Genomic DNA, 72,089 nt, shown 5'->3' with positions numbered 1-72,089 from the left:
TAGTGGGGGCGTGCAGTAATCAGGTTCTGAGGAGGAAATGGTACAGGAGAGAGGCCATTTCTCCCACCTCTTCCTCTCTCGTCTGTTCCGAATGACAAGACGTTAGATTTGCAGTGGCCATAGCGAGACCCCACTAATATCGCCCCCCCACGGGGAGGTAGGTGCGGGGTACAGCTCTCAGAGAGTCCGTCCCTTCATTGCCCATGTAGGTTGGAGAGCGTGGCCTAGGTTGGACGTGTCGTGCTCGTTAGCGTTAGCGCTCACGCATACAAACCACGTCTGCCTCTCTGTCACAGGGCCCGACCGTAAGATAGTCTAGCCTTCCTAGACTTCCGAATATGTTCCAATATGTCAAATCCACTTTGTGGTTGGATCTGCAGAGGGATTCCTTGGTCCTACTTATGGGTTTGAGAAGGGGGGGGGGGGGGGGTGACGTTTGCCATATGTGGTGGGTTCAGAGGGAATGTGAGGAAGGACACAGGCTGTGAATAACTTCTGCTGCTATTGAGGGACTAAGGAAAGAACACATCAGCCAGAGGTAGACTGGAGGTTGAGGCTGCATCTTCGAAGGTGTTTCTTGTAGGGTCTTGCGCATCCACTGAGAAGATTAATACACAGGTCTTGAATAATACAGCAAGGGTCTTGAGTCTGAGATTTCCGCAAAAAACTCTTTGATAGACCTGAGATATTTACATACTGTATATGTCATTGAAAATAAATAGAAATAGAATAGAATAGAATAGCCTAAATAGAAAATATAGCTTTTCATAACCCCCCCCAAGACCAGTTTAACTTTAGCAATACATTTTAGGAACCATTTTGAGACATTTCTTTTTTTAATTAGAAAAAGCAAGCTTCAACATATCCGCAGTTGTTTAGATCAATGATACAACATTTACAAAAACAAAAAGAAACCTGAGTTTTTAATTAATTGTTTTAAATATGAATCTCTCAATTTTAAGAACCAATAATATAGGCTATTAATATTGAACAAAGTCTTAATGCTATCCCGGCACGACTTTCTGTTGCTAAATACTTTTAACCTTTCTAATCTGAATCAATTATTGCATGATAAAAATATTATATTATTTGAAACAATATCCCACCTACGCCTCAAAGCAACACAGAAAAACTGGCAACGATTGTATTTTATTTTCAGACGTTATTTTCTCCAAGTGGGATGCACTGCAAAGCACAGTCCAAAGTGAGAAAGAACAGGATGACAAACATGGACATTCACACTGTTTTTTTTAAAGACAAGGGGCACTTTTTACATGAATAAATCATAGCTCTCAAGCTGTTACCATTCATTTCCATCTTTTACAGTTATCAATACGACGATGAGGCTAGCAGAAAGGGTCGTGGTCTTAGAACCCTTTTTACTTGTCATGTAATTAAATTAGCCAATAAAAATATGGCACTAATGAGGGGGAAGTGAATTATTGATGGGATACTGGATCCTGGGGGGAGGTGGGGGGTTGAGGGGGCGGTTGATTAATAATGGATCCAGACCAGCAGTGTGTGTGTGTGTGTGTGTGTGTGTGTATGTGTGTGTGTGTGAGTGTGTGTATGTGTGTGAGTGTGTATGTGTGTGTGTGTGTGAGTGTGTATGTGTGTGTGTGTGTGTGTATGTGTATGTGTGTGAGTGTGTATGTGTGTGTATGTGTGTATGTGTGTGTGTGTGTGAGTGTGTGTGTGTGTGTGTGTATGTGTATGTGTATGTGTGTGTGTGTAAGTGTGTGTGTATGTGTGTGCATGTGTGTGTGTGTATGTGTATGTGTATGTGTATGTGAGTGTGTGTGTGTGTGTGTGTGTGTATGTGTATGTCAGTGTGTGTGTGTGTGTCTGTGTGTGTGTGTGTGTGTATGTGTATGTGAGTGTGTGTGTGTGTGTGTATGTGTATGTGTATGTGAGTGTGTGTGTGTGTGTGTGTGTGTGTGTGTCTGTGTGTGTGTGTGTGTGTGTGTGTGTGTGTATGTGTGTGTGTATGTGTATGTGAGTGTGTGTATGTGAGTGTGTGTGTGTGTGTGTGTGTGTGTGTGTGTGTGTGTGTGTGTATGTGTATGTGAGTGTGTGTGTGTGTGTGTCTGTCTGTGTGTGTGTGTGTGTGTGTGTGTGTGTGTGTGTGTACTCAATCCCCAGCCCCACCTCACACAGCAGGCTGGAGTCAGATGTTCAGAGCAGGCTGGCAGGCTTTGCAGAGCTCTGTGTTCCTCCAGGGTATTTTATATTAAGAGTCTGCCATCTCTCAACCAATCCAGCCTCATTTTAATCTGCGTTTTAATCTGCCCCGCCCAATCAGATCTCAGAATACTCCTGCTTCCCACTTCAATCTTGTTACTTTGATATAAAAAGTTTATAAGTGAAGTCATGTCTGTTTTTACAATTTAATTGTTTATTATGTAAACAGTTTAATTAATGTATTTTTATGATGTAATTATTATGATTATGATTCTTAATATGATTGTTGTTATTGATAATAATCATTGTCATCTTCCTTAGCATCATCTTCATAACGTAATTAGTATTCATTTATATAATTACATCAACACATGCATAACTAATATCAATATATGTGCTGTGCCGAATAAACAAAATAAATAATAATAAACAGATGAATACATGCGGCTAAGTTAGCATTGATTCAACCCCATTGCCATTTTGAAAGGATCGGTAGACTACAGCCAATACAGCGGCTGACAAAAATAGAACCTATAAATCACAAAGCTCTATTCATATCATACAGCAGTTATACACCGTATGGAATCACATGAAGAAATAGAGTCAGAAAACTAAAACTGGAGTTTTACAAGCCTTTAAAAACGGTCAGGTTTCGGTAAACACTAAAAAGTATGTGGACAGTTTATTTTGGAGCGCACGTTAAATCAGTTAGTCGGTTTGAAATTGAAAGTTGTGCCAGAGACTCTTTTTTGGGAGGGGGAAGGTGGTCGGGGGGGGGATTTAAATGACTTCACAGTAATAACCGGGTATTTCAGCAGTCTTGTTCTAATTACTGGCGGTTTTTCCAGGAGTGTTCCACAGACACGGTCATAAACACGTTCGGGTGTCTACGGGCCGGAGAGCCACACAGAGGACAGCTGAGATGTGCCGTTCCTGACTGCTGCTCTAGAAAGGAAAAATAAACTCCTGGAAAAAAATTGGACGTGAAGCGTTATTTATCATGAAACAGCTCAAAACAGATACAAATTCAGCTCACACTTTCAGAAATAAAGGTATGACAAGTGCCTAAAAATGCACAAATGCTTGTCGCTGGGGTGGTACCTTATAGGTACATACACTTACACCCCGAGCTAGTAATGTATAATTTGTACCTTGAACCTTGTACCTTGAAAATGTGAAATTTGATCCTTGAAAAACAGAAATGTGCCTCCACTGTCACTTTATTTGTCAGAGTACACAAGCATGTTTTAAACTCTTATCTTCATGACGTCGGTACAGCGTCTGTGTATTCCTGAGAGTGACACTGATCTCCACTACAGTGCTTAGCTTCGGATATGAACATCCGTCAGGCGACTGCGATGTAACGTGAAGATGCCAGGGCACTTCTATCCCATATTTAGGCATAGTTTCTTTTCTGTTCGCATACTTTGCCTCCTCGGAGCTGCGTCAGGGAGGAGTTTTCACACACCTAAGAATGACGAGACAATAGCCGAGAGGTTAAGGAGCGAAGATACGGAGCCCGGAGCCAGTTGGCAGTCGGGAGAGGAAATGAGCGCATAGCCTGACATTCTCTCACCTTTCTCTGGTCTCCTGCCTCCTCGGGCGACGAGGCGCTAGCTCCAGAAAAAGGTCACGTCCCCACCAACCGCAACCCACCCACCCACCCCTTTCTTCTGCTGAAACTAATGAGCGCCTCCCTCCCGAACCTCCAGGGCACACAACTCCACCAGCCGAACAGGTGTCTCCCTTTTTCTAAAAAAGAAAAGGCCCACCCCTCCTTTTTTCCCCATTTATTTTCTTTAGTCATCTTTTCCCAGGTAGCTCCAGCGTTGTGAGTGCAGTTACGGAATGGCGGGAGTTTCCGTGCTCCTCGTTAACACGGCGGTAATTAATTTTTTTACGTCCCAGCGGGTACAGGAGAGAACTGGAGGTAGAGGGCTTAACGCCGAGAGAGGGAAATGGGGGTGTGCGAGGGAGCCCCCTGTTTTATTTGGGAAAGCTCAGATCGATGATAATGCAGCCGAGCTGGAGTGGTTAAAAAGCGAGACCAGGGTCTGGGTGTCATTCAAACCCTCGGTCTGTCCTCCTCTGGGCCTTCAGTCCATAAAGGCACGTGTAGTCCGTGCTGCTTATTGACCCCTAATCACTTACGCATTGTAACATTGATCTCCGAAGCTCTGCAGAAGTCAATACGACATTAAACACTTTTATTAACTAAGAAGACATGTTAATATGGCAGCAAGATGGCATATAGTGCACTCTTCAGGGGCGGTCTGACATTTGAGGGCATTCATCTTCGAGTTCTCTTATTTCAGTGTGTCGCAACGTATTGTCCTCCATTTTGTATTTGTTTCGGTTTTTTTTGTTTTGGGGGAGGCAGCCGTCTAGTTTCTTTTGGTCTTCGTTTCTCATTTATAATCTTTTGGAGAGATTTCAGAAGCTGCCCTTTGCTATAAAGTTAGAGAAGCTTTTGAAAGTTGGTGAAACGTGTGATTATTGTTGGTTTTAAACTCGTACAGCTGTGTCACAATTCAGAACATGGTGGTTCAGTGTGATACAGGGAGCGCAGTTGAGCAGACAAAACATGGTGGTTCAGTGTGACACGGAGCGCAGTTGAGCAGACAGAACATGGTGGTTCAGTGTGAAACAGGGAGCGCAGTTGAGCAGACAGAACATGGTGGTTCAGTGTGAAACAGGGAGCGCAATTGAGCAGACAGAACATGGTGGTTTAGTGTGATACAGGGAGCGCAATTGAGCAGACAGAACATGGTGGTTCAGTGTGATACAGGGAGCGCAATTGAGCAGACAGAACATGGTGGTTCAGTGTGACACGGAGCGCAGTTGAGCAGACAGAACATGGTGGTTCAGTGTGAAACAGGGAGCGCAGTTGAGCAGACAGAACATGGTGGTTCAGTGTGAAACAGGGAGCGCAGTTGAGCAGACAGAACATGGTGGTTCAGTGTGAAACAGGGAGCGCAGTTGAGCAGACAGAACATGGTGGTTCAGTGTGAAACAGGGAGCGCAGTTGAGCAGACAGAACATGGTGGTTCAGTGTGACACAGGGGGCACAGCAGGTATTGCTGGTGGTCAGAGGGACACTATGAGGCCCTGAACCCCAGTTTTTAGAGAGTAAGTGGGCGAGGACAGGCAGAGTTTGGGGTCCTCCAGCCTGTCTTTGTCTCCTCTGGGCTTACTTAACTACGGGCGCGGCCTGTCCTTCTGCCTCTGTTTAATTCATTTCAATAATAAAAACAAAACTGTTATTTTCATATTTCTGGGACAGACATAACAACTGTAACTGTAATGTGCGAGTGATGAATTTAATAAAGTATGAATTTCATAAAGTGGAGCAAAAAAGAAATAAAGAAAGGGTGTTTAATTATCTGAAACATATATAGATGTGGATTTAAGGGAACAATGTCTCGACCACAGTCCAGTCGAGAAATTAAAGAAAGTGGGCGGGGGGAGGGGGCTGTGTAAGAAAGTAACGATTTTGCACTTTTCTCTCAAAGCCTCTGTGGTTTCTCCATGTTCGGAGCGGGAACATTATTTATTTCCGCCCCAGGGCTCTGGAGTTGCCCCGAGGGCAGGGGCAGGTTGGAGGGGAGGCAGCAGCTGGCCGTTATCCTCAGGCGGTGGAGCGGGCCGGGCCGGGGGCCGAGCGGGGGTCGGACATGTTTATTACCGTGTTTGAGAGCGGCCGCCGGCCGCCCCGTCGATACTGCGCTCGTTTACGGCCGGGCCGGAGCGGGCCCCTCCCTCGGAGCGGCGGGGGGGGGGGGGGGGGGGATAGGGGAACGGCCTCTCTCTCATTACCTGTAACCGGGGCGCGAATCTGTTTCGAATCGACCGTCCGTGCAGCTACCGAACTGCAGGAAGCTACGAAGAAGAAGCACCAGACATCGTTGTCTTTCATAAAGACAAGATTTTCTTTTTTTTCTTTCTTTTTTTCGGGGGGGGGGGGGGGGTTGAAAGTGTAATGGTATCGGTTCTCAGGAGCCGTAAAGGCAGGCCGGATTCCCAGGGGCTGGCAGAGAGTCTTTAAGATGTGTCTCCGGTGAAGAGTCAACCCCTGACAAGCAGCCTTGGGCGTCTGAAACTGGAGAGCGGAGGACTACAGTACATCAGCCCATCCTCTCTCTCTCTCTCTCTTTTAGCTCTTTTTCCTCTCTCTCCCTCTTCCTCCCTCTGTTCTTTATTATGGCAGGATAATCCAGTGAACTCTGCACGGACCTCTACCACCTGCCGTGCCCATCAGTAGCACATACTCGCCAGTCTGAGTATAAACATGCCACAGAGTTATACATTTTATTCTCTAATGCATGATGACTGACCATCCAAATGCACATTTACTTTCTGTGTATTTTCATGGCAGGGAATGAGAAAGCAAGATTTTAGTAATACGCCTACCATACACGGAATGGGCATCAGTGTCAATTGATCCAAATGATTTGATTGAAACTCTTTGCTGAGGAACATAGGGGAGAGCAGGGTCTGTTGTGACACAGGGTCCATTGTTACACAATGTTTTTCGCCCGATCAGAAACAAACCTAGTCTGCTGTAAATCACATTGCACATCCCCATACATGCCCTCTTTCCTATTTCAGCAAAGGCTTTTTCTGTGAATGGCAATTTGACCCAAAAAAGACTACATTTCTGTGAAATGGCAAAAGAAAAATGTATAATTTTTTTATGGGTTGAATAATTGTTTATATAATTTCACAAAGCACTACAGAAGCATGATATATACAGTAAATAAATACAAACATATACAATCACAACAAGCACTTTATTAGGTATTTATTAGACTTATTTTTTAGACTCCTACTGCTGAAGTATTGTGTGAAAGCATTTCTGTCAGCAGAACTGCTGCTCATTGGATTTTATTTTATTTATTTATTTATTTATTTATTTATTTATTTATTTATTTATTTATTTTGCACCACTCTTTGCAAACTCTAGAGACTAGTGTGCATGAAAATCCCAGGGGATCAGCAGTTTCTGAGATACTCAAACCACACTGTCTGCCACCAACAATCATTCCACGGTCACATTAGATCACATTTTTCCTCATCTTGATGGTTGATGTGAACATTAGCTGAAGCTCCTGACCCGTATCTACATGATTGTATGCATTGCACTGCTGCCACACAATTGGCTGATTAGACAATCACATGAAAAAGTAGGTGTAATAAAGTAAAAATGTTCCTAATAAAGTGCTCGGTGAGTGTACATAAAAACATATTTCCAGATGACAGCACATGTCACAAATTTTTAATTTTAACAAAAGGATGTATTAATGTCCATTTGAAACACAAACTTTCTTAGACACACTTGGCAGCCATATTATGTATTTAAAAATAAGGAAAAGCATTCTCCTTGGAAGTGTTTATGTTTCTTGTCCAACTCTAGAATACTGACAAAAATGTCATATTTTGAAACTTTCACTGTTCAGTGTGATACCTGTGTCTCGTTACGTCCTGGACAATTACCTGGCACAAATATGAGAAGTCTTTCAGGGCGACGGCAGCTCCTGTTAGCTGCTGGATTCAAAGTCATGTTTTCAGCCATTGTGTGATGATTATAATGAGGGGTTTCATTTCTGTAGCACCCTTAATCTCATGATCTCGCCATACCTTACACAGAGGGGGGCTGACTCACCTAAAGTGTGTCGCTGACTTTGGTGGGGCATGGCAGCCATTTTGTGCCAGAACATCATCACAAATTTGCTTGGGTGTGAGAGCAAGGAGTTATTTTCAACTGACTGATTTAAACATGTGGTACAACAAAATGGTTGGGATTCAGTAAAGAATTTCAGATTTGACCAGAAAACTGAAGAACCCCCCACTGAAGTGTCAGGAGATCTTAAAAGACCACAGCAAGAAAGGACCATGGTTTAATGTCTGATGTGGAGAAATTCTGTCCTTAGACAGCAGACAATTTCAGGCAAAATATAGTTCAGTATAGGCACTTTGGCAAGTGTATTGTGGTCCAAAATGAAAACACGCACATCTAAGATTTGTAAAGCATTTACGTTTTGGTCCAAAAGTAGCCCAACTGTAACCAGCCACATTTAAGGATTTGGGTTCTGGGCCAAACATGGCCCAATTGCATATCATTATTGAATGCATATCACTGTGATGAAGATCTATCATACAGCTCTTTGAGGTGTTAAGGCCCACAGGTTCATATTATCATAACTCAGACATGGTCTCATCAAGTTGTAGCTGCATTCTGGCAGCCAGATTTGGATGGGTTTGTCACCGTCATTCCATGATGGTATGTGGGCCAACTGAAAGTGGTAAGTGTGGGACTGAAAGTGGTAAGTGTGGGACTGAAAGTGGTAAGTGTGGGACTGAAAGTGGTAAGTGTGGGACTGAAAGTGGTAAGTGTGGGCCAACGGTAGGCCATTACTCAGCTGCTATCGAGGTCTCCACACAGCACAGTGTCCCCATCCCTGCACTGGGGCACCAGCCTTTCCGTTTGGCACAGAGGGAGTACTGCCTCCACCTGGTCCACAAATCCCACTTATACACTGCAACATCCTGCTTCTCCCATATCACCCATTCACATACTGGCCAAGCCCTCCTAAAGCCCTCTTATACATATGGTATTCACATTATCGTCCTATGGCCTTCTGAAGAGTCATTTACACAAGAATCAATGAGTGATGGATTCAAAGTTAAAGGGAAAGGTTTTCTTCTATTTTAATATTTGATGCAGGTCCCCTTCTGAAGTGCATCAAAAAACAGTATGATTACTTAATATGAAAAAGCTCTTCACTTCAGCTAAGCCAGGTTAGATTGGTAGTGATGGTGTTAATACACACGGTAAAATGTGCAAACTTCCATTTGTTATAATTTTTCAAGATTTAATCTAATAAAAACATATTTTTAAACATTCCAGAAATGTGTTTACCCATCTTAGGCATATCCCACTTATTATGGCTGCATTTTACTCAACCCTGTTATCAAAACTGATACAGTTGTAACTCTTAAAAATTAAAGTTTCTCTTTTTTAAAATCATTTTTCAACATTGAACCTAAGACAACATATATTCAACCATACGACAAAAATTTGTTTTCTCATCTCAGGTGATAACAATAGTTTCTGTCCTGATGATGGTTGCATTTTGCACAACCCAGTTACCAAAATGTATGCAACTGTTTGAATTTATATATATATATATATATATGCTAAATATGCTTCATTTTCCCCAATATAATGAAGAATAATATTTTTTTTAAAATGAATAAGTGCTGCACATTGATAGATGAACAAAATATACAAAATGTGGGTAACTGGTGTCCACGCTAATGGCATGGGGATAATAAGGACATTCTAATAATTTACCTAAAATGTAAAAATAAATTATTTACTTTCAAGCTATAACTTTGGTAACAGGGTTGTACCTTGATAGTTACCTTCTCAGTCAATATCACAATATCAGTCAAAATACAGAAAAAAATAATGATTCCAGTGATCCTTCAGGATATTCAGATCAGGCTATTTCCTGCTGAACATGGCTTGTGAAATACTCAAAATATTTCTTAGGGGTAAATGTGTTCCGGTAACACAGCTGAGTGAATATTATGGGATGCAACTAACATGTAGGTACATTTTTCATAACCTATAAAGATTTATTAATTTTAAAAAAGTGTTTCAATTATATGATATTAAATAATACTATTCTTGAAGGATTTTAATGATTATATTTGACGGGAAAGTTAAGTTGTAGTGGGCTGGGGCAGGCGAAAATGCTGTTTTTTAGGTGCAGTAGGTAGGTTTAGTTCATGTTTTAATCTTTTTAGCTGAAACGTACATGCAGGATGTTTTAAAGGACACTTTACTTACAGTAAGTGTAAAACGTAGTTTTCCTTACCTTACATGCATAATTGTACATGTAATATCAGTGGGACGCAAATGGCAGCCCGATCGTGGAATCACCCTAGGGAACACTGGACTGTGCAGGATGTTCTGTGTCGGTGACGTACAGCAGTAGTAGTAAAAATATATATATGACCTGCTCTTTGTATCAGAAGGCCCTCTGGCACTTTCCAATGCGATTTTTCTCAAGCATTCCATCGTCACGCCATCAATGGAAGAGACGTACCCAAAACTCACTGTGGCTTCCCGGCGCTTCATTATCCAGCTATTCACTTTCCCTCGCCTCTGGCCAGGACTTTTCTGTCCCCTGTTACACAAATGATTACCTCACAGCAAATCCGCAGGCGTATCGCACTTCAGAAATGTCAAAAATATGTCAGTGCGCGATCTTCCCACAACCGGGGGAGACGCGTGCACATTCAGGGTGTGAAAAGTCTCACTTCTCGCTAAATTCGTACTAGATACTCCTGGTATGCCTTGTCCACCGCGTTCGCATGAACCCTGAAGCGCGATACGTGCCTATTCCGCAGCCGTGGGAACCACAAAAAGCTGTGTGTGAAAAGCTGTAACACCTCTAGGGCTGCAGGAAGTGTGAGAGGTGAAAATGTCATGAAAAAAAAAAGGTTTAAGTTCTCATCGTGTGACATCCATCATAAAGAGCGGTGACAATATGACCTGGCTTTATTAGAATTCCGTTGGCATCGTGGGAGAAAGCGCAGTCACTCTGGTAGGCCTACCTTGTGTAGCCTCGGATGTATTGTAGCACCAGGTCATATTTCATATCTCTGGTGATTATAATGGAAGATAACGTATTCATGTGAAATGTCAATTGATAAAAACAGGCTTCGATCTAAAAAAAATTTTTTTTTTAATCGGCTACCTTCCTCGGGGGTAGCCTACACTGCGGTCTCTCAAACTAATCAGATTTTAAGAATTTCACAGTTTAGTTGTCTTTTCGAATAAAGAATAAGAATATTATCCATCCATCCATTATCTGAACCCGCTTATCCTGATCATGGTCGCAGGGGGGCTGGAGCCTATCCCAGCATACATTGGGCGAAAGGCAGGAATACACCCTGGACAGGTCGCCAGTCTATCTCAGGGCACACACACCATTCATATTTAAATATGCGTTAAAAAATGTTTTATTGTTTATTTCTCCACATATAAGATGTGTAGTATCTACGAAGTCTATATCCATATAAAGCTAATATAGCAGTATTATGTGCAACTAGCCTGCTTATGTTCTTGTTAGTAAAATACGTATCCAGGTAAGAAAGGAAAGCATAATAAAGACACACGTACTACTAAGAAACATCTGAGGTGGGAAGTTGGGGTGGCCACAGTGGTTAAAGTTTCACCCTGAAAAATGTGTTTTATCTGAGGTTTATGGTCTGAAACATCTGTTGTAATTTCTGTCAAATTGAACTTTTACTACCTGATCATTAACGGCGCAGCGATGGGAAAAACAGATGCGCGAGGCCATTCCCGCCACGGCAGTTCTTTATGGCGATGGTGAAAATTGAACCAAAGGGAGCCCTCTGCTTTCCAAAATTAACGAAATCATTTCCACATTCCCCCAGACAAGGGGAACAGTATATGGAGCTCTCAGTTCGAGATGGGGGGACATTGCGTGGGAGGCACGGCGGCAGGGGGCTGCTGGGTAGCGGGTAAAGCGCCATCACCCTGGCTTTACAGAGCCAGTGACTGGCTGAATGTGGACGCTTTCTGGGGACCGAGCTATGAGCCAGAGGGGCGTTCGGCGTTTTTTGACAAATGGCGGAGACACTGATAAGGATCTATAGTGGACCTCCTTTCAGTGTAAAGGCCCACAACTTCATAATTTCCGGCAGATGTGGTCGTTTATCCAGTGTCCCAGTTCTCTGGCCTGTGTATTCACATATCATTAAGGAATATGTGTTTTTTTCGGCAAATGTTATATTATGTAGGATACACTGCACAGATGTACATGTTAACACCGTGTGCCTGATTTTAAATCATAAATCATTAAGACAGTGGTCCTCACTCCACATCCTAGATAGCTGCAGGGTGTGCTGGCTTTTGTTGTTATTCAGCACTTAAGTGATCAATTAAAGCAGTTAATCACGCAGTTAACTTACCTCACCTGATTTCTTGGGTCTGAATTAGTTGCTGATACTAAGGCGAAAACAAAAACCAGAACCTCCTATAGCTCTCCAGGACCAGGAGTGAGGACCACTGAGTTAAGATAAGCATTTAACACATTTCTGTTTTATTTTATTTTTTTATTAAAGGAGAGTGTCAATTCACCTGAAATCCATTAACTTTGGTCATGAAAAATATAATCATTAATGATAAACCTGACCAGAAGCAACAGTGAGAAATAAACACCTGTGAGTCTCTGCTACCTGTGCAGCAAAAATTAATCTCAGATACCTGTGCTGTCCAAATGAAATGAGTCTGCGATACTTGTGCAGTACAACTTAGTCTGATACCTGTGACTTTCTGATACCTGTGCAGCACAAATTAATCTCTGTTACCTTTGCAGCATAAGTGAATCCCTGACACCTGCGCAGCGCCTGTGAGAACCTCACACCTGTGCCGTAGCTGTGCGTCCCGCTGCCTGCTCAGCACCAGCGTTTCCCCGCTACCTGTGCAGGCTGCGTGATCTGAGTTGACGACGGGAGGAGCCAGACAATAGAGGCCTTCATTTCTCCGAAGGCACATTTCTGGGTTACAATGGGACCTGCCCAGCCTCCCCGAGGATGAATCACAAGCAGGCAGGTCGGGAGGATCGCGTTTCCTCACCCGCTCACAGATAAAATTACGGGACTTTTCCACGGCCATTCAGTTCACCGCGTTGCTCCGTTTTGTTTTGGGCGCCCCGGTTGCAGTATATCTGAAGTAATAAATGTAATTCATAATTAAAACGAGACTCCCGAGAGGCCGACGATTTACGACCGTTTTGAAACCGTTTCTATTGAGATCATCTTGTAAACTTTTATGATCAGACAAATAAAATGTGATTTTGCTTGGGCGATGGAGATGGAGTTAATTTGAATAGCATTCGCGGTGTGAATATACAGTGACCTCCCTTTAACCTTCCCAGACTGTAGCTCAAAAAATAGAAATGTGCAGGGGGTGGTTAAAGTTTCTTGTTCGTGTGACTGATTCCGCACAGAACAGGAACATTTTTCCTGTTCCGGAATCCACAGGCACAGGTACGGCTACAAGTCTCAGGTGACATCCTGACTCTCACAGAGACAAATCTGAACCAGAATCAGAACCACCATGCTATTTAAAATGCCTGCTGTTGCTGTTGTTGCTTGTAGTTTCTTTGCTGACTTTTTACCGATACCTATCGTCATCAATCAACACCTACAGACCATCCAACAAATGGTTCCTGAGATGAAAATGTCAAAATTACTTTTAAAAGCAATATATTTTGTGTTTTATCTGCAAGAAGTAATTACTGTACTAATTCTTAAGCACAAGCCAGTAACAGTGTCATGATTCAGGAATAAATATATTAATTTTCCTTTATATTAAATGTAAATGTTCATGATTCATAGCTTGGCACCCTTTGCTTTTTGATTCCGACAGTGTTGATAGTAATGATTTATGGAATGACATTGCTCCAGTCTGACATTAGAGAATAGACACCTCTTTGTTCCTTGTCTCTGTTGTTGCAATCTCTGTTTGGAACAAAAGTAAATACATGATAGAAATTATGATAATCATAATGACAAATTGCCAAGGGTGAATATTTACATGCAATTACATGTTTGAAAGAGTTTGAAAGTCAGATTTAATTAAATTTATTTTGGATAGCATAAACCCTCTCAAAAGAGGTGTGTTAAAATGTCACACTATGTACTCCATTTCGAGTTAGAGACAACACGTTTGCTGTTACTTTCAACACAGTCTGTGTTACAAGTCTCCCTTTTGTAACACATACATTTTATTTTGTATATATTGTGTAACACAGGAGTAGGAACTGTGTTGGATATTAACACAACCTTTTTTAGGGGAAGCTATAAAATGTTTAAATAAATACACTGAGATAGTAAAACAGACCTCATGTGTAATATTAAATCATTGTAGCTTTGTGATGTTATAACTAAAACATGTTGCTTTTACACCTTACACCTAACAATGTTGTAGGAGCTTCATCCAATGATTATGTGACATTTAAAGACGATACACTCATTGTGCCTTAAGAAATAGAAGACAAAACTTTGCGTACATTGGCACTACTAGACTTGGCCAAACCATCAAAACTGTTTATATATTGCTTAGTCTACAACTGAATTAGCAACTGTGTCTTTTCACACAAAAACAAACAAACAAACAAACAAAAAAAAACATTGAAAAGATCATGCACTGCATTTATCTGGAATGAATTGACAAAATATTGTGGCCTACTCATCATTAAATATAATATGATGTGTTGAAGAGATGTTGGCAATAGAGGGGGAAGACTGAGTGACTAAATCCTCAATGTAATATTGTACTGGCTCACTTACAGTAAACATAAAGTAAACATAAAGTCTGTTACATGTTCTTATAAACAGAGGTCAATTTCTTAATGGCTGTTATTATGTTATGTACGATGTTATGCAGCGCTATCCTGTGTCTATCCTGCCGTGATATAGCTACAGTGTATGCTGGATAACATCGCAGGCATAACAGAAATGGAAGCAAAGGTAAAGATGAAGAATTGCAGAGAAGGAATTACTGACACCCCTCAATTCAATTATATCTGTTGGGGGAAAACGCACTCGTTGAATAAATCCGCATTTAGGTTGGGAGGAACCTTAAAACAATCTTAACTGCCCTAATTGTCCATTCCATTAATCCGCCTTTCTGAAGTGCTAACGTTTGTCAACAGCTTCTCTATTGCCCTTCAGATCGTAGCCCGTGGCGAGGCTTCTCGCCTTTTGGTAAATATGTGGACTAAGAGATTTGATCATAAACTGTTTGTGGGTAGAGAGCACGGGGAATTAAGCGACCAGTGAGCCCCGGCATTGTACTACTGTTTCCTTAATCTATTGAAAAGGGAAAAACTAACAACATTCAACGTAATTAAAGGCATTGCCGAAGCTCCACATACCCCCACCCCCTTCCCTGTTCCACCACCCCCTCGAAGAGAGAAGCACGCGCTTAGGGGCACATAAGAGGGAGGGCACGAAGACATCGAAAAAGTAGGTGGATCCGGACTTGAGGAATTTATTTAGCATCACTTCCCCGCTGGTGGCTTATCATAACATGTTCTTGAGTGTGTACTCAAGTAGTACCTCTTCAGCGAGACCTGGTTTTTCTGTTGGCACCACAGATGCTCGTTAAGTTAGGCGTAAGTTAAGTGATCGGGAGAACTTGACAGTAAAGCAAACTGCCAAAGAACAGCGAATACGAAGTGAATCTCGGGATGCTCCGTTTCCCGCACCAAACGCTGCTGTAAACATTCTGAAACGGTGACGGACATCAGGACTGCAACTAGGCGAAGTGTTTTGCAGTGCGCGGCCCATATACTGTAAGTCCTTCAACTGTGGACCAGTACAGACTACGACTTCCAAACGGAATCAAATTTTCAAAATGGAACGGCCCCGGGGTTGACGAAGAGACGCGGATTTCTGTTTTATTACTCAAGGAAGGGTAAGTTGTCTAAGTTACGTTTTTTGCAGTCGAAATAGTAGAAGAATTCGGCATAATTCTGGGGATGCGGACGACTCGGTTTTTATTTTTTCAATTCAAACAGAAATATATATCAAAAATCTTTGCGAAGGTGGTTTTATGAAATGCCGTCAGATGATATGTGTTAGTGTTATCTAACATATTATTTGCCTACAATATAGATTTTCAGAATGTTTTAATTGTTTTAATACGCACGATTAGAATATTTCCTTGTTTTAGACTTTTTCGCGAACATGTAATAGTAATTTATAGTTAATCTTTCTATTGGAATATCTTATACTGTAACGCGCGATGTCTATAATTACAAGATTGCATTGTATCTCGTTAGTTGCCTAAATCAGCGCAAAGTGTCAATTAATCTCTTAATCATCTGAATGAAATGCCAAGAAAATATATTAATATCGTCTAAAAACGCTGTTAGAATAAATTTGTATGTTCAGCAACTGATAGGCTACAATTAATCATTCAAATTTAAATCTTCGTATATAGCGTCATGTCATTGTTTTTAGGGTTAGTTACGTCTTTAAAACAGCAGTCACATCAGTGAATTATATTTGTTTTTCCAGCGCAATGTTTAGTTTTGTCTACGTAATTTAATCATTTATAAAACAGATACATCTTCTTAAAATTGAAAAATAAAATACATATCAACGTTTAAATGCTTGCTATGGATTTACATAGGCACAATAAATGTATGAAATAAAAACGTAGCAGGGTCTGTCGCTGACAAGGTACTGTAAGGCCAAGAGCATAGTTTCACAAAAATTTGTTACTTCTGTGGTATAATTTATGCAACAGACGGTGGCACCTACATTAGAATTAATATTATACTGGTTAAAGCTGTTGTAAGAAACTTTAGTTTAACTGAGGGGTGGTGATATCTAAAATTTGAAGTGAACCGTGTAATTGTGCTATTGTGTCATTTGCTATTGATACAGTATATTATATACAATTCACTCAGCACTTTACCAACTAAATTTGAGGCCTATAGTAAAATACATTTAAAATATGTTACATTTATTTCCTTTGAAATACATTACTCACTGCTATTTAGTGGTGGAATTAGCTGCCTGTAAACGGAAAAGTTATTGTCTCTCATGCTTTCTATATTTTAATGCCCACTCATGTTAATCTCCAGTTTCCTGGCTTATTTAATTCCACATGTTTACTCCTTGTTTTATCTCTGACATCCCTGGTTTCTTAAAAAAAAATTTTTTTTAAACTTTATCAAAATGTATTTATGATATATTTTAAAAGAGAGAGAGAGAGAGAGAGAGAGAGAGAGAGAGAGAGAGAGAGAGAGAGAGAGAGAGAGAGAGAGAGAGAGAGAGAGAGAATACATACTCAACTCTTCGGAGTTTTTATAAGCCCTATTCTGTAAGTATTGAGTGTGTCGGAGTAAAACGTCCTCTGTAAGAGTTGATTCAACACTTTGTGGGTGCCCTGCGTGTGTCTGAGTGACGGGAGCTTGTACGCGTGAGCTCCGACAGAAGCAGGTGATGGAGGCTGAAGCCCTTTGTTCTTAGCCGTGGCAGTGAAGTCCTCATGTCTGTCTCCCTAAAGTGCTGTAGGTTACGCACTGACCTCACGGTGCGCTGCGCTATTAGAGACAGAGTAACTAATTATGATATTTCAGGGAGACACGTGAAACATGCTTCAAAGAAGGCTTTTCATGTTTCTCAAGGGCCCTTTCTGTCTTTCATCTAAAAACAAAAACAAAAAAATCCCCTTTCCAACACAGTTCATTCATCAACTTCAGACCGCAAAGAACGAACGGCACGTCGTCCCCCGCGAGTTGGCTAAAAATGTTGATTCATTGCTTCCTGAAATCAACGTACGATATGTCACTGCCATTTAAAAAAAATTCTTGTTTGTTTGTTTCCTGGAATGTGATATGTCTGGGTTAGAATGGCTTTGTGGAGATATGCAGTCATCTAAATGAGCTAGCAACTCTAATCAGGTGTGGCGCTGACTGATGTGGTAGCTTTTCTCTGGAATTATGAAACGAAGACAGTCCTGATCTACAGGTACATACATATCTTGTAAATGTTCCTGTTTACTTGGAATTCTGTTCACAGAATGACATTTTGTTGCATTTGTTCCAATACATTTTAAAATGTTCAGTGTTAAATGAACAGTAAAATATATGGTCCCTATTCGACTTTCAAGTGCTGAATTGAAGTGTGTGTACCAGTCGGACAGTAATTCTGTCACAGGGATGCCTAATATCAATTGTAAATTCAATTTAAAAATATGTCGAAGAAATGGTTATATTGCTGCATTGGGCAGAGAGAGAGAGAGAGAGCAGTGGAGTAAATGGAGAAAGGTCCTTTCAGTGTTTTAATCTACAAGGGTAATCGTTCATTCACTAATGAATGTGACACAATGAAAAATCCATACACTCCTCATGGAAGTTTGAGCTTGTTATGCGCTCATGTTTTGGCCAAATAAATTGTGAACAGAAAGCAAACAGAAAGCAAACAGAAAGAAAGGCCCTATCGATATACTTTCCTCAGCATTTGTCCCGCGACTTAATGAAAGTAGCCCTTGCAGAAGCAGGGGTGGTGGTTTGAGTCCACACACCAGGCCCCATTCCTGGGCTATTTTTCTTCTCCTTACCTCCCTCCTCCGTGCTTCCTATTACTGCGTTTAATAAGCAGTGAATAAGAATCTCGGGTGCCGGACAGGGGACCGGCATGCGGGGAGAATTCCCCTTCCTGTATTGAGGCGCCCCCTCCTAAGAAAACATAAATTCATTCCCGAGTCCTCTGTAGCTCAAGGTTTCTGGAATGATAAATATTTTTATAGGAAACACCGTTCATCCTGAGTTTATCTCAAGGAAATACATTATCCCACCATGTACCTTAACCCCTCTGTTTCGCCGGTGAGATCGTGTCCAATTCAAAGTGATTGAAAAGGGTTTAAGAGTTGTGGTTGCTCATAAAAAGAAATATTCTGGTCATATTTTGGCCAAATCAGTCATCTCCACACATAATGTAGCCACTGTGTTTCTCTCTTTGTACCAACTCAATCAACCCTAGTATGGAGTTATTCATCACAAATATATTCTGCTCATCTTTTAAGAACCCCTTTGGACTCTTCATGCTAGAGGAAGAGACCAGGATTTGGTCTCTTGCAGGTTTCACTTGTGATTAGCCACAGTTCCACCACATTGAATATTTAGCTTGACAGAGTACTGTATTTTATGAGGAAATAATATGTGGTTATGAGGCTGAGGGATTTATATTTACATAGACGCTTTTCTCTCATCTTTCAAGAAATTGAGAAAATATGTTATGGCATTGTAGTCTTAACCCAACAATAGTTTTTATGCTAATATATTGTAATCTGTCGGTCCTATCTTAATGGCTCCTCTGTATTTGAGTCTTTGTTTTTCTCTCTCTTGGTCTCTCTTTCTCTCTTTTGGCCAGTTTTTACCAGTAGAAACGTCATTTCCAGAATTGTCCGCATACCACCAAACACAATATTACACATGGGAGTTTCAGGTTTTTGAAGTGGGTTTGAATAATGTCCAAAGATCATAGGAAAAACAATAAATAAAGATTCTAATGAATTCAGAGAGAAGTAAAATTGGGATCTAATCATTGCACACTTCTCTACTGTATGTGTAGTTCTGTTTGTGTTTTGTAGTATGTCCTCCCACAAACACAGAACAATGCAAGCCATTAGACATTCTTTTTATCAGGAAACCTGCTATAGTTGTTATCAGTGTCCGAATGCTTAAAACTGAGTCTAATCAGTCCCTAAATGTTATTCACAGTTAACCACAACAGTTTTTTTTAATGCACAGACAGTTGGGTAGTTCATTGACCACCATGGCAAATTGCTAAAATTGTGTTCGTCCTGGAAAAACAAACTTGCTTGTGTTTGTAAGTCACCCAACTTACAGTTTCTGTGACATGGCTAGCCACTATTAAAGCTCGGGGAGAATCAGTGAGTTGGTGGAACGACAGGGAACTCACACTTGCTACTGTAGCGGCGCAGTGAAAATGAAGTGGAAAAATGATTTTTCCTCGTCATCCGGGGCCGTGTGAAAGGATGTTCCCTGCATTACTCTCCACGGCCTGCCTGTGGTCCAGTGTATTTACTGCTCTCCCCATTGTGCCATCCTTCTATAAACGTCATTGTGAGACAGAAAGTCAAAGTGCCGCCATTTTGTCTTGATAAAAAAATACAGAAACAAAAGCAGGCTGAGGGGGAACCAAATGTGTCGTGTAACAATTTAGTTCAGAAATTTGAAAAGGAGGAACTTGAACAGGAGGTGGTCTTCCTCCTCCAGTGGATAAATTGTGTACTCTTATTTGTTAATCAAATACTTCCTAGTCTTCAGACACAAGGTATTTGTAGTCCTTATTCTCAAAAATCCTTGTAAGTAAGCTGGGAATCATTTTAGCTATACAGTATAGAATCTTTACTGTTACTGTTTACTGTTTTCTTTCAGAAAGCTATACTGTATAGAATAGTGTAGAACAGCTACACAGTACAGTGTAGCATCTTTCACAAAGCTGTACAGTATAGTATCTTTCACAAAGCTGTACAGTATAGCATCTTTCACAGAGCTGTACACTATAGCATCTTTCAGAAGTCTTAACTCATTAACATTAAGCATACATGCAAATAGTGAATAAAATCGTGGATATTACAGTATCTCAAAACATACTGTGGCATTTGGCAGATCTATGTATTGTTCTTACAGTGCACATGATGGTCCCAATTTGCAAATAAGATTCAACATAACACTGCAATAAATGTTGCAATGATAAAAGGGACGCAAATACATTTTCAGTGTCCATTTAGTTGTGAAAATAGTTTTAGAATGTCAAAAGAATTTTCTGAAAACTAAAAAGAAAAATGTTTGAGCATATTCCTGCTACTTTACTAATCTCGGTCTGAATATTGTGTCCAAAATGCACCGAAGGGCACCCCGAGTAGACTGTAAATGGAGATTGGGGACGGCTGGGGACTATAGTACGGGTCTGAGCTTCAGCCACCGTGTTTTAGTGCGTGACGCGGACCGCACGGCATGCTGCTTTTAAGTCTGGCTGGGTTCCTCAGGTTACCGCTGCATTAAGTGCCCCCGAATGACAGGCCGGCGGACCGCGAACCGACTGCCATTTTGTCTCCAATGAGACACGTACACCTCTCCTCAGACGGTTGGCAGCTCTTGGCGCTGCAGATGCAGAGCTGGAAGTGCAGGTGGCAACGCTTTGACTGGAGGCGCCGTTTCTCATTGGAAATTTAAGAACAAAAGGGGGAAATAGCTTATGCTTAAAAATGCTTTAACTATGTTTTAAGAAGATATTTCTGAATTTAAAATTCAGGACTAGAAGTGCAGGTGGTAATGCTTTGACTGGAGGCACCGTTTCTGATTCGAAATTTAAGAACGGAAGGGGGGAAACAGCTTTTGCTTAAAAATGCTTGAAATTCATTTTTAAAGAAGATATTTCTGAATTTTAAATGAGCTGTTGCTTTTCACCTTGTAGCACATATACAAGCAGTATCTTTGTAAATCAGGCCAGTTGAAGCACATAAATGTACCTGTTATCGAATGGGCCTGTTAACTATGCTCTTCTAGAGCAAGGCAAAGCATTCGACACAAACAGGAGAAGTGCTGCCAAAAGGCCCGGCTGACTGCCTTTGGCAGTAAACTGACAGAAACCCCATTCAAAAAAATTTGTATAGACAGCCTTTGAAAAATATGATCATTGTTGTTCTGTGTTTAAGGGTGCTCTAAGTCTGATTTACAGAAGTACAGAAAGAGCATTGAAGTAATTTGGCTAATAACCGTGGAGCTATGTCATCACTTAGTGAATGGGACCTTTGTCTGCGAGTTGACAGTGTGTGGTTTAAATCAACGCTCTCTGACACCCTCGCGTACGGTGGTTTGTTGTGGGATCACGGTAGATTTGCAAAACAACTGTTGTTTTTGTGAAAGGCTTCCCGCACACAAGGGCATGAACTGCAGCAACAGAGCCGGTAAGCTGGCTGTGATCTCGTAGCAAACTGTGTGTTCTCCGCCTAACCGGAATGGCGTGTGCATGGGGTTTATCGTAATCGACCGACTTCTGAAGAACTAACCTGGAATTTACTGCTTAGTTTTTGTTTATATTGGGTTAGAATGGATTGTCTTTTGCAAAATATTATCTGCCGAATCAGCTGAACAAAAAAAAAAGATCTTTACTGTTATAGAAATATTCCACAAATGTATTATTTTTGTCCATCAGAAACATTGACCTGCAAAGGGGTAATCCTGCTGAAAGCTCGGCTAATCTATGGACGCAAGCTAGCGAGCAGCGACAGCCGAAGCAGTGATCCTTCAGTGTATCTCCTCTACTTAATTTAAAAAGCAGAGGGATAATAAAGTGAAGCAGGTAGGCGGTAAGCTGTTCAGAGTGGGAACAAAAGGGTGATTGTCCGGGTCGTTAGCGCTGTTAGCGCTGTTAGCATCAGGCTGAACAAGGTGCTGTGGACATTGAGAATGGACAGGGCCGGGTTTTAGTCTGAGGCCCCCCGGTCGCAGGGTGGCCGTTCTCCCTGGCTTCACCACGGGGACACCGCAGAAACACTCCCCTGTTCCCCTCCCTCCCCTGGGAGCACACTGGGGGGCCTGAGGCGATCCAACACCCCCCACAGAACTCTCACCGCAGAGCCGGCCCACCCCCCCAACCCAATGTCTGTCAGCTCCTCTTAACAGCAGACAACAGCTGGCTCCCTGGCTGCCACTCTCTGCTGCCACACACACACTCAATTACGCATACACACACACACACACACACACTCAATTACACATACACACACACACACTCCATTACACATATACACATACGCACTCACACACACTCAATTACGCATACACACACACACACATACTCAATTACACATACACACACACACACACTCCATTGCACATATACACATACGCACTCACACACACTCAATTACGCATACACACACACACTCAATTACGCATACACACACACACACACTCCATTACACATGTACACATACGCACTCACACACACTCAATTACGCATACACGCACATACACTCATACACTCAATTACACATACACACATACACATTCAAAAACACTCAATTACACACTCTCATATACGCACATACACACTCACACACACACACACACACAATTACACACTCTGATATACACACATACACACTCACACACACTCAATTACACACTCTCATATACACACACACTCACACATACTCAATTACACATGCTCACGTACACACTCACTCACATACACACACATACTCATTACGCACACTCATATACACACACATACTCATTACACACACACACACACACACACATACTCATTAAGGTAATAAAAGGGAATAAATTGACAGCATTTTCCTGGGCGTTAGTTTGCATATTCTGTCACTTCAGCAGTATTCGATTTATGGAGAAGCACACTGTATTCAAATCAACGCTGATGTACAGTAGTGACTGTTGGTGACAGTTGGCATCCTGCGCATTCTGGAGGCGTGGAGAGTAATGCAGTTTTGTTGCTAAATAATTTAATGAAAACTAAAAATATATATATATATATATTTGAGCTTTTACCCTCATCCTGCTGCTTTACTAGTCTATTAGCTACTTTACTGGTCTGAAGAGAGTGTGAAAAATACTTCACTATAGTACAGCTTCGAGCTTCAACCACTGTGTATCATGACATGACATGGACAGTTTGACAGGCTGGTTTTAACCTCCCGAGACCCTGTGTCCTCAAACAAGGACATTAGGTTTCAGCTTCCCCGAGTTCTATATAGTACCTATCTCAATCATAAGGGGCATTCAATTGAAATGAAATAAAATATATACTTTCGCTGCAACATGTTTTTGTCATCCAAGACAGTTGTAGTATGTTAAAGTAATGTAGAGTCCTTCTCCTGGGTCTCAGGAGGTGAAGTCTGGCAGGGTTCCTCGGTGAAACCTTGCGTCAGGCCGGGGCGCAGTGTAGGTTGGTAGTCTGTGTTTAACGAACAGTAAAGGTACAGGTCCGTGCCCCCGTTCAGTGGGAGCGCCCCGATGTTCCACCTGGGACCGGACCGCTCCTGACCTGGCTTCGCTCGACCGTCCGTCCCCACCTGCCCCCACGCAGGGGAGGTCCGCCAGCTGCCCCCCTCCCCAACCCCCCCCTGAGGGCGGGGCGGGCCGGGCCGTGGGTGGGCGGGTGGCATTAGGGGCAGATAAGGAAGCGGAGGGGAGGGGGGGGGGAGGGCCCCTGAAAGAAGGCCGGCGATGAGGCCTCCCCTGCTCCTGAGAGCGCCCTCCTTGTTCTGAGCCCGTGGAGTGGAAAAGAAGCTCCGGCGTGCGTCCCGGCTAAAGTTTCACTGTGTGAGGGGGGGAGGAAGGTGAGGGGGGGCAGCGCTGTGGGTGGTGATGGGGGTCGTGTGTGTGTCCCCTTTTTGTTTCGGAATTGCGACCTAGCAGTAGTCGTTTCGATGCCAACCGAATCAGGCCAAGTTCCCGCTGAGACGTAGCAGCTTCGACGCAGCGCTAGCATCTGCTGCATGGCTGTTTAGCGCCGCGGTTAGCGCTGCGGTTAGCCTCACCTGTTGACATTAATAACGCTGTGTGGGGACGGCAGCGGGTTGTGCGTTAGCTCTCAGCCTCTGCGTTAGGTCACCACAGGGCTGTCTGTCTGCCTCACAGCCTCTCCAGCTCCCTCCCCCAGAGCTCCCTCCCCCAGAGCTCCCTCCCCCCTCGGGCCGAGGACCCGGCCCTGTCCTCAGGGCTCGGCGGTTCGCGGGCGGGCAGAGGGGATGGGGGTGTGGAGTGCGGGCCGGGGGAAGCCCCTCATTAATGAAATCCCAGCGCCGTGAAGTAATCCGAGGGGATAAATCATCTCAGGAGCCCATTAACGGGCCCTAATCGCTGCCAACATCTGCTGCCGCTGAGGACGGGCGCGTCTTATTTACGGCGGGCGGGGTGGAGAGGTCACGGAGCCGGGGCGAAGGCTCAGACCCCGCGCGCGGTACCGTACGCACTGGGGGAAACCCGTCTACTGCACAATGCCAGCACTGTGTCCTTGCCACAGTCAGTCCCACTTTAGTCAGTCACTCCCCACAGGAAGGGGCTGTCCGGGCCAGCTCAGTCACTCTTACGCATCGGTCCCCCTCGCGATAGACAGCGAAAGATCGACCCGCTCCTTAACCAGCGACGCTCGCCCGGGAAAAGGAGTGGGAAACGTGTCCCGACCCGGCGTGACCGTCCGGCGTGTCGGGTCCTGGCGAAGGAGCGTAGCGTCTCCAGGCCTGTGGCGCAGGGAGGCCCGCGCTGAGAGGAGCGCGGCGGCCGCACGTTCCCCACGCCGCCGGCGCGGGGTGATTTACGCCGCTCCTCGCTCGGGGCGCCTGTCAGCGCTGTCGCGGCTCTTCCGGAAGGTTCCGATCGTATCTCGGCGGCGCGTCTCCGCCCGGCGCTCTCCTGGCTGGGGTCCAGCTCCGGAGCCGCTGCGGGGGCGGGCGGGCGAGAGGGGAGAAGGGGGGCGGGGGTTACAGGTTAGGGACAGAAGGCTTGAAACACAGAGGGTCTTTGTTTGGGGGTGGGGGCTGTAGGGAGACAGAGGGGACATGTGCGGCAGTGTGCTCGCCCCCCAGGCAGTGCGGCAGACACAAGCTCGCCCGCGGAACACAGCAGGTGGGCCAGCGTCCATATGGCGGCCCTCCGAGACCCCCTGTCACCTCACTTCCATCCCAGCTGCTACTCTGTCCCATGATGCACCGCTGACGCGCGTGCGTGTCGCGGTTGCCGTGACGGCATCCATCACCTGCTTCATTTCCTGTTCCCCTTCCCGTCACGTGACTCCAACCCGAGTCACATGGTCCTGTGCATGGTCACATGGTCAGTGACGACTGTGTGAGAACAGCTTATTTCATATGTGCCTGAATTTTCTCTCTTACAATCATGTATTCATTTGAGACCTTAATTTATTTTAAGATACCAATTACATGTTTTTCAGGCAGTTGTTTTTTTGGTGTTTATGAAACCTAACTCTCAAGCATTATTTTTTGATCAAATGTTTTTTATAAAATGTTCATTACACTGGGCCACTGGGCCACGGAACATAGTCAAAAGAACAAACAATCAAACCCCTGTAATCATAATAAAAACTGAAGAGCAGCAGCTGCTGAATGCCAGGCATCTACTTTTTTCCTGACTAGCTCCATGATTCGGAGCGATTGATGTTTCCATGTAAATCATTTGGAGTAGGCTACTCACCCAATGGGACCAGGACTTCCACGAGCATTATGTACGCTGGGAACGTGATACCCGCGGTATGAACAGAGAAACAGTCGAAGCGAACGACGCTCAGGTGAGGGAGGAGTCTCGGCCGGGCCCGGTCGTTGCGGGGGGTTTGTTTTATCTGGAGCGGGGCTGCGGCCCACCGCCGCGCCGCCACCCGTTTCCCATGATCCCTCGCTCTCCGGCCGCGACCCGGCAGGAAGCGCGGAGCCCGGGGCTAGAGGGCGGAGGAAGTCGGAGCCTGACGGGGATGTTCCAGCGCGGTTTTCCGTGCGCCTCCCGCCCCATCCCACCCCCGCTCTCTTTGTTCCACTGAGCCCTGTGTTCCACCGGGCCTGCTGTTGCTTCGTCTGAGGAGGCCAGGGCAATACTGCCTTCCCCAGGCTATCGAGTCAAACAAGTGCAAACTCAGAAAATAACCTATGAAACGTGCCTGCATGTACATGGTACCCCAAACCAGCAATAAACCTCATTTGTACCTTTATTGCTTGTAAAAGGCACTTATTAGTACCAGAAAGAGCATTATTTTACTTTCAGGGAACATTTTGTGAAATTGTTCCTTGGAGAACAAAAATGTACCTCCACTGTACCTTTGCTTGTGAGAGTGTTCCCAAGACAGGTCTGTGAGAAACGTGTTCGGTAAGCATCCCACGCATTTTCACATCGACTCGATAAAGCTGAACTCTCAACACAATGTCCATCTCCAACTGAACACTTTTTGAACTTTTTGCCCTAAGTGAGTCCCGAGGTCGCCGTAGATACCGGTGACGGTTGGGGTGGACAGCCGCGGGGCGCTGTGACAGGCGTCTCTCGGCGTGAGATTTGGGGCCGTAGGACCTGCCGTGGCTGTGACGCCGTGCGGATGAACCCCCCTCCCTGGGGTCTGGGCTCCCTGGCTGTGACCATCCGCTCCGCTGCTCAAAAACATCTTCAACAAATATGTTTTCGACAGAAACGGAGCTTATTTTGGCACCTCGGGGGGCCCCCGTGCACTTCCGCACACCCCCCTCTCTCTGTCCGTGCCTCGTTCAGAAAATAAAGTGATATACTCCCCTCTGGCCATCGTGACTAAGAGCCTGTCTGCACCGTGTTTGTGCCCGTTAGCATGCACTCATTAGCGTGGGCATGCTACGCGTTGTTTTAGCTGTGCGTTATTTTAGCAGTGCTACTATTTAGAGTGAAATCTAAATTGTTGAAAAGTGACTCGTGGCTCTGCTTCTCCGATGCCCGCTCGGAGCACTCGACAACCTGAGCAGGCCGCCACATCAACCCCGTCATCAAAATACGCCCTGTGTCTTTCTAAAAGCATCTTTGTTGAGTAAAGAAAGAGATCTTGTTTCGGGGTCTGCTTTTGGAGTACGTGATCCTGCCATTTACGAGTTCCGAGTTCACACCTTTGTACCTTGAGAGGTCCCCGAGATAAGATAGCTGTGGATTGAGTCTTCCATTAGAAGAGAAAAGCGGTAGCATCTGTCCGTTCTTTCCTTTCTTTTTCTCTGAATTCACGTGACACCCCCCCCCCCTCTCCGTTCCTCTCTGTTGTTGTTAGCTTTCTGTCCTCCGGCCCCCATTCCTCATGTTTTCCCTCCGTCACTGTCAGTCTCCCGTCAGTTTGGAGGCCACAGTTCAGGCTGCAGTGTTTGGCCTGGCCAGGCTGAGCTACCCTGAGGGAGGGGGGGGAGCAGAGTGACGCCCTGTGATCCTAAAACAGTGCGCACCCCTCAGGGGGTCCAGGGGGGAGTGGGGGTCAGGGGTGTGGTGGCTTGAAAAAAAACTGCGGCAGCTTCTGTTACGAATTCACGTCGAAATGGACGTGTGGCTGAACGCTTCACCCTGTTCGATAAAAAGATTCAAAACCTGCTGGTCTATTAACTGTTTCGCTAATGTTTTTAAACAGGGAGTTGCCCATCTTAAAATATATCGAGGCAAAATACATAGTACCACTAAGACTACAAAGGCTGTGTGTTATTGGGATGGCATGGCGACATGGCTCAGGCAGTAAGAGCAGTCGTCTGGCAGTCGGAGGGTTGCCGGTTCAGTGTGTGTGTGTATGAATGGGTGAATGAGAAGCATCAATTGTACAGCGGTTTGGATAAAGGCGCTATATAAATTCCAACCATTTACCACTGGGTCTGTGTGTTATTGGGACCAGGATGGCACTGGGTCTGTGTGTTATTGGGACCAGGATAGCACTGAGTCTGCGTGATTATGGCCGGGATGGTGACCCTACTTTGCTGAGTAATCCAGCGGAGCACATTCCTGGTTCACACCAGAAGCAGCTTCCTGTGCCGTAATGACGTCTGTCGACATTGACCCCGCGACTCCGACTTCCTTCCTCTCCATCTCCCCGTTCTTTTTCCCTCCCTCATTCACTCTCTCTCTCTTTCTCCACTCTCTTTCCCCCTCTTTCACTCACTCACTCTCTCCCACTTTCTGCCACCAGGTCTAAGGAGATGCTAGTTGTGGTGGTCGGACAGCGCGGACACACAGACACCCCCAGCCCTGTACGATCTGAGGAGAGAGTTTTGGCAACCAGCACGCCCTGCCTGGCCCCCAGTGGCCTCCAGGTCAGTCTCCTCTCCTCTCCTCTCTCCTCTCTCCTCCAATTTCTCCCCTCCTGAGAAATTGATATTGATATATATGATGTTTCCATAAGGATGTTTTGTACTGTGAGGTAGTTTTGGAGGCTGTGCGTTATGTACTGTGTGTGTTTTTTGGGGTGTTCAGGCATGTGCGTTGTCTTTTCGAGGTGTTATTGCTTTCGCCAAATCCAGTATAGTCTCATACAGTATACATATAGTGTTTGAAGGAGGTATCCATGAATAGTGTACTTCTCCGCATTTTTAGCGTCGGCTCGGCTTTTGCGTTGTCACACGCGTCCACGGCTACGCTTCCCCCAGTGCTGTGGGAATAGTTTTACAAGCACGGCTAATCCCCTCACTCTGCGCACTGTTGAAGAATGAAGCCGACAGACTATTTAGGGTACTCGGGTTGGTAAAAAGAAAGCAGTGGCGGGCGAGAGATTCGCTTCACTGAGAATCTCAGTGAAGCAAAGGATGCAGCGGCACGTTATCGTAATATTTTGCTGACGGGAACTGCAGTTTCTCTGGCTAAAAGCGGTTAGCATGTGTGCTTTGCGACTCTTTCACTGGCCCCTGGCACATTCTGCGACCCGTGTGCTTCGCTAACGCTGGGCTGGGAGGGTAAAGTAGGACATGGTGTTATTCTGTCGAGAAAAGCGCCAGGAAGGCATGTCGCCGGACGGGTTTTGACGAACAGTAAACGGCTGTTAAAGAGCGGCCTAATGTAAACCTCCGTCCAGTGCTGGGGCTTAAGCTGTCTTTTAAGAATCTGTGTGCCCTTACCCTCTCCTCAACCCCAATCACTGCTCGACTTTACAAACACCATAATCGCTCCACCCCCGCCCCCGCTGCCTCTGCATTGTTCCAAGCGATTCAGCCTCAGGTCGGTCGCTGTGACAGCCTCATTCATCAGCATAGTTATGCTGATTATTCCCTAATACATCATTTTCACAGGTAAGCTGAAGGCAAATTGAGTGACAGTGCCAGAAGAAAGCCCAACCTCGCTTCGCAGGTAGGTGAGTCTGGATTAATGCCTCTGAGTGTCAAATGTTTTTTTTGTTTTTCTCTATAAAAATGGGGCAGAGGAGGAACTGAAAGCGGCAAAAATCTTTATTTCCCCATTGCTTAAGCTTAGTAGCATGACAAAATGAAGAGATAATATTTATAGATTACAAAGCAGAGATTATTAATATAAAGGTTGTATTCTCAAACCTGTTTCTGTTTTTTCCAGGTGATTTCCTGGTCTTCACATTAGGCTCTGCCCTCTACCCCCTTCCCTAAATTTCTCGGTAAGACGTGGCTTCCTGATTCTGTCTCTGTAGCAATATTTTCTTCCACTACTGTCGGTTGCCAAACATTTACACCAACTCTACCTCTGCTTTAATCGGAGAGATGATGTGTGATGTGTTCTCTTATGCTCCTTTGACTCTGGAGCATAAGAGAAAACTCGTAAGAGAGTGAATGAAGTAGGGGATAATCCACCACGAGGCCGTCGGCTATCGCGAAATAATGACCAATTCAGAGACCACTTTATCATTGTAAATCTTTGTATGACTTTGTACGACTTTATATGTAGCTAGATAACTGAATATGCTAGCGTAAGTAATACGTAACACAATCAGCTATTGGCTATTAGCTACATATGTTCACGAAAGGCCACACTGGTGTAGCCACATGGATTTTGTGACAGCAGAGTTATTGCTTTTCTTAAAGTGACAATGGCTCTTCTTTCTGCAGAGTGATACAACAATAATTCTAAACAAAAGTTGTCCGTTAGCCATAGCAGCGGCCATTGTACATTACTATGTGACCACAGAATGCCTGAAGTGACCAATCAGGATCGAGTATTCAACAAAGTTGTGTAATGAAAGTGCTTAAAACACGGATTCACAATTGTTGTTCTCAGATTTGCTGGTGCCGGCATTGCCATGGCGGCGTACGGTCAAACGCAGTACAGTCCGGCTATCCAACCTGCAGGACCCTACGGACCGTACGCACACCATTCACAGGGCTACAGCATGTCCTCTTACAGTGAGTAAAACACCACAGCTCTTGTGTCCATGTTGTCTCCATGGCTATAGGCTTTGTCAACATTACAATAACCTGACAACAGTTAACTGTGTGCTTAAGCTGTGTCATTGTTGTGGAGATTGTAAACATCTTTGTTGCATTCCTTTTTCTCTCTCTTTCTCTCTCTCTCTCTCTCTTTGTCTCTCACTACAGACATTAAGACAGAGGACAGCTTGAGCCACTCGCCAGGACAGAACAGTCTGCTCGGCTACGCCTCGAATTTCGGGAGCCCCCCACCGAGCCAGGCCCTGTACAGCTACTCCACACACGGTCAGCTCGTCTCCCCCCTCCGACCGCTTCATTTTCGATTAAATTCAATTTCACACGTATCACGTTCTTCACAGAAGACGCTTTACAGAGTAACAGAAGCTAAGCCCCCAAATAGCATATGAGGTGAACAAACTGTGAGAAAAACCGAACAGTGTAAAGAAATCTCTGGAAGGAACCTGGCTATAGGGGGATGCCCATCCTCCGTGGGCCTATTCCCTCTGACACACCACCTATCTCTCTATCTCTCTGCCGCTCCCTCCTTCTCTCCCCCATCCCTCTCTCTCTCTCTAGCCCCTGGTGTTTACAGGTGGCTGTAGGGGGCTGTCCTGTCCTCTCCCTGCACCCCCACCTGCTCCCCATTAGCTGCGGTCTGGAGGCCTGGCGTCAGCCAGCCCTCACTCCCCCCCCGGGGTCAGACCCTGTCCCCCGCCCGCTAGGACAACACAGCAGCCAGCAGAGCACAGCAGTGTGTGAGAGAGAGGGTTTCAGTGTGTGTGTGTGTGTGTGCGTGAGAGAGTGCAAGTGTGTGTGTGTGTGTGTGTGTGTGTGTGAGAGAGTGAAAGTGTGTGTGTGTGATATTAAATGTGTGTGAGTGAGAGTGTGTGTGAGATATTAAATGTGCGTGTGAGAGTAGATGTGTGTGTGATATTTAATGTGTGTGTGTGATTTAGTGTGTCATAGTAAATATGTGTGTGAGTAAGAGTGTGTGTGTGTGTGATATTAAATGTGTTTGTGTGAGAGTGTGTGTGTGATATTAAATGTGTGTGTGAGTGTGAGTGTGTGATATTAAATGTGTGTGTGTGTGTGTGTGTATGTGTGAGTGTGTGTGTGTGTGAGAGTGTGTCTGTGTGTGTGTGTGTGTGTGCATGTGTGTGATATTAAATGTGTGTGTGCGTGTGTGTGTGTGTGTGATATTAAATGTGTGTGTATGTGTGTGTGTGTGTGTGTGTGAGAGTGTGTATGTGTGTGATATTAAATGTGTGTGTGTGTGTGTGTGTGTGTGTGAGTGTGTGTGTGTGTGTGTGTGAGAGTGTGTGTGTGTGTGTGTGCATGTGTGTGATATTAAATGTGTGTGTGTGTGGGTGTATGTGTGTGTGTGTGTGTGTGCGTCATACAGCAGCTCTCCACATTCCCCAGCCCTGTGGCGCCCACAGATTGCCACGCCCATTCGTCTTTACGCTTTTCAAAGCGCCGTGAAATTGGCCCTGTTCTGCCATGGCTGGGGGGTTAAGGGGCACCGTGCTGGCAGTCTGTGGCGGGTCGGGAGACTGGGGGATTGGGGGGGGAGGACGCGCACCCCCAGGGGTACACAGGAGTTACCGGCAGGGCAAAGGTGACGCCGGGGTTACGCAAGGAGGGCCGCCTGGCTCACAGTTTTCTGCAGAGAAGTTTCAGTAGCCAAGAAACACAGCAGCATACTACCTTTTGAACATCACTGTTAATGTGAAGTAATACGTGGTATACATGCTGCTTTAAAATTACAGCTTATAAATGGCAATTTATCATCTTATGAAGGACTACTGTAAGATCTCACAATAATAGTCCCACTGTAATGTGTCATCTTGCTGTATGAATGCCAATGTGAAATATTGTGGTGTGAACACCTCTGTAAAATGAAATGTTATGGAGATCATTATAGAATATAACGAAAGTTAAATAAAGTTTAAAATAAAGTTAACACCCATTAAATATCATTGCAAAAACACTTAAATAAAATGTTTTTCAGAAAATCTTAATCACCGTGGGATATACAACTACAAAATATTGACGATTTTAAACAAATTTAAAGTAAGTGGTGTGTAATGGCACTTTAGCCTCGGTTAAGTCTGGCTTTAGCCTGGTTTGGGGCTGAAATGAGGGACAGGGGGCCACGCATATTCTCCCAAGCTGCTGTGGGTCCACAGCACAGGACGGGAAAGGAGTCACAATGTTGATAAAATGGCGCGTTTGCAGGGGAGAGCTCTTATTCTGTGGTGGAGGACTGGCGTTTGGTAGTTTCTGTGACGGGTCCTTTGCTCAGAGGTAACTGGCGAGCGGTCTGAAGGACGAGGCCCTGGTGGAAGGCGTTCCCGCTGTGCCTCGGACAACAGTGACGGATTCCACCACAGCGGGGGCGCACACCTGTACCGTTTCGGCCGTAAATCAGCCCCCGGTCACTGGGGCAGGCAGGGGGGGGGGGGGGGGGGGGGGGGGGGCGGCGTAGCCCTTCCTCCAGCGATTAGCTGTGAGACTTCAGAACAAAAATGTTGTGTGTGTTTAAAATGGATGGCATAAACTGGGAAAAAAATGCTGTGAAATAACAGTACTTTACTGGCAACTCAGCTGCCTGTGAGTTATTGTAAAAGTTAGTTGTTGTTTTTTACAGTGTAGACAAGCAGGCCACTTACGGCCATGATTTTACAGATTGTTACTGTAATTACACCCCTACAGTTTGTAAAGAAATGATGTATATACTTATTCACCGTAAAAGATGTACTTTACATTTTGCAGTAATTTGCTGCCATTACATTTTTACAGTGTAGAAATTGGTTGAAATTTAGGAGATGCTTTTCTCCAGAGCAGCAAAAAGTTTTTGCTTCAGAACAGGAACAGCTTTTTTACTTCAGACCACGTTCCAGGTTTGGGGGCATTACTCAGTGCAGTTATCTGGCTAGTTATCTGGTATTTGAAATACAATGAACTTTAAACAACAGAGCCTTGCTCAAGGGCACAATGGCTGTAGCCCAATCAAAGCTGCAACCTCACTGTTACAAGCCGAGTTCTCTAACCACCGTGCTGCACTGCCTGTTTCTTTAAGCCTAACAGTGGAGCCATTGCCATTGGATACACTCTTAAACTCGGTTCTCTTTCCTTTCCAGGAAGTGGAATTTCATCAGGTATTTTCCAGGGAGCCAATGGAATCAGTAGTTCTACACCATTTAGCCCCTCCCAGCAGGTGAGTCTACATATAAGGAATAATTGTACTCCTTATCTGATGCCTTTATGTATGCCATATCAGACCTGGGTCAAATATTTAATTTGTTTGGATTCAAATACTTTTGTAGGCTTTACGGAGCTTGTCCGGTGTATTGGAACCTATGAAATACTCTCAAAAAGTGCGAACCCCGCCTTCTGGTCCTTTTGGTTGGTTCAGTTGCACCAGACAATCCAAAACAATCACGTATTTTACCCAGGTCTGTGTCCCATACATGTATAATTGAGATTAATATAATTCGTAACACAGCATACAGATTATTTATGGATTTAGAGTAAGGCCTCTCACTGCTGAGAGCTCAGCTCAGCCTCTGTGTATTCATGCGTCTCCTCCCTCTCCTCAGGATTTCTCTGCATACTCGGCCTACAGCCAAACCCAGTACTCCCCGTACTACAGCTCCCACTACAACAACCCTTACCTCACAGCCAGCAACGTCAGCCCCTCCGCCATCACCAGCGCCGTACCCTATCAGCACCCAGAACACGCCCCCGTGGTGACCAATCACAGCCCAGAGTCACACTCAGGTAAGGGCAGAACCCTGCTGTAAACCCAGCTTGACAATTGAGCTGGTCATAAAGCTGGTCTAGCTGGATATGAGCTGGCCAACCAGCATGGCCAAGCTGGTCATAAAGCTTGTTTCAAAACATAGCTTGAGCTGGGGTTTTTTTGAGCAGGGAAGCTTTTCATTTAACAAATTTCATGAGCCTTGTTTTTAATGGTTGGTTACACGCACGCTCATCAGATTGTTTGTGTGTGTGTGTGTGTGTGTGTGTTTTAGGAGAGTATCACCTTCCCCCCAGCCCCCCCACCCCGGGTAAAGAGCAGGAGGGGGGTCCGGCTCGGCGAGGCTCTGACGCTAAGCTGAGGGGGCGGAAGAGAACCAGCGACCCTGCCCCTCCGCTCGACTCCGACATCGAGGTGAGACCGCGACGCACTGTCCCCGCGTGGACTCTCTCGTCCAATCATGAAGCGCTGCGCGAGGACTCACTTTCACAGTGCCTAGACACGCTGTTCTCCAAAAATATATCTGTCGCCAGCCTTATCATCGTCATCCCATATATTAATATATCTCAGTCTTCTGCAACAAGTAAACATCAGGAAAGGTTTTCAGTTGGACACGGTAAGCCAGTACCACATCAGTGGAGACTTGCTGATTTATGAATGCTTGCTACATCCAACTAAGCCCACTTTGTGTTTGTCTCATCTTATGTATGTTCTCGTAGACTCCAGACGCATAGCTCAGGTAAATTGGTCTTGTGGCAGAGCACGCAAGACAGGCAGCCACTCATGACCTCATAAATGATTGTGCCAGCTTTTGGCAGGATTGCAAATGGAGAGGGATCATAAATAAAGGAGTGCCGAGATGTGGCAGCAGATAAACACCTCACAGGAATTTGCCAGAGGGGACAGTTTGATAAATCACTTTGCTCCAACGCTAAAACCGAGTTCTCTCTCCAAAGTGTGAGAGAGGTTTTGCTATATATCATATAAATGGCACTGCATGTTGGGCTAGCTGTAGGCTATTATTACAGTAGCCTAATGAGCCAGCAGAGACAGAGACAGAGAGACAGCATTACGTGGTAAGGTAGCAGACACGGAGGAGCAGGCTAACGCAGACAAACCGCAAGGCAAACACAGAGAGACAGAGCCGTGTGCAAGGCTAACATCAACACACAGAGCTACACTAGGCTAACACAGACACACAGAGCTGCACTAGGCTAACACAGAGAGACAGTGCTGCACTTGGCTAACATAGACACACAGAGCTGCACTAGGTTAACACAGACACACAGAGCTGCACCATGCTAACACAGACCCCCAGCGCTGCACTAGGCTAACACAGAGAGACAGTGCTGCACAACAAGCTAACAGGCTAACGGATGTGCGTGTGTCTCCCCTGCAGCGGGTCTTTGTGTGGGACCTGGATGAGACCATCATCATCTTCCACTCTTTGCTCACAGGGACGTTCGCCACAAGATTTGGCAAGGTACAGTGCCCCTTCTCCTGCCGGGTTTCCCCATGTCCTCTTCCCTCACACCCCAACACATCACAAGCCTCTTCCACAAGTTACTCTGCCTGAGTCTGAGTGTGGATTTTGTGTTTCCCTGCTGTAAAATCCAGCTACACCAGCTTGACCAGCTTGAAAATTGAGCTGGCCAAGCTGGTCATAAAGCTGGTCTAACCGGGTATGAGCTGGTCAACCAGCATGGCTAAGCGGTTAGCTTGTAGGTTAGTTTGAGCTGAGCTGTTTCAGAACATAGCTTGAGCTAGTTAAACCATGTCAAGCTGGGAGCTGGTCTTAATTGGTCAACCAGCTAAATCACTTTGAGCTGGGAGCTGGTCTGAACTGGTCAACGTGCTGTTTCAAAACCTAGCTTTTTTTCCTGCAGGGTTTATTTTCTGTTTTGAATACTTTTTCATTCAACCAAATAATCGTTAAACTGAATGATAACAGTTTTTACGGCTGTGGACTTTTACATAAGTGGTGGATTGCACATGGAAATATTGTGTTTTTTTTGCCGATTTGTTGCTGAAACCCCCTGCCTTTGACCCCACGAGGATTAGCAGTTAGTTATTTGTCCTCCCCACCGTGTATTTTTGATTGACAGCCGACAAACCCCTTATGCAATGTTCGCCCCGACTGACGAGAGAACAATAGCCCCGTTTCTTTTTCTTGGCCTCGAAAAATGTTTTGAATTCCCACGATCCCTTGCTGGTTTGACGCGACGCAAATGTATGTTCGGGAAACAGCGCAAGGCCATGTACGCGGCCTGTTGTTTCTTTTTCTTTTTGGCTTGGGAGGGGGGGAGGCGGGGGTGTGGGGGTGGATGACATTCGCTGATGTGCCAAATACCGCCCCCCCCTCCCACAAGGTTCCCCTTCTGAACCCGGGAGCTTCGATCCGACATGCTCTGACATCGAACCTCTGACACGCGAAAATCATTCGCGTAGGAAAACACAAGCCGATAATGAAAAATATTAGCAAAACAGTTCACTGTTTGATTATTTATGTGAAAAGGCTTCAGGGCTAAAAAACGGGCAGGGCTGCCTTTAATTTACCATGCGACGTTGCCGTTGACCGCCAGACAAGGAGCTCTGTTTGTTTTAGTTCAGGTTTCTGTCCTTAAAGAAACAGGATCTTTTTTTTTCCCCTTTTCTCCCCAATGCACGTCTGATGTGGAAGCCTCCACCGCCTTCCCATCACAATACCGCCAGGGCCTTGTCGCAGTCCGCAAGGGTTTTGCCGTGGCCAAAGTGACCTTTGACCCTCGGACTGAAAATAAGGCTGAGACTCCATCAGGCTATTGTTTCTATCGCCGGCGAATAGCCGACCCCGTCAAAGTCCTACTGAAGTTAGTTTTTTGCTCCTCGTTAGAAGACGAACGGTACCTAATTCATCGTGGAGTAACAGTTTCTCTCCACTCCTGCGGCCATTTTGTCTGCGGGCCCTTTTCATTAACGGTCCTGTGGCCAGAGAAATAATAATCCCCTTTAAGAGTGAAAAGGGAGTGGAGAGCTTTGCGTCCCGTCCTGGGAGACTAGCCTAAGCCTCTTTTATTGAATGCTCCGGCCCCAGCAAGAAGGGTGTCTCTCTTTGGCAGGAGATTGCGGGTAATTATCCCAATTAAAACCAACCCTCCCCCGCTTCACTCCTGCATCACGCCCGCCCCCCCCCGCCCTCACAATGACTCCGTTCTGTTCGTCGATAGGAGGGGATGCAGGTTGTCAACCCCGCAGCGCTAATCTGACACTCACCTCTGGCTGACTCCGACGCCTTGACTGGCTGCCAAAAAATGCAACCTCCCCAGCTACCTGCCGCGGCTAATCGCTAATCGCTAACCACAGCGGCTCCAGAGCCGGCTCTGCGCATTAAGAGATTTACATTAGCGCCCGTCGCGCCCGTCTGCCCTGCGCTGGTCTTTTTCCACTCTCGAGCGAAGCCCTGCAGGCAGTGACATCTGTCTCCAAATCTCATCGGTTTTATTTGACTAGAGTCGCGCGGGGGTGACTGGCAGTTATATAATCAGAGTGCTTATCGGGCTGATTAACCTGTTTCTGTAATTAATCTTGAGCTGTTCGAAAAGGTGTCTGATTAATTCCCAAATTGTCAGCGAATGGTAAAAAAAACATGTTGCATTATGGGAGTGCTTATCCGGCTGCGTCTGTTTCCTCCATTCAGGATTCTGCTAAGGCCGTGTCTCTGGGCCTGTGGATGGAGGAGATGATCTTTAACCTGGCTGACTCGCGCCTGTTCTTCAATGACCTGGAGGTGAGGACACGCACACACACACATACACACACACGCACGCACACACACACACACACGCATACACACACATGCACGCACAATCACACGCACACGCACATACACATACACATACACACACACACGTCACTGATATGCACACACACGCACACACACATACACACACACACGCACACACACACATACACACACACGCACGCACACACACATACACATACACGCACACACACGAATACACACACTCGCACGCACGCACGCACGCACACACACACATACACACACACGCATGCACACACACATACACACGCATACACACACATGCACGCACACGCACATACACATACACACACACACGTCACTGATATGCACACACACACACACACACACACACACACACAAAGGCCATTGTATTTTTGAACACCATTAACAATGCTGAAAAATAGAAAGCTTATATAAGCTGAACACATGCCATATATTGCATTTTGAGTTATTATCAAAAATATGTATTACTTTTCCCTTGCTCTGCAAAGCCACTATATCATATTGTCACAGAACACATATGCAGCACCGACTACCAATTTAATGGACCAAATTTCCTCACATACATTTCAGTGAATTCATACTGACCAGGCTGAAATAAAGTGAGCCAAAAAAGTTAAGAATAATAAAAGTTCATTTTTTAAGTTCGTAACTTTAAATTGTACTTGTGGTTTCGTTACATCGTCACACCAGCGATGGCAGTACAAAGCTTTTTTTATTTCTCTGTGAATTTGAATGTCAAATATCAGCACAGCGCACTGTACTTTTTCCATATCCTCCATTATGAGTTTTGTGTCCGCTAAAGTAACATAAAACTCCTGTGTAAAGAGCAATAAGAAGGTAACAGAAGCCTAATTTCATTTAACTGAAGAAGGAAGGGTACACATTGCGGTCGTATGCGGCAGAGAGACAGTGTGTGAAATGGCAGGACGGTGCGAGGACGATCGATTGAGAAACACTTTTCCTTGAGCGTTCTTTGGCCTTGTATGCACAAAGAAAAGGATTAAACTCTGCTCAAACCCAGCGTAGACAAACAACGTTTGAGTTGTTAATCATAGGTGTGTGCCTTTATCTGAAAGGGGAATTGGGTGGTGGAGAGGAACAGGTATTGGAAAGGGGGTAGGCCGGGTAATTGTAAAGGCAGTTTGTAATGATGGCTTTTTTTGTGTCCGTAATTTGGCGTGCTAGTAGTTGCAGCCCCCACTCACATATATTGAAAGCAGCTATATAATTTATGTAATCTCCATTCAAACCTGATGGCTGAGCAGGGTGTTGCCCTAGGAAAAATAACACAAGGGAGCTTAAGAGCTTGGCAATGGGTTCAGTTCAGCAAAATTGTTGAATATCTTGGCTTCTCTGGCAGCTATGGGGAAAAGCCTTCATGGGTACAATTATGCACTGGGTACACACAGTTATTAAGCCATCACATACAATAAAGATGTGGTATGACACATTTCATTTCATATTTGTTTCACAGATTTATGAACACTTTTATTATCATGAATTGGGAGAGCTGGTAGCAGCTCTGTAGCAGCATTAGCACTGGGTGTAGCAGAATTAGTGCTGAGTATAGCGGCATTAGCGTTGGGTGTAGAAGCATTAGCGTCGGGTGTAGCGGCATTAGCGCTCGGTGTAGCAGCATTAGCGTTGGGTGTAGCAGCATTAGCGTTGGGCGTAGCGGCATTAGCACTGGGTGTAGCAGCATTAGCGTTGAGTGTAGCGGCATTAGTGCTGGGTGTAGCGGCATTAGCGCTCGGTGTAGCGGCATTAGCGTTGGGCGTAGCGGCATTAGTGTTGGGTGTAGCGGCATTAGCACTGGGTGTAGCAGCATTAGCGCTCGGTGTAGCGGCATTAGCACTGGGTGTAGCAGCATTAGTGTTGAGTGTAGCAGCATTAGCGCTCGGTGTAGCAGCATTAGCGTTGGGTGTAGCAGCATTAGCGTTGAGTGTAGCGGCATTAGTGTTGAGTGTAGCGGCATTAGCGCTGGATGTAGCAGCATTAGCGCTGGATGTAGCGGCATTAGTGTTGGGTGTAGCGGCATTAGCACTGGGTGTAGCAGCATTAGTGTTGAGTGTAGCGGCATTAGCGCTGGGTGTAGCAGCATTAGCGCTCGGTGTAGCGGCATTAGCGTTGGGTGTAGCGGCATTAGTGTTGAGTGTAGCGGCATTAGCGCTGGATGTAGCGGCATTAGCGCTGGGTGTAGCAGCATTAGCGCTCGGTGTAGCAGCATTAGCGTTGGGTGTAGCGGCATTAGCGCTGGATGTCGCAGCATTAGGTCTGCGTACATGGGGCGAGCACTAGAGCTGGGCCTAGGGACCCAGGGGTGGGGCGGGAGAGTGTGAGGGTCTGCGTCTGACAGCCAGATGAAGTCACGTCTTGGTCTGTCTCAGGTTGCCTGAAAGATGATAGCAGGTACTGCCATGGTTGTACAGCAGCGAGACAGAGAGGGTGGAGGGGGATTTAGAAGTGGGGATTTTGAAAGGTAGGCCAAAATGAGAAAAACAGAGACATTGTCTCGCTTCAGGGGACCATGTCAGACAAGAGTCAATGGTGTGTGTGTGTGTGTGTGTGTGTGTGTGAAAGAGAGAGAGAGAGAGAGAGAGAGAGAGAGAGAGAGGGAGAAAGATGAATGCGGAAAGTGTTTGTGACATAGCATATAATGAGCAATGACGACAATCCACAAATGAAGACCAGCAAAGTTTGCTTCATTGCCCTTACCCATGCCAGCTGACAAGGTTTTATATAGCCTTGCCATGTAACTGAATCTTACGAGGGGAATAAACATTAAGTATTTACTCAGGCATATAAGAGCTGAATCCATCTGAGATATAAACCGACACCCTTCTGCTCCAAATAAACCATATGCACTGTTTAAGAGATGACATCCCGGAACAGAGTGCCTCGTGGTGTTTTGTTGTTTTGCACTATGATTAATTGCACCAGTGACAGGGGATTTGCAGTGTGTCTGTGTTTACATTAGGGCAGGGTGGCGTCAGGTAGAGGTGGTGAGCTGGTGAGCTGTCACCTGGCCCCTATTTAGGCGTCTCCATGTCTTGGGCCTCTGCTGCATGTCACATTCTCCTCTCTCTCTCTCTCTCTCTCTCTCTCTCTCTCTCTCTCTCCCTCTCTTCCTCTTTCTCTCTCTCTCAATTGCTCTCTCTCTGTCTCTCTCTCCCTCTCTCTCTCTAACTCTCACTCACTATCTCATAATTTCTGTGTCTCTCTCCCTCACTCTCTCTCTCTCTCTCTAACTTTCACTCTCTTTCTCTAACTTTCACTCACTGTCTCTCTCTCTCTCTCACTCTCTCTCTCTAACTTACACTCACTGTATCACTCTCTCTCTCTATCTTTCACTCACTGTCTCTCTCTCCCTCTCACTCTCTCTCTCTAACTTTCACTCACTGTCTCTCTCTCTCTCTGAATACAATTCACTGTGCTTTATTGGCAGGAAATACATATGTACATATTGCCAAAGCAAACATGAAACACGAATATAACAGCACGTAAAAGTAAAACGTGAACAATTAAGTGAACAGTTATAATAATAATGATGAAATAATAAACTATAAAAACAACAATGATGCTAAATAGCTAAATAGGTATGCTAAATAGCAACAACAACAACAAATAATAATAATAATAATAATAATAATAATAGATTCATAGGATTTGTCTTCATTGTCACTCTCTCTCTCTAAATTTCACTCACTACCTCACCCTCTCTTGCCTCTCTTTCCCTCTCTCTCTCTCTCGCCCTCCCTCCCTCCGTCTCCAAGCCCCCTCCCCCCCCAGATTGAAACCTGTTCATGCACAGCTGAAACAGATCCCTCTCTAATATATCCTGGTTCCTTTCATTTCTCAGGAATGCGACCAAGTTCATATTGACGACGTGGCATCGGATGACAACGGGCAGGACCTGAGGTATGCTGCTTCCTGAGTTATCAGGGCGACAGGGCAAAAGTGATTGATTCGCCAGGATAATTCATTATTTTCCCTTCTTTTTAAAACAACTGTTGGCCTCTTTCTGTTCTTCATATTATTTACTGTACTTTAATGCCATAGAATAAGGGCAAGTCTGTGCTGCAGTGTTTTGTCACTCCGATATGCTTGTCATGTGTCTGTTCCAGGTGTATTTCTTCATGATATAAATGTTTTGTGACTGTCTTTTAAAGATCCATTCCTAATGTGACAAAAAAAAACAATGTCCACAGCAGTCTGATACAGTCTGGTAAAGGAAACAGCTACCGTATCAAAGTCATCTGGTATTTTCATTTAGTTTGAAATAGTTTGCACTCAATGTTTGAACTACTAAATTGCCACAACTATCATTGTGCCAAAAGGCTTTTTTCAATCTATTTTGCCAATGAGAAAGCCATTGAAATATTTTTACCGGAAGAATTCATTCATCCCGAGGTGTGTCTGCTTGGACTGTACACAAATGGACGTTTGGTCCCAATTGCATTTAACAGCATGTTGTGACTGCATAGCGGTTGCTAGATTGGATATTTCCCTCCGCCTGTGATGTTGAATACCAAACATTGTGGTTTCCTGTCATCTTGACAGTGGCAGAGTAGCATTGTTTATTAGGGAACTAGCCTTGTCACTGCAGGTCTGATTCCCAGGTGTTCATACAGATGGATATTTGCTTTAGTAAATATCCAGTTTGATAAAGATCTCTGGCACACACACACAGAATCGCTCATTTGTGAAAGGTACCTACAGTAACGTCCTTTTTACAACTGTCACTTGTTTTTTTTTTGTATGGTACACATAAGAATAGATCAGAGAAACACTCACCAGGGCCCTGTTCCACAAAGCAGGATTACGGAGCTATCTGGATAACTGCACAAAATAAAACCTGGAACAGCTATACATTTTGCAGCGCATAAACACAAGTTTTGTGGGGGGGTTTATTGCTAATGCCTGAAAACGGCTGAAAATGGTCGTGAAAACATTCCAGCAGTTGTGCGATGTTGCATTGTGATCTGTTCTGTCCTGCCTGTTTGCAGCACGTACAACTTTGGCGCAGACGGCTTCCAGAGTCCAGCAGGGGGCGCCACGCTGTGCCTGGGGTCGGGGGTTCACGGAGGGGTGGACTGGATGAGGAAGCTGGCGTTCCGCTATCGCCGGGTGAAGGAGATCTACAACACCTACAAGAACAATGTGGGAGGTGAGTACCAGGAGGAACCGGCACATTTTAAGAACAAGAAGGCAAAACATGTTAGATCTTTAAGGAACGCATAAGATGGAAATGGTTCTATGTTGTGTCAATAAAAATCATTCGAAGGATCGGATGTGGCTAATAACGGTTCTAAAACCGTACTCACTGCTGAAAGTAGTTGTCTTTTCCGTGATGTGATTGGAAGTGCTGCAGACGGATGCATCATTCTCTGCTGTGATTGGCAGAGCTGTGGGTAAAAGCAGCGCTCTGTGCTGTGATTGGCAGAGCTGCGGCTAAAAGCATCGCTCTGTGCTGTCATTGGCAAAGCTGCGGCTAAAAGCATCGCTCTGTGCTGTGATTGGCAGAGCTGTGGCTAACAGCATTGCTCTGTGCTGTGATTGGCAGGTTTACTGGGCAGCCCTAAGCGGGAGGAGTGGCTCCAGCTGCGGAGGGAGATGGAGGTTCTCACAGACCTGTGGCTCACTCAGGCCCTGAGGGCTCTCGCTCTCATCAACTCCAGGTGAGACATCCATCCATCCATTATCTAACCCATCCATCCATTCATTATCTATCAATACATGCACTTATTCCTGGTCTGGGTCAGGTTGGGGTGCTGGAATACACCCTGCACAGGTCGCTATATCTATCACAGGGAACACTCACCATTCACTCACACACTCACACACAGGGGCAAGAACAGAGAAGGTAGCTTTTCCAGCCATTGTACAGTATCTGTGCTTCTGCATACAGCTGAACCAGCTCAGTCTCTGTGTGTCTTCATACTTCAGCCAGTACTGCTGTGTTAAAAGGTTAAACTCTTCCCTAAGCAAAGATAATTCCTCATAAGCCTGCAACCATTCATCCGAGTATTCATTTCATTTTCATTTAATCTGTATCACTGATGCCTTTACAGGCAGATGAGCTAAAAAATCTAATGTGTTTTTTTTTGGCTACATTGCATTACAGCCATTTAGCAGACATTGTCATCCACAGAGACTTGCAAAACTTTCAACATTTGTACAGCTACACATTTCCTGGAGAAATTCAGGTTAAATACCTTGCTTTAGGGTAGAATGGCAGTGTGTTACCTGGAACCATCTGGGTTACAAGGCCACTTCACTAACCATGACACCACACCGCCATTGGTGCCCCCCCATCCCGAAAGTGTTATCATGATTGAAAAGTAAAACACTGTATTTTGTTTTCCAGGCCAAACTGTGTGAACGTGCTGGTCACCACCACCCAGCTAATACCAGCCCTGTCCAAGGTTCTCCTATACGGCCTGGGCGCGGCCTTCCCTATAGAAAACATCTACAGCGCCACAAAGACAGGTCAGTCGCAGGGAATAACATAAGTATAATAACAACGCAGCATAGTAAATGGTATAATAACGATATAATAAGTATAATATGGAATCTAAGAAGGTTTTCTGAATTTCATCTCACTGTGTTATCCCTACAGTACTGTGGTGTAGCAGCTAATATGCTGGGTGTGAATCTCGGTTTAGAGGTGTAATGTATACCAAGGGATGAGTAATGAGTGTAGTCAACTGTATATACGCTGTACAGTGTGTATGTACTTTGCTGAGACTCTGATGGTAGAGTTGGGTTATGAGCTTCAGTCTGAATTCCGCCGCTGTTGAGCTTTGTGGTGCATTTGTCTGTGGATAAGCATGCCTGCTGTTTTCCAGCGCGTTGTGTTTGGTCTCTGTGGTCATGTTCTGGTCCTCTCTGGTTTGTGACAGGGAAGGAGAGCTGCTTCGAGCGCGTCACACAGCGGTTCGGTCGACGGGCGGTGTACGTGGTAGTGGGCGACGGAGTGGAAGAGGAAACAGTCGCAAAGAAGGTAGAGCGAGCCTCCCCTTAACTAGCCTACCCTTAACTAGCCTTCCCTTAACTAGCCTACCCTTAACTAGCGTTCCCTTAACTAGTCTCCCCGTAATTAGCCTACCCTTAACTAACCTCCCCTTAACTAGCCTACCCTTAACTAACCTCCCCCTAACTAGCCTTCCCTGAACTAGCCTCCCCTTAACTAGCGTCCCCTTAACTAATCTCTCCTTAACTAGCCTACCCTTAACAAGAACCCCCTGAACTAGTCTCGCCTTAACTAGCCTACCCTTAACAAGATCCCCCTTAACTAGTCTCCCCTTAACAAGAACCCCCTTAACTAGTCTCCGCGCAACTAGTCTCCCCTTAACAAGAACCCCCTTAGCTAGTCTCCGCGTAACTTGTCTCCCCTTAACAAGAACCCCCTTAACTAGTCTCCCCTTAACAAGAACCCCCTTAACTAGTCTCCCCTTAAGAAGAACCCCCTTAGCTAGTCTCTGCATAACTTGTCTCCCCTTAAGAGCCCCCCCCCCAGCTTATTTCCCCTTAACTAGTCTCCCCCTGTGCCAGGCAACCTGTTCAGCTACACGTGAAATGAAATTTTATATCGCTATATTACAGCAAAAGGGCAGCTCCAAGCTGACCACCCAATTTGTTTTATTTGCACACCCAGTTTAACTGGCGTATCTAATTTCACATTTGCATACGTGGCACCATGGCTTGTTTTGACTTGTTTTGGCACCATGGCTTCTTTTGTCTCAGTGACTCAGTTGTGACATTTGTCTTTCCCTGTTTGTGTGTTGCAGAAGAACATGCCTTTCTGGAGAGTGTCCTGCAGGCCTGACCTGGAGGCCCTTAGCCATGCACTGGAGCTCGACTACCTCTAGGTGGCGCCATCTATCCAACCTGCACTTCCTCTTCCTGCCTGTGTCTTTGCAACCAATCAGTTGACCAATGAGACCCTGCCCATAAACTGCAAACACGAAGAGGGAGGAGCAGGGATATCGCTGAGGACACCTCACCCTGGGTCTCAGTGTGTCAGTAATTTAAAAAAAGACTTCTGTTGAAGGAGACACATCCTGTTTTGAATTAGGGAAAATGCAGAACAAGGACCTTTGATGAGGAAAATCAGTTTCTGTTTTTTTTGTTTTGTTTCTTGGTCTGCTTGACAGGAATCCTGGATTTTTATGGTAATGTGGGGAACTGTGTTGCTTTATTCAAGACTGCAGAAGATGGTGGAACTCTTGGCTGAACAAGGCCACGGGTGGTGAATGCAGGCATTGTGAAATCTTCAGAAATCTGGGCCACTGCATTGGTGTTCATCTTGTCCAGCTCTGTCCTCTCCAACTGTTTGAGGACTGAACATTTTGGGAAGTGTGATTTGGTCAACATAAAGCTGTACTTAATGCTCTCAGATTCTCTGAAACTCATAATAAAGGGTATCTGAGGTTTGCCATAGTTTACACAATGTAGGAATAGGAAGTGGACTTACTGTTCTTCAAGGTCCATTCTTCATTTTATCTGAAAGACAGACATGTCAGATGAGAAAAGGGAAAAGTTGTGTGCTTTGAGGTTTCTGAAATGAGTGAACCCAAGACCAGAGAGCTCAATAAACCGCTCTTCAACCCAGACAATTGTGCCTGAGAATGGGAAGAACGTACACGTTTTGATGGTTGAATGCCCCTGCCATGGCTAAAATTGTGTAATGAAAATATTATTATTTAGTCAAGGAACACTATGACATCATCTCCTGACAGTGCCATTGTGAATATTACATTTTCAGAACCAGTCTAGAATGAATTCACTGGAAACAACCGACCCTTCAGAGATTCTCCCGTTGGCCCCTGAGTGGCTCCAACAGTGAGGGCGCTCACCAAGAGTGCAGCTGAGCCATATTGGCTTCACAGTGTCATCCGCTGACTAACCGCCGTTCTGTAGCGGCGGAACAAAGCTTCCCGTTCGGGGTGGTTGGGTTTAAGTTTGGGTTGCCCAGGGTTCCGCTGGTTACTGCTACGTCAGTTCCTCCCGTAGAGCGAGCTATGTCCATCCTCCATTCAGCATTAGCTCTCCCCCGAAGTGCTGCGTAGCCTTCAGGGTGTAAAATAGTCAAGCGAATGCATTGGAGCGCTGCAGTTCAAATGGGGGGGGGGCATGAGGGATGGAGGTGTGTATCAGTAGCCCAAAAGGCGCACTTGGAGAGGAAAGAAAGGGGGGGAATGTTTTTAGAAATTAGATGGAGATTCAGGGTGTGGAAAGCAAACGGGCGGTGCCGAAACGCGGCTGGATCTTGGGCCCGCAGCTGCTTCCTCCTTTCCTTTCCTTCGCTCGACCCCGTGGAACAAGGGCAACAGGCACATCTCACAAGTACGACCATTACTACGGTGCGTACTCTGTCAAATCCATCGGACCGCATGGGCAATATGTGCCCGACGCCAGAACCCGCTGTTCGATTTTCAGCTTTTCTTCGATGTGAAATGGGTGTTTGTGGTCTCTGCCCAGACCCGGCCTGAAACTACTCCTGCGCGATGAACAGGGGGACAGTGGAAAATGTTTTCTGGCCTGGAAAGAGACCATCTGTAGAGAGTCGCTCAGTCTGACACAAAATCTATGGCCGTCATCGATCACGCTGTCTGTTTGCTCAATCGCGGGAGCGCGTTTCGCCGACTCGAGGGGACTATCGCTTAATTTATGAAATATTCCGCTGCCCGGGAGGTCCCGTCAGCTCTGGAAACTGTCCGGAAAGACCGGCACGGCACGGATGTTCAGATCTTCTGCATAAGCGGGGCTTCTGGGTGTATATTTTTGTTGTTTGCGTTTCTATTCCTTTCCTTTCACTGAATGTTCATGCGTAACCTGTATGTAATAAAATGGTATGGGTTGCTTTTGGACTTTTTTGCATGTGTCTGTTACGGTTTGCCCTCTGTCTTAGCTATGATTTGTATATAAGGTTTTTTTTTTTAAAGGTCAAGCATAATAGAATAATAAAAATGGTTCATTAAAACCTGTGGAGAAGCTCTTACTGTTAAGCACTTGCATACACATTTATTCTGCAGTATGTTGAAGTAGTAGGTCTGGAGACCTAAAATGTCCATTGTAGCTTACATACAGAATATGACAGAAAATATGACTTCAGAAGGAAAGGGTATACATACAAGTATTTCCCCCCCCCCCCCCCCCTCCTTTAGGTCTTACAATAAGACATAGTAAGTTGATTAACTGAAAGATAAGAAAATAACATTCCATTCACCCATTCACCGTGTATTGTAAGAGATGATGGTTACTTAAACAGGACTCAGTCAGAGAGAGGTGTTTAAGTCACCCCACCTCCCCCCACATGGGGACCATTCTGTCCCTCTCCGCGCTCCCTCAGCATCTGCCGTCTCCAGGAATCCTGGGTCACCGCTACAAGCACTTCCCCCAAAACGGACCACCCCAGTGCCCGACGCTCCAAGCCCGTCTCAACCACTTCTCGACAGATGGGCGAGAAAGAAGATTTGAGACCAACCAGCCGGAAAACACATGAGAGGTCAGGATGGAATTCCTAAGAGTGACTAAATTAGGGGAGGGGGGTTGTGGTGGCAGTGGGTTATTATGGGCCAGAACATATGGGAACAGAAAGAGTAGGCCTGGGGTTAAGAGACCAAGGAGACGATGGGGCCAGAGTCCAGCAGAGGGATGGTTTAGCAGGAGGAGGAGGAGAAGGACTCTGGAGTGTGCCTCACTTTGCCATGGTTCAGGCACCCCTCTCGAGCAAAAGAGATGGTCTGTTCCAAACTTCAGAACCAAAACATATGCTTTGAGTATAAAAACCGCCAGCCGTTTGTCCCTTCTAATGGAGTCCGTCGACAGAAGACAAAGGATTAGGCGAAACCTTAGGACTCGTGCCTTGAGAGAGTTTGGGGCCTTGGGCTACACTTAAGAGCTGCTCAAGCCAAACACAACACGGCAGGCACTTCAAACGGTCGTGCTCTCGCGCCAGGCCGAATGAGCCGGGCTCCCGGCGGGGGAACGCCGGTGGGACGCCGTGGCAGAACCGGGCTGAAGCGGTGACTGATTACAGGCGGGCCGGCTCGCCCACTAACTTTCTTTTTAATGAGCCACGGAGCCGCTAATGGCTGTTATGGGCCGATTATGAACTGTCAGTTTCCCCATGCGGGTTCAGGGGAGGCGGTGTGTGGTAGCCAGGGCTCTTGCCTGGGGATGATGGATGAAATTAAGCGTGGGGCTCCCTGTCCTTGGGCTGGATGAGAGTCCTGTCTTGCTGTGCCAGGATGAGGTCCAACATGTTCCCTTATCAGTCAAAATAGACTGCTCTCAACTCCTCTCTCTCTCACGCACTCTATCTCTCTCCTTTCTCTCTTACACACTCTCTCTCCCTTGCTCTCTCTCTCTCTCTCTCTCTCTCTCTCTCTCAGGTTGTCTTCATTTCCATGAAATCCAGGCCAAGTTGAAAAAGCATGTCCCACAGCTGGAGAGATAGATGGGGCTAGCCTCCTATAACCTCGCCAATCTGGAGAACAACTAAACATAAGACCAACTCCCCCACTTACTCAATGTAACCCCTTGGTCTGACTTAGACACCTAATTTACAGCAGTCTATTTTTCATCTCACACTGAATTATTTCTCATGTATGCCAAGTATGTATTATGGAAGTGACAATAAAAACTGAAGACTGAAGACTGAAGTTTCAGTTTGTCAGTCAGTAGAAAGCCTTGAGTGTAAAGAACTTTTTAAAACAATGAAAAACTAAATCAATACTTTATCAATATAACATTTTAAGCATTTTGAGACTGAAAGTCTTGTTGATAAGATTCCAACAATGACATCTTTGCTTATTGCTTTCTTAAACTGGCATATATTTCATCATCACAAACCCATATAATATAATACAATATAATATAATATAATACAGTGGCAAAGCCTATTATCAGCTTAAAGGCCACTGTTTACATTGCATTCTCTCAGCCGCTGAGACTCACAGAAAAGATTAGCAATCTTTTGGAATATCAGACAATGTAAGAATAATCCTAATTATTTGTTGTAATAATATATATATATATATATTTACACATTTGAGGAATTATTATTATTTTGGCTGAGGACATCTGCTAAATTGAACTGCTTCAGAAATAGAAATAATAATAATAATAATAATAATAATAATAATAATAATAATGTCACGAGAACACAAAGACAGCATAATCAATATGGAAAAGAAGCCATGTTTGTCTTCTTTATAGATAAAACAAAATGGTTTATGTGCTGGGAAATAATGCCCTCTGGTGCACAGACGGTGAATTACAGATGAGAAGGTTTGTGATTATTGGTATTTCTGCCATGCAAGGGGGTGAAAATGGAGGCAAGAGTTGATCTTTTTTCAGCAGTGGCGTACTGGCGAGAGTTCATTAAAGTGAAAAACTCTCTCACCAGTTACAGAGGGAAAGCTCTTGTTTCTCAGGCATAAATAAAGAATATTGTGCCAACAATGTAAAGACATAAACTGAAAATGAGAAAAAACGTATTGATAGAATTAGCTAAATTTGACCAACACACACACACACACACATCACTTACTGTCATTTTTGTCAGGCATTTTTTAAACTAATACATAATCTATCAGCCATATTGTAAATAGCTTCATTATGTAACCTCTGCTTTGGCTACACAAGTGGCCATATTTAGTCATGCCAGTAGCCAATAAAGCACCTTGAAATTGAGATTGAAGCACACCACAGTGAAGACAATGTTTTATAGGTTGTACAATGATAGTGTGGCCACTGTCTCCCTCCATTCACTGCACAATCCTAGCATTCAGCTAAGTGACACGGATGCTTGTACACAGCGTTTCATAGGAGCCACAGGTCCAGAGGTGGAAAGTCCAGGGGTCAGAGAGCAAAAGTCCTGCCACGTGTTTCTTCCACCCATGATGCTACTAACTATTTCAACCTCATGGCTGAAGAATTGTACTAAATTGCAAATCCAGGTGATTGGAACAAAATACTGGGGGCAAGTGCACAGAGGCCCCTGCCCTAGTCTGTTAAAAGAAAAAAAGCTGTGTATTTTTTATTTGACTGAGCAAGGAAATTTGATTTAGTACTGACAGACAAGCACGTAGGGTCCACGTACGGTCCATCTCTGACCTCTAGTGGAAACCAGCGGAACCCCATGGCGGAACTTCCAGGTTGGCTAGATTCTCAAAATCTAGTCACATCTCTATGGTTGTTCGTCAGCTAAAAACGACTTCCTATAAACAAAAGATTAAAGGTCATCCAATCGCATGGCTGAATTGGTTACGCAAACTCCAATAGTCTTTCGAGACCTGCCCATGCCTGACGCCAGGCTCAGTTATTTTGCCCAAACTTTATAGTGTCCGGTTTCGTGTGTTGTTGTCGATTTGGACTAGCGCTCTAATATAATATTATTTGTCGACTGATAACTGTAAGTCAACGGATCATTTTAATATCTACTGGATGTAAGCAGGGAATTGATTGATTGCTCCATTTCACAACACCGCTACATTTAGCAAGAAATTGCTAGCGCAAAGGTAAGTACCCAAGTGATAGCTTAGCTAGCAAAGTAACAGCGCTAGCTAATATTCGTTGTGTTAGTTGTATTGCCAGCTAGATTGGTTCATCAAGTGTTAGAACAGTCTTGTTTGTATTTGCGAGGATGCGTCAGCTTATGCTGCTTGCGGATGTTTGCGATTGTTGGTGGCTAACGTTAGTTAGCCAGCTAACTGTGATACTAATACTGTTATTAATAGCTCTAGCCATAGCTAACTAGCTGGGCAAAGACGTGTAACCGATTAAATGAATACCTGGCTGACTCAAAAAAGTCGCTTGTTAATGCGATACTTATATTATTTAATGTTGGCTATCGTTACTTAAGCTACTAATGCAATGTTTCTGGTATGAACGGAAAGCCGTGGCCTTCCATTGCTTCATCACCACCGATTCTTAGTAAGTTACTAACGTTAGCAACGTGAATCGAAGATTTCATTCTTTTAACGCTAGTTAGCTAGCGTCAATAGCCAGATCTGATTACCTAGCTAGCTGAACTGTTGCCCAGTTTAACCTTCGCACAATTGTCCACTTAGTAACTCGATGATATGCTGATTGTTATTTTATCAAACCAAGCAATTTACCTTTATGGCAATCGTCTGAATGTTTTCTCACTTTGTCAATTATGGGGAATTATGTAACAAATATCCTTGACACATGATCAGGCTGCAGGTATACAGGTATATTAAGCTTAACTTGGTCATTAGCCGTGTCCTACCGGCATATGGAACCCTCGGTCTCATGGCCTATATTTTACTACGCCACCCACAATCTGCTGTGAGTGAGGGAGGGAAAAAACAAAACAAGTATACTATTTGGCTAGTGACACATTTGTTTGTTTTCACTCTACTCCAGGAAACAAACCGTTTGCATACCACCTGAACTGTCAAACAAGGTGGAGGCAGTGTTATGGCTTTGGCATGTATAGCTGCCACTGGAACTGGTTCAGTGGTGCCAATTAATGATATCACTGGCGATGACAGCAGCAGGATGAATACCAAAGTAATTTATCCAATTACTTTTGGTCCCTAAATTTGGTGGGACTAAATTCGGAGCTTTTTAAAGCTGAAAGACTGTGTACGGGTTTATTTAGATCATGAACTGTTACTTTTTTCTCCACACTTTCCTCTTTCCATAAGGAAAGGTACAGGTTGATTGATCTTCATCTCATCAGTCCATAACACTTTGTTTCACAACTCTTTATGTTTTTTAATGTACATTTTTGCAAACTGTGCAAACCTGGAAATTCTGTTCTTGAGGCTTGCCAAGGGTTTGCAGTGTTGAACTGAGGTTATGCTGGCATAGTCTTCTCATGGTGATTCTGTTGAACAGACTCCAAATGCAGATGGCAACTCTAGACCTTTTGCTAGCTCTTTCATGCATGAACTTACAATGAAACTTAACGCACCTGTCCAAGATACATTTGAGCAGCCAATTGTCCAATTTGGTCCCCCACTGAACCAAAGTTGAGTTGCATAGAGCTTGTTACCATGTGTAATGTGTGTGTTTGATCAGTTGTAGGACAGGACCAGGGCGAGTGGAGAATCAGGGTCGGTGGTTGGGCTGCCTTAGCGCCCCGTTCTCGTCGGCCAAGCTCTGTCCCTCATCCGGGCACGGAATGGCGAGTAACTTCCGCAGCTACATCTGGGACCCGGTCCTCATCGTGTCCCAGATCCTCCTGATGCAGTGCATCTACTACAGCTTCCTGGGCCTGTGGCTGGCTGCTGTGGACGGCCTGGTGCAGAACAGCCGCTCGCTGGACCAGATCTTCAGCTACGAGGCGAGTCCCTGCGGGTGTCGATGTCGCCGCTCGCCTGTGTGTGTGTGTGTGTGTGTGTGTGTGTGTGTGTGTGTGTGTGTGTGTGTGTGTGTGTGTGTGTGTGTGTGTTTGTGTGCGTGTACAGAGTTCGGCCCAGTGTCTCCCGTGACGGGTTCTGTTTTCTTCCTCCCCTCGACAGCTTCTTGGGTTCTCTACGCTCCAAGGTCGCCTCTCCATGATGGCATTCATTCTGAACTCTCTGACATGGTAGGTGTGTGGTAGATGGAGCTTAATTGAGTCCAGCTATGAAAAAAAAAAAAGAGTTGTAGGTACATTGCTGAAATGTATTTATCAATCCTGTATTTTAGTTGAGATTGTGAGTGCAAGGGTGTACTCTCCCTTGAAGTGCCAGATGTTTCATATGTGTTGTGCCTCCTCTCTCTGTCTCTCCCTTCCTCCCTCCCTCCCTCTCTCTCTCCCCCTCCCTCCCTCTCCCTCTCTCTCTCCCCCTCCCTCCCTCTCCCTCTCTCCCCCCCCTCTCCCTCTCTCTCCCCCCTCCCTCTCCCTCTCTCTCCCCCCTCCCTCTCCCTCTCTCTCCCCCCCCTCCCTCTCCCTCTCTCTCCCCCCCCCCCCCCTCTCTCCCCCCTCCCTCTCCCTCTCTCTCCCCCCCCTCCCTCTCCCTCTCTCTCCCCCCCCTCCCTCTCCCTCTCTCTCCCCCCCCTCCCTCTCCCTCTCTCTCCCCCCCCTCCCTCTCCCTCTCTCTCCCCCCCCCCTCTCCCTCTCTCTCCCCCTCCTCCCTCTCCCTCTCTCTCCCCCCCCTCCCTCTCCCTCTCTCTCCCCCCCTCCCTCTCCCTCTCTCTCCCCCCCTCCCTCTCCCTCTCTCCCCCGCTCCCTCTCCCTCTCTCCCCCGCTCCCTCTCCCTCTCTCCCCCGCTCCCTCTCCCTCTCTCCCTCGCTCCCTCTCCCTCTCTCCCCCGCTCCCTCTCCCCCTCTCTCCCTCTCTCCCCCTCTCTCCCTCTCTCCCCCTCTCTCTCTTTCTCTCCCTCCCTTTCTCTCTCTTTCCCTCCCTCCCTCTCTCTTTCCCTCTCTCCCTTTCCCTCCCCCTCTCTCCCTCCCTCTCTCTCTTTCCCTCCCTCCCTCTCTCGCTTTCCCTCCCTCCCTCTCTCGCTTTCCCTCCCTCCCTCTCTCGCTCTCCCTCCCTCCCTCTCTCGCTCTCCCTCCCTCCCTCCCTCTCTCCCTCTCTCCCTCTCTCTTTCTTTCCCTCCCTCTCTCCCTCTCTCTTTCCCTCCCTCCCTTTCCCTCTCTTCCTCTCTCTCCCTTTCCCTCTCTTCCTCTCTCTTTCTCTTGTTTATCCCGACAGCGCCCTGGGCCTGTGGTTCTTCATCCGGCGGGGGAAGCAGTGCCTAGACTTCACGGTGACGGTGCACTTCTTCCACATGGTGGGCTGCTGGGCGTACAACGCGCGCCTGCCAGCCGCCCTGGCCTGGTGGCTGGTGAACGTGGTGTGCATGGCGCTGATGGCCGTCATCGGGGAGTACCTGTGCATGAGGACCGAGCTGAGGGCGATCCCCGTCAACACCGGGCCCAAGTCCAACCTCTGATCCCCGCCCGACGCCCCCGTCAGGGACCGAAACTCACCGGCCCTAAACTTCAGAGGTGACGGGGACCTTGTGCCGCGGCCTCCGCGGTATCGGCAGCAGCAGGAAGCGGCGGATTTGTTGATCGGCGGCGCCCATTTTCTGCGAGGGGGTGGTCGATAAGTTGCATAACTGTCGGCGTTCGCTCTCCTCCGATGGGCGCGCCCGCAGTTTTATTTTCCAAGTGTGAGGTATTTATTTATAAACCTGTACATTCTGAGAAACTGTGGACGGACCAACTTGAAATTCCTCCTCTCTTCACTAAAAACTAAAAATGGATCGCTGTTCCCGGATAAGAGGCGGCTCAGAGTCTCGCAGCGATGCATGATGGGTGTTGGAGGCACTCCAGAACGGTGCCCTCGGTTCACCTGAAAATAAGAGCTTAGTCATGCCCGACTGCAGAATGATTAATCTGTCTCAGATCATGTTTCCTGAGAATATACAGTGATGTTTTTACAAGAGCGAACGCCCATTGCTGTGTCTGCATCTGAACCGTATCTTCGAAATATTCTCGCCAACTGCAATCTAGTAATGGGTACTGAGTTTTGATTAGTTTTGATTCATTTAGCTGCATGTACCATAGGCGTAATGCCTGACTGTTTTATGCACTTTCAGTGTTGCCTGAGCTGGAGTTTTGGTGTATTCTCAAATGGAGAGTAGAAACGCACTCTGCAATGCTCTACAATGCTTCATGCAGTTAGCTGAGATACTATGGTGTTATGAATCTCTCTACTACCCCCCCCCACCACATCCCTGAGCTTTTGGTCAAATTTCTTCAATACTCTGTTCAGATATCTTTTGAAAATGCACATGGATTCAGATTTAATATATTGTTCGTATTGGTCGGATGAACTGTCTTTTTCCATGGTATTGATCCAGTGTTTTTCTTTTGTCTTTTTTTTTTTTTAATCGGTATTTTGGGTTGCTGTCGCAGCGAGAGCCATTGAATCCGCTGCTTGCTCTGCTTTCTCAACAAGTCGTACACATTAACTGAGGAAACCTGGAATTGGACGGGACATTTCTTGAGAATTAATGCCCTGCCCTTGTTGCCTAAAATGGCTAATGGTTGTTTCGGTTTTTTTGCGAAACGCCAAGGCAAACGAGTGACAGATGCACGTTACGGCTCCAGTAATTCTTGGCAAAGTGAACACATTTGAGTTGCCCTGCCTGTGATGAGTATTAACTTTCCTAAAGCACTGGGCCTTGTACACCCGACTGGGACTGGTGAGAAAGTGCCTCTCTCGAGCATGGTCACCTGTAGAGAATGGGCTATGCAGTGACTGACTTGTAACCCACGGAGCATGAAGGCAACACTGTCTCTCTGACACTGTATTGGACAGAGGGTTAAAAAAAAAAAATTAAAAAATCCTGGCCTTGGCTGCCATGTTGGCATCACATTTTACGCACTGTTGTAATCACGTTTATGGTTTTAACAAATGGAAACGTGCATATATGATATGGGCTTAAATAATGGCAAGAAGGCCCCTTCTTTGTATCTGGCTGCAGATGCAGAAGTGTAAAGGACCAACTGTTGTAATAATGGCTGCTCAGAACTTCCCACACTTGCCATTTTTACTGTTTCAAGTACAGAATCTTAAAATATTGTTTTGCCAAGTTTGAGCCATCTTGTTATTGTGTGCAGCGCACTGAGCACAGTTTTTGTTTAGGTAATCTTCCTTAGTAGCGGTTTTGCAATTTCATGGTCATTATGAGTTCCCATCATAAAATAGCCTGTGCTTACCTATGCGTTGACTACGACGAAAGTTTCAGTCATGAAAACGAGTGGTTCTGAGACCACCTGCGTCACCGCAATGGAGAGTTGTGAACGTTGTGCTTTGAGTTGTCCTTGGGTCTGGTGTTCTTTTACCAGTTCTCAGCTTCTTTGTTTCCATACATACCATCTGCTTCCAGTTCCATTTCAAAGTACATTTCCAAGCGGTTTCTGTGGAAACTGCATTAATTATTTCAGAGCTAGTCTGTGTTGTACGTCTGTGAGGGTATCCTTTTTTGCAGCTTGATTGAGGTCCTCTGTCAGTTTGTGTGTATCTGCAAAGAGTTTAATTAAATGGAGTGGTTTAAGCTGTTGATTTAATTTCTTTTTTTCCCACCAAAGCTCTGGATGTGGTTAGCGTAGCATGTTAGCGCAAGTCCGTGTTTCCACACAAGTGGTAAACCGTGTTGCAGTGGGTGCTATCCTCAACTTCTCGGGAGTCGATCAAACTCGCGTGCTGGAAATGAACTTGGATTTCCAACAAGTTGATGCGTTGCTGTATTGTGGTTGAACATGTAACAGACTGCACAAACTCTTGAGCAGATACCGGACCTGAAAATGTAATGCCCCAGACTTCGAGAAGTAGCACAGAAACAAAATCACATGCTTGTCTGACACCCGCTACTGCCAGTTTACAGGAGTGAGATGGGGGAGCTTAGACTGTGTGCCGAGAGCTTTCAGTGAAACTGCTTCTAAGCCTTTTTGTCTCATTTCTCAGTGTGAAATCAGTTTCAAAACCAGGGTTATTAATATTTTATAATGTGGATTCTAGCTTTGAAGGTTTTTTTTTCTTTTCTTTTTTTCTCCCCCAAATCATTGCCGAGTCAAAGATCTTGCAGGTATTGGGTTTGATATTTTGGGATGTATTTTCAACTTGCCACAAGATGCATTGTGAACTAATCTTCCATACTTTAAACATTATTTTCTGATGTCCGTTGCTGCTGAAGATAGGCTAACTGTCCCACTGGGAATAGGTTTTTACATGACCAAGTATATAAATCTTTGTAGTCGCGATCTAGTCGAGGGTACTTGGACCGCAGGTATGGTATTTTATCACCTAAGAAAAGCAGGATTCAGCCTAATTGGTGTTTGCTTGAGAATATCTGAGATTGTGTTGTAAAGCAAATAAAAAAATAACATGTCCGTCTACAACAGCTCCTGCAGTCTGTCTGATGATTTAGCTTTCTTTGTTAGTCAATGTATCTATATATAGCCCTGCATATTGAATACCTATACATGTACTGAAAGCTATATCAGATTCCGATATTCCTCAAGCTCTTTGCTCAATGGAATGTCCTTCAGGAAACCGGAGCAAATATTTCATCTCATTTCCTTTTTTTCTTAAAAAAATAAATGAAAAATGTAATTTTATTCATCCATTGACAAATAAAACGACTGATCTGATCTTTAAGGACAGAAGAGGACTTCTAATAATTTTTTCAATCTTCTACTGCCCAATTGGGAGTGCATAATCACCTCAAATCACAGCAGTTCCAGCCATACTTGCGTAAGGACTTCAACTGAAGTACATGCATTCTTCCGGGGGAATTCGCATGGCTTGCCAACAGCACAACAGGACAGAGCTAGCGTTTATCAGACGAGGCATCTCTTACGCAGTGTGTGCGCACCACACATTTTTGGGTGTGCTCATTCAGCGGTAACCATATAAACTCACTTGACTATCATAAACCCTCGAGATTGGGACTGTGAGCGTTGTAGACTAATTAGACATATTTCGATGTTGTGGACACTTCCTGTTGTGTGGAGACTAACTCAGCTAGTGTAAATGAAATTGGATTCTGACTGCAAGTGGTCCATGGCGTGTTATTCTCCGACGTCATTTTCGTCACACTTTAGAACAGTTGTGTTTTATCTAAATTTTCCGAAGATCAGTTTCGGAGGATGCGCACTAGCACACACACACCCTAGCCTCCTATATACCTGGGATTACGATTGGCCGTGCCTGTGAGGACGTCAGTCTCCGCAATTGGTTTACTCAGGAATGATTTCCTGGTGTTTATCGAGATGTAAATTAAGATGCTCATATTGAGATTTGTGGATCGCGTACACAGTACTGCTGCTGGATGTTGAAAGTGAAAAGATCCTACAGACGAATGTGAACGTTGACTCATATACGGCCTGCATTCATACGTGTTTTAAACAACAGATGGCGCTGTAGAACAAATTTGAAACTGCAGCTGAAGCCATTATAACTCCAGCAGGCCTACTGCTCAAGATAGTGCTTCATGCACAGTGTAACTCCACGTGATTCACACACACACACACACACACACACGTCATCTGAGATGCTGTCCTTTAAATTCGGCTGTGACTGTTTGCTTGCCCTTTGAGGAAGTCGATCAATACGAATGTGACATTGTCCACCGTTTTGGCCCGTGGGATGGGGAAGGAAATTGGGAATGTGATTCACTGTCGTTCAGTTGCCTTTGTTTTGATTACTTTTTCTATCCAGTGTTACTGTATGTCCTGGGGGATAATGAAAGCTCGCGGCTTGTGGCTTGTACCCAGTAATAAAGCAGTAACACCCTGTCCTCTAACGCCTTTCACTCTTCCTGCCAAACTGTTAAATTTGACTTTCACATTGCGCTATATAAAGCCGGCTTTAAAAATCTACTCGAGCATTTTGCTTTTCATCCACGAGTGCACGTGGCTTGATTAAATCAAATTTTAATAATTGGTCTCAAGATCAGATTGAGGCAGTGAAACGGTATTTGGGAAGAAAAAGGTCGAACGTTATTTTTTTTTAATGCGGATTTGAAATCGAGTATTCATTTCGCAGAAATGGGACCAGCTGTAACGGTGCTGTGGTGAAATATCAATGAGAATAAAGGGATTTGAGAAGGAAGCACGCAGTTCTATTACCCCTGGGGCAGCTCACTGGCCCAGTGCCTTTTAGACCCCCATCCTCTCCTGGGTGGGGGCGGGAGGGTGGCAGGGGGTAACAGATGGGACCGGACTAATTAGAACTTGATGAGGTGCGTTGCTGTCGGCTGAAACGTGCGTGCTCGTTATTAACAGCATCTGGGCCACTTTAGCACAGTACACGGCCGCAGGGAGACAAAGGAGCGCCCAGACCGGAGGAGAGAGCGCAGAGGGTCTAATGTGACCGCTCCCAATTATCCTCTGTATTTACAAACCGAACGATCTGCGCAGCTTCCTTTCTGCAGCGACCCGAATTGAACCTCACCGGGAACAGGCAGGTGACAGGAGAATGTAGCTGACGGTGATCGTGAAAATTCAAAACCGTGGAAATTCTTAAAAAAGAACGCTTACAACAGAGCCCTATCGAGACGCATCTTCGCACCGTTGCACACAGAGGCCTAATTCGGTGCCCAAGTCACTGCAGAAAGTGCATATGCACGTAGTGTGGCACTGGCAGCGGGACAGGCCCTGTGACGCTGATAATTATCATTATCCTTGCTTGTCACACAACTGCATTTATTGCTGTAAAGACTTTTATTCCAGCAGCTCTCGCGGAAACGGACATTCGCATTAAATTGGGACTATATGTCAAGGTGGAACTTATTTCTGAGGGGGACGTTATTCTTCATGACACCGGTTGCATCTCGGGGACAAGTTAGAACTTTGTTCACAGCGCATGTTGTCCCGTTAAGCTTGCGACTGTCATCGGCCCATGGTCTTTTCAGTTTTAATTTCTTCCAGACGTATCCTTGAATAGGCTAATGTAGGCTACAATAAGCTATATACCTATAGCTGCCTTCACGCAGGGTTCGACTTGTTTCCTCTAATGAGCCTGTAGACCTATGTGAGTGAGTGTGTATATAAGTGGTTGTAGCCGCAATACCCCCAGTTGGTAAATCAAATAAAATAAATATTCATGTACTTCCAAAAAATAAAACCAAGTCACTTTTAGCTACAGGGCTGACAATGTGCTGCCCCGACTAGTGGCTACCAATCCCCACCCATGAGCAGTTACCAAGCACACTCTACAGTAAAATGTAGCGACCTCTATCAATGCACACCTCTGGTCAGAGTAGGCCTACATTAGACCTCTCTTGGAGTCATATTAACACATTTAATGTGTTAAATGAAGAGCATTTTACTGTGGTCCTTCCATAAAAAACAGACTATTTAGTGCCACAGTTTTTTGTAATGCCTCTCTATAATACATTTAATCTTTATTCGTTATGTTTAAATCAGGACAACATAATAAGCAATAAGCCATCACGTACTACGCCTATAGATACTGGGTCTGCTTGCTTTTCCCTCTGTGCGAAAATGCAACATCTTCATGTGGCTCGCTCGAGAAGTGTGGGCGGACCGCAGCGGTTTCTGTACCTGTGTGAGAGAGAATCTTCGCAAACGTGTATCACGGCAACTCAAGAATTCCAAGTTGAGAAACGCGTTACCATGGCGATGAATAAGGCCGGGCAAGTAAGTGCGCGGGAACCGCTCCATTGGCGCCCTACTGGCCTTTCATTGTTTAAACTCGCGGCCAGATTCCCACTCCAAACCGGCATCGGGAGCAATGCATTTAATCGCTCGCTTGTCTCCATGACCCGTTACGCCAGCATTTACCATAGGTACATTACATCAAATTGGAGCTAAGAGCTGTATGTGGATACACCACAGGGGAGAGCATTCTGAAGGGGTGTCGAAGGCGGGGTGGAAGGAATAGCCAACCGTTTCTGATGAAAACATCCTTTTTTGTTTTGATATGAGCCGCATATTCAGGGTCGCCGTAAGGGGGAGGGGAGTTGAGGCCCTTGGAATTATGCTGACTGACAGGGGCCCTCAAAATATTAGAATGAAGGAATTTCTGGCATGGCAGGGCCTAATGTGAGATCTTTTCATGGGCCTCAAAATCCATGGTGTCCCCCTGCTCATATTAGCTACAAGATGCAAATGTGTGATAAAATACAAGAGTTTGTCTCATACTAATGCCAAAGTATGTCAGTTCTTCATTAGAATAAGAATGAGATGTGGGGCGACATTGGCTCAGGTGGTAAGAGCTGTCGTCTGGCATTTGGAGGGTTGCCGGTTCGATTTCATCCTGGGTGTGTCAAAGTGTCCCTGAGCAAGACACCTAACCCCCAAATGCTCCTGACAAGTTGGTTGGTGCTTTGCATGGCAGCCAATCGCCGTTGGCGTGTGAGTGTGTGTAAGAATGGGTGAACGAGGAGCATCAATTAAAGGCGCTATATAAATGCCAACCATTTACCATTTTATATTTGGGATACAATGGCCCAGAAGACTGTCAAACAGTACGTTTGTGTGCCTGTGGAATGGAGAGATGGTGGTTTGAAATCATCTGAAAGGGTAGTTCTTTGTTCTATTGATATAACTGCCTGTCCAGACGGCTGAATCCAGTATTTCTCAGGGACATGTCCAGACAGATTTCTTGTTCTACAACTCTCCACCCGTGACCAGTTGCCAAGCACTCTCTTCAGTGAAATGTAGCCGGCTCTTTCAGCACTCACCTCTGGTAAGATTACATTACATTACATTAGACCTCTTTTGGAGTCATACAAGCCCTGTTAAATGAACACTGAGCATTTTAATGTGCTTCTTCCTTAAAAAGAAACCAACTCTATTTTGTGCCACCGTTTATTTAATTCCTCTGTATAACATACACTCAGTGAGCACTTTATTAGGTATTTTTTAGACTTAAGTCTTCTGCTGCTGTAACCTATCCGCTTAGAGGTTTGTTGCGTTGTGTGTTCAGAGATGCTCATCTGTATACCACTGTTGTAATGTGTGGTTATTTGCATTACTGTCACCTTCCTGTCAGCTTTGACCAGTCTAGCCCTTCTCCTCGGACGTCTCTCATTAACAAGGCGTGCCTGCAGAACTGCTGCTCACGGGATGTTTTTTGTTTTTCGCACCATTCTCTGCAAACTCTCGGGACTATTTGCGCGTGAAAATCCCAGGAGATCAGCAGTTTCTGAGATACTCAAACCACCCTGTCATCAATAATCATTCCAAGTCAGTTAACCACATTTCTTCCCCATTCTGAAATTTGGTCTGAAAAACAGCTGAACCTCTTGACCATATCTGAATGATTTTCTGCAATTAGTTGCAGCCACATGATTGGCTGATTATATATCTGCATTAACAAGCTGGTGTACAGGTCTACCGAATAGAATGGTCACTGAGTGTTAAATTTATTCTATTTCCATGCATATTATGTACACATTGAAAGCCATTGGTAATAAATCAACCGTTCAGCATTTCTGCTGTCTTGATCAAGCAGAAGAGTTTCGAGCCACAAAGCCTCCACATTAAGGCTTAGCAGCTCCCATTCCTTCCCATAAATCTCTCTGCTCTAATCACATTTTCACAACTCTGCAGGAAATCACACGGGCTCCTAAACGCATCTGCCCGCCACTTTACACAAAATAAAATATCAGACATTCTCATTGCTTTATTAAAATCTGAAATTTGATCAAGCGTTCCCGTGTGCTATTCTTTGTCTCATGAGCGCATGCACATCGGCCTCCGAGCCACTTTAACTCTGATCGGAGATTATGACGGATCTCCCGCGGAACAGGCAGTGAGTGCGCCCTATTCGAGCTTGCCCTGACCCTGAATCAGTGCGTGGAGGGAGGACCAGGCAAAAAAGTCAGCATATCAAACTTGCAAAGTACATGCATTAATGTCCATGGAGCCTGTAAAGAATGAGCCAAACAATATCCTGGTCATCAGGATCACACTCAAAGTAAGACGTTCTTGTTAAGTAGTGGACATTGAACGGTCAAATTTTCAGCTTTGGTTATGTATTTATGTATATATTATGTATTTTTCACCAGCAAAAGGTCGGAACGAAGCCAGGGAGAAATACAGTGGAACATATGAAAAAAAACATTTAAATTGCTTCAAAGTGTTGTGATTGACATGCTGTTTACAGGTAACAAAAGCATTTTTCAGAAGGGAAAATAATAATGGTAATGTTGCACAAAAGTTTTCTAACTAATGGTTATTTTGCCGTTTGATCAGCATATACCTGCCTAAAGCGGTTTCCACTGTAATAACTGCATGCTGAGCTTCAAATGTTGTTTTGTGTGTATTTGACAGTCAGACCCCTCCTCCCAAGATAGAGAATACAGAGGAGAAGATATGAGCAGGAATTGGAGAGATACAATGGTCTTATTTTGTACTTCACTCTAACCCCACTTATTTAGCTAATGATTTATTATCTCTATCCATCATTAGCATCAATATTGTGACCAATATTATGATTTTTTTCAATGCGTTTTTATTAAAATCTTTACTAGTATGTTACAATGTTATCCACTAATGTTTAAAATGTTGTTTCAGAACTGAGAATTGACTTGTCAGTTGGCCTACCTAGCTACAATAGCTGAAGTTAAAGGCTTGGCAAATGGAGATTGGGGAGGGGCATAATAAGAGCTTAAATTTGTTAAAGGGATGAAATGGGAATCTTAAAGTTACCCACAGGATGTGTGAAAACCACTAATATAATATAATCTAGAAAATAAATAGAAAACAGAAAACAGTACTGAAAACCTGGTAGAAGAGAATCTATTTGGACTTGAGGTACTCCTGAACACGGAAGAGTATCTACAGAATCACTGGAGCAAGGTTCTTCCAACTGACTAAAGATAACCCCAAGTAAATAATTAAATCTAGCTCCTCCCAAACCAGAGGGCATTAGAAAGAGGTGAGAGAATATTCAAGGAAACATACGGTTACCTGAAATATGGGGCAACACGCCTTTAAAATGTATAAAGAAAATCAGACTTCCAGGCTACCTTAACTGGTTCTGTGTCTAAAGCAAAATGCAACACTCAAGCACAGAACAGAGGGACAATGAGCCTTAAATAGAGTAGAGCCCGCCTACCAATAATGGATAATTGGTTTGGTAATTAGACTGCACTTGGATACCAATTAACCAAGGCAGCGATCTGCACACGTGAGCCAAAAAAAGGTATTGCCTGGAAAATTGGTTGAAAAACTCTGACACTGCTATAAGCATCTGTTTGTAGAATAAGGGGACATCGGTAGAAATGAGGTGAAAGTCAGTTTGCCATGGATATTGAGAGGTATTTCAATCCATAAAACACATTACAGATAGGGTTATTTAGTATAGGCAGAGATCCTGGGTGCAATGGCCTGTTTTCTTCACTATGTATTATTACACTCCAAAAACGTATAATCCTACTGTTTGTGCAAATCATTTAATTGCTTTCATCTCTAGACAATGGGCAAATTGAATGCCAATTGATATTTTGTCATTATTCAAGCAGATAAATATAATTTGGGGAAGATAAAGATAGCTTTTATTGTTGCAAATTGCACAGTATGCACTACACTATCATCAAAATTTAGATTTTAAATCCATCCTGAAAAAGCAGTACTTTTGTGTACAGTCAGGTTCAGATGGCATATGGCCAATATTTCTCAGTGACATGCTATTTACACTACTGTGTCAGTGATTGCATGTCTTGAACAGTGTAGCCAAATATACTTCAGATAAATTATGTATCTGCAAACAAAATCAGGTATATTATAGATAAGGTATGCCTAATCGAATGAATACATAATTGATTGATCCATTTTTATTCATTATTGTACCCCTTTGAATGTTTGCATTCTCTTAACCTAAATATATGAAGGTGTTCCACACTAAAGTGTTTATTTTATATATTTTTCTCTCTATTTATGTTAGGCCTATGTTTACTGTGTATGCTCTTCATGAGCGTTTCCTTTCATTTTAATGACGAGCCCGCGAGCCCGCGTCGGCCTATTGAAAAACAAACCTTTTTTTAAAACCACAGTTGATGAGAAAAAATGATAAAAGTAAAACTCATATTTCAAGCAGATATTTCATTATGAAAACATTTTATGTCACGCAGGTGTAGTATACATTTCATTCACACTTTGTTAACGCGAATCGTTTCGTAGAGTATTTTGTGGCAGCTAGGGAAAGAGCTCTGTAGTCGCAGTAAATCCCTGGAAAAGGCCGGGAAGAGAGGTGTCATTGTGACAAATCACTTGAAGGCCAGGGATGAAATTGGCCGCATCTTGTAAACAGTCTCGGTTTGTTAAGCAGTGGGCGAGGGCTGATTAAGCTGTTAGTTTTGGTGATGTTCCCCCGCAGAGGAACTGAGTTGTTTTCCGAGTCAGCGAGCTGACAGCATCCGCACGGACGGTGAGGCAATAGAGAGAGAGAGAGTGAGGTGGCGGTGGTGAGCTCGTGGTCAGTGGACCAGACTGCACCGCGCAAAAGCTATTCTGCGTTATAGTTTGTTCTGTAGTTCAATGTTTGTAAAATTATATCGCAAGCCCAGTAAACCCAGTAAATGCGGGCTCCTTCGATTACGTGGAATTTAGTCCCTGATTTTAAATTATACTCTGTCGGCCTACTACATCCACGCGCCCATTGATCGGCTGAATATTCATACACATGTAAAACATTGGCGGAGATTAACCTCGTCATCTAGATTCCGAGGTATCTTAATTGATGACAAATTATGCTAGAAGCCTCAGAGATTTAATCTAAAATTGCCAAAAATACTGCCATTTTAAGCAAACTTCGTTATATGCTTGACAAAAAAACATCACAGAAATTGTATTACTCGATGGTTTTCCCCTAACATGAATTACTGCAACATCATCTGGGCCAGCAGCGCACCGTATCTATCTTCAAATACGCTGCACTCGAATCATAACACAAGCACGCTACACAGCTCACTCACAACCTCTCTTCAAGAAATTAACTATACTCAACATTTATTAATTAAATATCAGTCACTCAGCACAGGTTGTCTTCAAATAAATTCATAATCAGCTCCCCCCATGTTCAATGGCTTCTTCAGAAGAGATTAGGAAAATAACTACTACACATGATGCAAGGCCAACTTCAGTTGCCTCACACTAGAACAGCCAAGTGCCAGTTTACTTTTTATTTTAAAGGAGCCAACGTTTTTAATCAGTTTCCTCCCCACTACTTTGACCTATCTGTTCAAAAAGAGTCAGACAAAACATAATTCTGTTTTTACTTGTTTGGTTTCTTTATATGTCTTTATATGGGAAAATAGCTACTAAAATGTGCTTCTTGGAAAAGTACCAATATTAAATAGATGTAGGCTGTGTTCGAAACCACATACTACCCGTACTACATTTAAATAAAAATCTGCCTGAAATTTAGTACGAGTAGTAGGCTAGTATGCAATTTTGAACACAGCCATAGTCTTTTGAAAAACCCAATTTGACATTAAACCGCTTAAAATGAAATTGAATAGAATGATGTTGTGATAATGAGTAAATAATACTTAATAATGAGTTCAGTATCAAATAATAAATGTTACTTTTGAAATAAATACTATTTAATTTTTAAAGGTGACAAGAAGTCTTGGGAACTTAAACCCAAAATTCACTCACTGACCACTTTGTTTTAGGAACACCTGTACACCTGCATATTCATGTGATTATCTCATCAGTCTGTCATGTGGCAGCAGTGCCATGCATAAAATCATATAGATATGGGTCAGGAGCTTCAGTTAATCTTCATATCAACCATCAGAACGGGGAACTTTTTAAAATTTTGATCATGGAATGATTATTGGTGCCAGACAGGGTGGCTTGAGTATCTCAGAAACTGCTGATCTCCTGGGATTGTCACACACAAAACACACAGTTTGCAGATAATGGCATAAAAATCAGCAGTTCTGTGGGCAGAAACTCCTTGTTAATGAGAGAGGTCCAAGGAGCATGGCTAGACTGCCCCACGCTAACAGGAAAGTGACAGTAACACAAATAACCATGCATGCAGAAGAGTGTCTTTGTACACACAATGCATCATCACTCTAAGTCAGTGGTCTCCAACCCTGGTCCTGGAGAGCTACTGGGTCTGCTGGTTTTCATTCTTACCCTGCAATTAACTATAATCAACTGCTCTAATTTAATTAATTAACTCACCTCACCTGGTTACCTGGGTCTCAACAGGTGCTGATTTTAAGGTGAAAACAAAAACCAGCAGACCCGGTAGCTCTCCACGACCAGGGTTGGGGACCCCTGCTATAAGTGGATAGGCTCCAGCAGTAGAAGTAAAAAAAATAAGTCTAATAAATATCTTGTAATGTGCTCACTGAGTGTAGATCAATTATAAGTATAAATAAGGTGGAAATTCCAGTGGATACCGTCATACATTTTTATTTTTATTTTTAATAAAATTAATAAATAAATATTTTATAGTGAAGTGAAAATATGATTGCTTGTTCATTGTAGGGTCACTATTATCTAGCATTAACATTGATTGCTAGCCAACTACCATTAGCCAGCTTGGTTGCATACAGTAGCTATTCTGAAAAAAAATATTTAAAAAAGAAATGTTACTTTGGTTTAATTTGTGACTGACAATATAACAAAATGTAATTTATGTGATTATAAATGTAATTATTATTATTATTATTATTATTATTATTATTATTATTATTATTATTTTACATAACATAAATACATGAATGAACAAACAAGGTCATATTTTAAATAGTTCTGTTTCACATTTTCTCATTCACCATAGCTTATCATAATTAAAAATGACCAAGCTCTCACTTCTGATTTAAAGCACGGTATTTTGTATCGTAAGTGTAACACTCGACATCGTATACTGTGAATATTGCTTATATGTATGTATGCCTTTTTACATTTGATTGATATTGTGTTGATTTAAGTAATGGTTCTTTCTGTACTTATGTGGCTCATTTTGGTAGACAGGCTTGGGTATAATCAGCGCTTTGTGAGGTGAAGCTCTTCGCTGTGAATAAGGCTGCAATAGGCTATTACTGCCAGATGGGCCTGCTATGTTTCTCAACAATACCCTGCGGGGTTGCCAGAATCTGCTTGCGCCTGTCACACAAATTCCCCGCACGGTTGCCAGAATTGCACAACCTCCGCATCTGGATCTGCTCAGTAACCGTCCCACCTGGATAAAGACAACTGTAAGCACAGGAAAAAGTCAATGAACTGAGGCGTTGTCGTAACCCTCTGATGTCACTGCAGTATGAACACAGCTCAAACTGGGCCCTGATTTTGTGACTGGATTCTCTTGTGGGGTAGCGTTTACTCCTGTAGGTGTTTTGCTTTTGAGCCAAGTTGTTTTCACCAGAACCTCAAAATGTCGGTCGAGTGATTCTGAATCAAGCTGAAGGCGAGTCTCGCTGCCGTAACAGTATTTCCGAGGTTCATCCTGAGGAAACCCTAAGAGTATAAAATATTGCCAATAACAGCTACAGCAAATAAAACCATTACTACGGAAGGCAATATGCTGACACATTCTTATCTGGCCTCATATCTATCTACTGAAAAACTTTCAGCATGGATCTTTGGCTAATGCAGTGCAGTGTATTTTGTACAATAAATGCATCTCTGTATTCTTCTGGCACTCCACCACTCTGTTCTTCACAGGTTAGCCAAATTGGCAAATGTACAGTAAACTTGCACTTCTCTGGTTGGCTGTCAGCCTGAGAAGTAATGCCACCATTTTAGTCTTTGAGTGATCATCAGTTAGTTTTCGCCAAGAACTATTTCTCCCATTAAACGACAAGCTGCAGTTCACGCTGTTGGAGATAAATTTACTCTTCTGAAATTGGTCCACTTAACACATTCCACCTGGTACATTGGCAAATTCCCTGATTTATAAACGGTAAAAATTCAGACCAAGCCACATTTCGTGATTTTGATCACAGCATGTCCGGTAGCAGACGGTCGATAGGAGCGCATTGGACGCCGCCCCACCCCCGTTCTGTCAGTGCAGAAAAAAAAAAGAAGGATATCTTTAACTAAGAATATTTGTAACATTTAACGTTGGCTTATCTGTCGATTACCAGCCATAAAATGGTGTGCATGTATAAATGCATATTATTTAAAGTCAGTTTTCTTCCTTTTTTCTCTCATTTGTGTCTGTCTTGGCTGGGCATGCCTCTTGCTTCCAGCCGTGGGGCACATTTGCACTGTGCCCAAATGGGTGTTCAATTGGGGGGGCGTGTTTTCTTTTTTGGGTGACGTATTTGTGCCACACTAATTGGCAGCTGCCAGAAACCTGGCAGGGCGCACATTTTGGCACCATTCTATTCCCATTTGCCATTCACAGACATTCAATTTCCTCCCAGTGCCTTTGCTAGAGCAGCGACTCCTAGCACTCATCTCCTACCCTCCTTCGCAGGCTGTCTGTTTCTCTTTTGAGTTGCTGCACTATAAAGCCGAATCGAAATGTATTGATCCATTTGTGTACATTACAATATCTGCCCTCTGAAGCCTCTCGCCATCTCGGGTAATTTTAATTCATTGATCTTTTCACTTTGTGCAAGAAAGGAATCCATGCTCCCACAACTGAAACTTATGAAATGTTTCAAGGGGAGATGATGTCATATGAAGTTTTTGTAATTATTTTTCTGTGGAAGTATTTGTATTACGTACTACCAACACGACATCAGGTGTCGCACGTGTGTATGGAGCCCCACCCAGGAAAATGGCCGCCAACCGCCACTGGCTCAGAAACAGCAGCAGCCGCACGCAAAAAAAACATACAGAACCAACTTCATTGCACAGTTTTCTTTAATAAATAGATGTATTTTTAGATGTAGGTGTGTTTTTTTTTAAAGACTACATACAGCATATCGTAATTGACATTCAATAGCATTTCTTCATAAAGCAATCTTGACAATGCTATTTTCTTCCAGATTTTGAATTCATAGCCAATACTTATTTATTTGTTTATTTGTTTATTTATTTATTTTACTTCTGCGGAGTGGCACCGTGTCCTATCTTGTTATCGGAGCCCCTGTTCTGGCTGCCAAACAGGTCTGAAAGAGAACTCTGTGCTTACTTAACCGGTGAGAACGAAAGACCAAGCTTAAAAAGGCAGCTTTGGTTAAGGCAGTGCCCCAGTTTGCTGCACTTCTACTGCCTGTGTTGGACTGCAGGAGTACCCATCATGCCCTCCTCGCACAACACCTGGCCCAGCCTCTGGACAGCCGGACTGGGAGTCTTTGTGGGGCCGCTGAGGAATTCGGTCTTGACCGATGGGGGAGTCGAGCCGAGAGAGGGGCACAGAGCCGAAAACAGGACAGAATGCCAGCAGAGAGCTCTACGCATCTAAAGACTGTTCAACACAAAAACCATGCAGAACTCCACAACGAAAGAACAAATCGACCCCATTAACGAATCAAAACGGAGCACACGTTTCCACGAACCAGTCAGAATAATAGTCACAATATTCAGAGGAAAGAAACGAAAAACAACCGTATAACTTCTTGGCATTCCGTGACGGGAGGGAGGGGGGGGAAGACTTGGCTTCTTGGCATCGTTATTTGGCTTCCGTTGCCAAGGACATGAACTGTTTTCCGGGTCGTGCACGTGCAGGGATACACACTTCCTGCTCACCACACAGGGTGGCAGACATTGGCCCTTTTGGCGAAGGTCTCCATCAGGAGGTGACATGCTTTTAACAGGAGGTAAACAGTCCTTAAAAACATCCCATTTGCATCTGCCTGGAGAGAACAAGCACTCAACACGAGTGCTGGGAAGTTTGACCACCTATTACCCACAATGCACCACCACAGTACAGCCTCCCGTGTCCTTGGAGACACTTTTGGGGCAAAATTCTCCTACTACTAGAGCTACTCCTCTCTTTTTAAACTCAGATTTGTCACCCCCCAAGTGTTCTTCTTCCAGATACACAGTATTATAAGTTTAGTTGTCACTGGCATTAGGAATACTGTAGGAATGCATACATGTAAAGGATGGGGGGGTGATAACACTGGTTTACTGAAAATACACTTTGCTAATGTGTGACTGAATGTGGACCTTGGCTGTGTCTGATAACTCACTTTGATGATAAACAGATATCTCAAGTACATTCCTTCTCTCTTTCATTTTCTCTCTCTCTCTCTCACACACAAACACACACACACACACACACATGCAGTTATACATTTAACATGACAATAAGTTATGTAAGACAGTACATAGCTGACCAATCCTTGGTCAAAGAGCTGTGCTGTAGGAATTAAGGACATATTAGAATATGCTTTCTTTAAAAATACAATAATTGGAATGTGCCAGAAATAACATTTGGCAATTCTGAAAGAAGTGCTGAAGGAGATGTTTGACATCTCAGATATAATTACCCG

General features: G+C 44.6%; 2 protein-coding genes across 3 annotated transcripts; both read left to right on the top strand.

Annotated features, from left to right (window-relative positions):
- The first annotated feature begins 15,310 nt into the window (after positions 1 to 15,310).
- On the top strand, positions 15,311 to 46,466 carry eya2 (EYA transcriptional coactivator and phosphatase 2). 2 transcript variants are annotated; one of them, XM_061219541.1, is made up of 17 exons: positions 15,311 to 15,703; positions 28,480 to 28,603; positions 29,573 to 29,630; positions 29,850 to 29,907; positions 30,525 to 30,649; positions 30,842 to 30,958; positions 33,817 to 33,893; positions 34,276 to 34,456; positions 34,711 to 34,850; positions 35,836 to 35,919; positions 38,113 to 38,202; positions 42,101 to 42,159; positions 43,248 to 43,408; positions 43,805 to 43,919; positions 44,609 to 44,730; positions 45,144 to 45,244; positions 46,032 to 46,466. In XM_061219541.1, exons 5-17 carry the CDS (start codon positions 30,547 to 30,549, stop codon positions 46,110 to 46,112), a joined length of 1,431 nt encoding a protein of 476 aa, XP_061075525.1. In that variant the 5' UTR covers positions 15,311 to 15,703; positions 28,480 to 28,603; positions 29,573 to 29,630; positions 29,850 to 29,907; positions 30,525 to 30,546; the 3' UTR covers positions 46,113 to 46,466. The 2 variants fall into 2 exon arrangements, with proteins under 2 accessions (XP_061075525.1, XP_061075524.1); XM_061219540.1 differs by having other exon boundaries at positions 29,573 to 29,634.
- Positions 46,467 to 51,539: 5,073 nt separating this feature from the next.
- Positions 51,540 to 58,106, top strand: sys1 (SYS1 golgi trafficking protein). Its single transcript, XM_061219543.1, has 4 exons — positions 51,540 to 51,770; positions 53,302 to 53,566; positions 53,745 to 53,812; positions 54,905 to 58,106. The coding sequence occupies exons 2-4, from the start codon at positions 53,405 to 53,407 to the stop codon at positions 55,143 to 55,145; spliced, it is 471 nt and encodes a 156-aa protein (XP_061075527.1). The 5' UTR covers positions 51,540 to 51,770; positions 53,302 to 53,404; the 3' UTR covers positions 55,146 to 58,106.
- The last annotated feature ends 13,983 nt before the right edge of the window (positions 58,107 to 72,089 follow it).

This window comes from Conger conger, chromosome 14 (genome assembly GCF_963514075.1).
Source record: "Conger conger chromosome 14, fConCon1.1, whole genome shotgun sequence".
Taxonomy (NCBI): domain Eukaryota; kingdom Metazoa; phylum Chordata; class Actinopteri; order Anguilliformes; family Congridae; genus Conger; species Conger conger.
Note: the sequence above shows the minus strand (reverse complement) of the source record. Positions and strands in the feature narration are given on the sequence as shown.

Excerpts from the sequence above, each read along its gene's own strand:
- eya2 (XM_061219541.1), top strand. The coding sequence starts at position 30,547 with ATGGCGGCGTACGGTCAAACGCAGTACAGTCCGGCTATCCAACCTGCA. Across the intron at positions 38,203-42,100 it reads TGTTCTTCAATGACCTGGAG|GAATGCGACCAAGTTCATAT; the intron begins GTGAGGACACGC and ends TTCATTTCTCAG. Across the intron at positions 43,409-43,804 it reads CTACAAGAACAATGTGGGAG|GTTTACTGGGCAGCCCTAAG; the intron begins GTGAGTACCAGG and ends TGTGATTGGCAG.
- sys1 (XM_061219543.1), top strand. The coding sequence starts at position 53,405 with ATGGCGAGTAACTTCCGCAGCTACATCTGGGACCCGGTCCTCATCGTG. Across the intron at positions 53,567-53,744 it reads ACCAGATCTTCAGCTACGAG|CTTCTTGGGTTCTCTACGCT; the intron begins GCGAGTCCCTGC and ends TCCCCTCGACAG. Across the intron at positions 53,813-54,904 it reads ATTCTGAACTCTCTGACATG|CGCCCTGGGCCTGTGGTTCT; the intron begins GTAGGTGTGTGG and ends TTATCCCGACAG.